Genomic DNA, 72,089 nt, shown 5'->3' with positions numbered 1-72,089 from the left:
TAGGTAAGTGTTCTGCCATTGTTTCTTCAAAGACCTTCTCTATGCCTTTCTCCCCTCCTGCCTCTTTTGGCACACTCGCTATTCTAATACTGTTATGTAAGTGGTCCTCCTGTTTGTATTATGTCATTTTATATCTAGGACGGTTCTTCTTTTCATAGTCACTATATCTTTTTTCATGCTGTTGAGCTCTTTTAACTTCATAACTCTGAAGTCAGATTCAGATAAATGTCTTCTCTGTGCTTCACCTCTCTCTATATCTGGAGAATTCTCTAGTTCTCTTCATTTGGGGGTTGTTTCTTTATTTCCTCTTTCTGGCTTTCTGTGTGGGTTTGTGGTGACAAGTTAGGTAGACCTGTCTGCCTATCAGTCTCTAGTGCAGAACATTGTTAAAGGATGTTTCTGACTAAATAGGTCAGGCAAAGACTCAAAGCCTCCAGAGACCTCCTCTGTCTATAGACTGATAGGATTCCAACTTAACTTGCCTCCAAGGCAATGGTCCTCAGGTTACAGCAAGAGTTTGTTTCAACAGGGTGGTGCAGTTGCCTCTGCCTGGAGGTTAATTGTTATTTATAATCTCTTAAGTGTCCTCAGGACCCGGTGTTTACCAGTAGTGCGTGTTAATTGTGTCCCCTCCAGGAAAGGAAAATGTCTGTGTGGGAAAGATTTTCTCTGCTGCATGAGGAAATGACTCCTCCCAGGAAACTTGAAGTGTCTGTCTTCTGTGCTGGAACCCTTGACTCCCCAGTTCTGGCTTTTTCCCTCACAGCTCCAGTCCACTTCACCCTCCCTTTGCCAGGGCACAAGCTGTGTGGCTCCACAGGGAAATTTGTGAGCTGGCCCTTTAAGAGGATACCTGAATTTCTAGCTGTCTCTCCCTGGCAGACAGTGCCCTGCTGCTATTCACATCCACAGGTTATATGGGTACCCTCCTCAGTTCTGGTGCTCTCTGCTAGGAGGCCCAGCTTGGGGATTAGACCCAGAGTTCTCAGTGGCAGTCCTCCACAGCTGAGATATCTCTCCGAGACTTCAGTTGCTGTCTGTGGGTGTCAGGCCCGCCCCTTCAAGCCTCCTCTCCTCCTACCAGTGTCTAAGTGGCCTCCACCTTCGGTCCTCGGGTGTCAGGGTTCTCTCCTGTGAGTTTTCCATTGATTATTCAGGAAGTTGTTCTGTATTTTAGTTGGAATATCAGTTTGTTCCTGGGAGCATGTCCCTGTAGCATCCACTTATTCTGCCACCAATCTTTTAAATATATTTTTACTTATCTCAGAGAGGAAAGGAGAGCTAGTGAGAGTTAGAAACATCAATGATGAGAGAGAATCATTGATCAGTTCCTCCTGCGTGCCCCAGACTGGAGATTGAGCCCACACCCTGGCAAGTGCCCTTGACCTGAATCAAATCTGGGCCCTTCAGTCTGAAGGTCGGTGATCTGTCCACTGTTCCCAACTGGCTAGGGTTCTGCCACCTTTTTCAATCTTCTTCAGAATCCCTCTGCATTGTAAAGTCCCTGCTAACATTCTTGTCCAATCCGCTCCTTTTCATGTGGTTTCAGGATGGAGTGAGCATGAAGGCCCTAATGTCCGTGAGTGCACATTCTGATCAATAGCACCATCAGGAAATGTGCATTGAGACATGCTCAGTATTCATATAGTAACAGAAACCTGCCATGTCTCTTACTGTTTCTGTCTCTGTTTGGATCATGAGGGAGCCCAACTAAGGCTCTTGTTTCCAATAGGGTGTTCAAGGATACACCCTGGATTTCAAGCCATGATCTTCTGAGAATACTTTGGAAATGGTGCCCTACCCTAAAATGTATTAGGCCATTTAATTATAAGCCCATATCTTTTTATAAGAATAAGGCTTTCATTTTTTAATTTTTTTTCATTGCTTAAAGTATTTCAAAGGGTATTACAGATGTCTCTTTTTTTTTTTTTTTTTCCCCTTGACCTCCCCGGCTTCCCCCCCACCACAGTTTTTATTTCTTATTGAATGAGTAATCTAAGAGTCATATAAATATATAAAGATATACTTTGTGCTTCCAACAATCATATACTTAATGAGGAAATACGGAGACCAAATAACTACATCTTAATCAATAGAATATAAGTATAATAGGTCCTCATGTTACATCTAAGATCTATTCCTGCAGCACGTCATAATGATTTTTGCTGTAAATCAGAACCCACCTAAATAAGCATCTACATCACTCACATGGAGCACACATACACAGCAGTAATGAGGTGAAACAATAAAAAAAATAAAATATAAAAATTAAAAATTAAAAGGAAAATAACGATTCCTGGCCTTTACTTGTGCTAAATCCTATCTAATAATAGACAAACAGGGTAACTGACAGTATCTTCCCTTAACCTCCCATTGGCTAATCAGAACAATATGCAAATTAACCACCAACAAAGATGGCGGTTAAATTGCATAACTAGGTGCCCAATGGCTATAGGCTATTGGAGCCTGCAATCAGAGCTGAGAGGACCCCTGCCAAGGTCTGATGCCTTGGTCAGAAGCGTTAGGCTTGGGCAAGGGCGGAGCTGGGTTGGTGGGTAGCAGGGGGTAAGCAAGCGATGGTGGGGAGCAGGAGAGGAGTTGGCGTTGGTGGGAGTTGGGGGTCCTCTGCCTAGGCCAAATGCCTTTGCCAGTGGCATTAGGTCTGGGCAGGGCTGGAGCCGGTAATTGCAGGGGTACTATTGGTCCCTTCCAAGGTCTAATTCCTTTGCTAGAGACGTTAGGTTTGAGGAGTGGAGGTGCCTGTGATTGAGGGGAGCATGGGGTCTCCTGCCCATGACATTAGGCCTTGGCAGGGGTGGATCTGGCAATCCTGGAGAGTTGGGGGTCCCATGCCCAGGCCTAATGCCCCGGCCAGAGGCATTAGCCCTGTGCAGGGGCAGAGCCAGCAATTTCGGGGAGCAGGGAGGCAACTGGCCTTGGCGGGGAGCAGGGGCAGAGCCAGTGATCATGGGGAGCAGTGTCTGAGAGGATGATTGAGGGAGTTGGTGGTCCCTTGCCCAGAGCTAATGACTGGACCACAGGCATTAGGCCTGGGCAGGGACCAAGACGGCAATTGGTGTGAACTCCAGAGGAAACACCTTTTCTGACTGCTCATTGGTTAAGCTCCCTCTATGCCACTGGTAATATTCTTAGTAAATTCGGTAATAAGAATCAAAATAGGTGATTTAGGGGTTTTTACCGCACTCCTGGAGAAAAAAGGAAGGTCCACTGCTGGAGGGGTAGGAAATGTCATATACTATCCTTGCTGGTTTTGCTGAGTGAATAATGCCTTGGCCTGCCCACTGCTGAGTCTTGGTTCAATTCTGGCTAAGGGCATGTACATAGGTTGCAGGCTCCTCCCTGGCCTGGGCCCAGGTCAGGGCTCATGCAGGCGGCAACCAATCAAAGTGTTCCTCTCACTTTGATGTTTCTCTCTGTCTTTCCCTTTCTCTTCCACATTCTTGAAAAATCAATGGAAACATATCCTCAGGTGAGAAGGAGGGAAGGAAGGAAGGAAGGAAAGAAGGAAGGAAGGAAGGAAGGAAGGAAGGAAGGAAGGAAGGAAGGGAGAAAGAAAAGGAAGGGAGAAAGAAAAGGAAGTAAGAAAGAAAGAAATGTCATATCCTATGAAAGACACATCTTGAAAATGACTAAAGAAAGTTGTCATTTTTTTCATAGTAAAGGGACTGGAGTCCGTGTTGATGAAAACACCTGGGTAGCTGAGGTTGACTGGCAGTTGCTGCAACAGCGGGGTGATTGAGCTGATGCCTTTGCCTGATCACCCTGGTCACCGCCCACAAAGGGAGGCCAGGCTGTGGCTTAGGCCCACTCCCCAAAGGGAGCATTGAGCAGGGAGTAGCGCATCCCCTGAGGGCTCCCAGTATGTGATAGGGGCCAAGCTGGGCTCAGGGGCCCCCCTCCAGTGCACAAATTTTTGTGCACCTTGCCTCTAGTAAATAATAAAAACATAAAGCACATATGTAAATACATATGAATGATGGAAGTTTTTTTAAAATAAATACTCAGAGGATGGCACTGTAACCACAAAATGATGTACTTCGAGTCCAATGTAACCCGAGGATGGTCTGCATTTTCTCAACAGACTGAAAAGTGATTAATGTGGGTTCTGATGGTGTTTTAATGAAAACAAGGGTGGGAAGGCACACTTGAAAGAGTCAGGCATTGCAAGTTCCAAATCAGTGCATGCACATAGTTGTGAAGAAATCAGGTAAAAGTGACTTATTCATATTAGTAAAGAGATGTTTTAAAATCTAACATAGAGACCCTCACTATAAATTATGTTGGAAAATTGAAAGTATTGAGAGCATCAGTGTAGTTAAGAAGAATATGCCTCTGCACTTGAATATAGACAAGCAGCCTGCCCATTTCAATTTTGGATGAGCTAGTGAGCAAAGAAAATTAGTGAAAGGCTCACCTTGTGGCATTAGTGGAAAGAATTAGCACTGGAACATAGTAATATTTATGGGAATGTAATATTTCTCATATTTGAAGGCGATTCAGTGCCCTTCATATGAGCCGTTAAATACAGCTAAAAAGCAGTAAAATCTACATGGCCATCATTACCAAAATTCAGTTTCTACTTTAAATTATTCAGCATTAGAAGAGAACCATGCTAAATGGGTGATAAATTATGAAATGATTAGAGGCCCGGTGAATGAAATTCAAGCACCAGTGTCATCCCACAGCTTGACCTGCGCCCTCATGCAATCTGGGACCCCTTGGGAGTTGTGGGACTGCCAGGTTATTGAAGGGACAGAACAGAACTGATAGCTGTGTCTCTAACTCCTCTCCCAGGAAAGGCACAGAATGTATCAGTTACTCAGCCTGCCATTATCTCAGCCAATGTGGAAGCGGGGGAAACTAGCCCAAGACCAAGAGTATGCTAGCCACCCCCCTGTCTTTGTCTAACCAGACCCTAGCTGCACCCTGCCTTTGCGTCACTAGCCCCCGGCCCTCACTCAACCAACCAGAATCGGCCAAATCAGTGGTCCCAGTGTGCCCCCACACCCGACCCCAAGCCCTATAAATTCGTTGTTCCCTTGGGACTTGGGGCTCTCTCTTGCATCCAGTAATGGAGGCATGGGGGGGACCAAGTCCCGGGCTTGAATAAAAGACTCTATGTGTTTGCATCGGACTCGGTTCCCTAGTGGTCTGTCTTGGGGGATCTTGAAATCTGGGCAAAGCATTTGGGGGCTCGTCCGCGACCCCCAAGACTCACGAGGAACCTTGATCGGGAGAGTTTGACTGACCACGGTAAGTGTCTGTGTGTTGTCTATTCTATTTAGTGTGTTCTGTCCTGTGTGAGCTCACTTCTGAAATCTCTATTTCCCGTAAAGGCCTAGGTGGACGCACTGGGGGGCCACGGGGGAGGAGGAGGCGGGGGACGCACCGATCCTCCATCTGGAGGGGCGAAGAAACCCCTCAATCTGAGACGAGTGGTGCATGGCCATTGTCTAATCTGTGGTTTTGCTTCCGCGGAGCCGGAAGTTTGTTTTGGTTTTGCTTCCCTAGAGTTGGAAGGCTGTATTTGTCTGTGTTTGTATTTTTTTTCTGTTTTCTGTGGACTTACTGGACGGACGTTATGGGACAGACTCAAACTACTCCTTTAAGCATTATGGTCACTTTAAAGTCATGGATTTGGCCAAACCTGCTTGCCAGCCTCAGGTGTGGTTTTGCAGAACTGCTGGGAACTTGGGACCTTGCAGCTTACTGAATTCAAATGATAAAAACACTTATGTCTTGCATTTTTGAAGTTTATTCTTAAAAATGTTACTGAATGAGAAATGCTGAATATTTGCTAAAAGTTTAAGGTTCGGATTGATTGGGAAAAAATGTGTGTTGTGGTAGCTAAATGCCTTTGCTGAATGAATGTTTGGTGAAAGTATGTGAATGTGGAGGGTTTGGGCCTGCCCTCTCCTCTCCTTTGTGTGGCTCCACGACTTCGGTCAGGTGGGCAACTGAGTAAGGATCTGTGAAAACAGGTCACCCCCTCCCTTGTCTGTCTCTCCTCACTGATCATCATGAGGTCGGGACAAAGTAAACCTGCTGTTCTCAATTACATGTTAAAAAATTTTTTTAAAGGGGTACAGTAGAGATTGTGGAATTGGATGAATGCCGAAATACTGAGGAAGCCTGAATGAACAGCTGTTTGTTTGTGTGGGACTAGCCAATTTGCTACCGAGAGGGGGGACTGGACGCAGTCTTAAGTCCTCTGGTAGGTTCTCACCAAAAGGTTGGTCGAGAATTCTGTTCTGGGACATGGGTGCCAGGAGTGCCCCCATGCCCGTCTGGGGAATTGGGCATTGTTTTGTTTATCTGCTCAGCTCCAGTCTGGGCTAGTCTACTGAGAGAGTGTGAATACGAATGTTTTGTCTATATTGGCTGCTCATTACTAGTCTCTGTCAAGTGAAAGTTACTTTGATTTATTTTGCATTTCTGTTAATTCAACTGGCTGAACATTTGGACTGGACCCGCGATGGGCTGCAAGAATCTCTAGCAGTTCTCACAGTCTTTTGCTCGCCATTACAGAAGGAATCAGCCCACTTAGTTAATATAAATTTCTGTCTATCAGTTGCTCTTACCTGGGTTGTAAATCCCTGTAATTCCAAGATTGCTTAGTTCTGAGATTGCTTATAAAAGAGTAAAAGAGCAAAAAATCTGTGAGGAAAAGCAGCCTGGGCTGAGATAAGTGGGGTTGGGGGGGGGGGTGGTTGGCAGTTATGCTGCTGGCTGCAAACCTAACAGGTCTTATCAATGAACTTCAAGGTTACAAAAAATAACTGTAAGCACAGTCTTTCTCTGCCCTGGTTTATTCTTTTAACCCCTCCAATGCTGAATCAAACCGATACCTGTTCTTAGTTTTATCACAAAATGTCTAGATAAATCTTAAGAGTAAAAGTATATTTAAAATACGTTCATAAATTTTAATCTAAAATTGCTGAATGTTCACTTTTGGTAATCATTAAAGGATTAAGGTTTCTAAGAATAAAATAAAACAACTGAACTCCCGCTAGAAAAGCGGAGGAGGAACAAAGCTAGAATCCGCAGCCCCCCTGGTGATTTAGAACTGTTTGCCAGGCAGACTCAGCCCCTGAGAGTCAGGTCAAAGAAGGGGGGTGGGGGTGGGGCTGAATGCCTGAGCTGCCTGCAAGGCCAGGAAGCTCCTGGTGGAGAAGAAGTGGCGTGCGTGAGGATCAATGAGAGCCTACAGGAGCTGCAGCAGCTGCTGGCAGGCACTGAGGTGCAGGCTAAGCTGGAGAATGCTGAGGTGCTGGAGCTGAAGGTACAGTGCCTGCTGCGGGAGTGCTGCAGGGCAGAGCTTGTAGGTGCCAGCAGCTGCAGGCAGAAGCCAGCAAGCACTTCACTGCCAGCTACATCCAGTGAACCCCCTGCTTGAGTTCATACCACTGCAAAAGGGCAGTGGCTTCCTGGATTTGCTGGGGGAGGCTCTGGCTGGGTCCCTGGGAGACCCTAGGCGGAGCAGCTGGCTCACAGGAGGGACTGATATCCCCTTCTAGTGCACTCCCTGGAAAGAGGCCTGGTTGCTGCTCTGCCACGAAGGAAACTGGTAAAAAGGCAAAAAACAGGGCACTAAGCGTTAACAAAAAGGCACTGTCCCTGGACCTGGAAGCCATCAGGACTTTGAAATTCTCCAAGAGAGGAGGAGTCTGACTCAGAGACTGGCTGAAACCTCGTTGGGTTAGAAAAACCGGAGGCTGCATATTGAACTGATAGACTCCCTTTTTCTGGGCAGAGGTCCAAGCCCAGTTATATAGGGGTTAAACTACCTGTGTACAGCAAAACAACTTTCTCCTGTGCCATAATCCATTTTAAGAAAATTGAATGCATGATAGACCAGTATGCTGGGACAAGTAAAAGAGGGAAACTGAGCAGAAATCCTATCTTCCCTAAACCAATGACACTTGGAAGTAAATGCTTTGCATTTGCCTCCCTAAACAAAGGTTAAATCGTGTATGTCAATCTGATTAGTGTCATTTGTTGTCCACACACAGGGACAAATGAAGTTAGAAAATAAGCCTTATTTTGATTAGTTCTTTTATTCAGGAGGAGCCAACCCGGTCCCTCCCAGCAACATGAATGATAAAATGTATGTTAAGGAATTTTAAAATTGCTCAAACCTCGCTGCCTTGGGTCCAGTTCTGCGTGTGTAAGAAGGGACAGAGTAGTTTAGTTGCAGGCCAGAAGAAGCTGGCAAGGCCATTCAAACCACCCAGCCACTATTGGCCAGAGCCGCCTGAGGCAGACCTCCTCGGATTGGCAACAGCTGACTCTGACTAGGACAGACTGGGCTTTTTCCAACTGGGCCACCATGAGCCGATGGTCAAAATGAATATCGGGGGCCAGACTGTGAACTTTATGATTGATATAGCGGCAGAGCACTTGGTAGTTACTCAGAAGGTAGCTCCCCTCTCAGGACAGGAAGTCACCATTATTGGAGCTACCGGTACGGTACCACAGCTGCAGACTGTTCTGCCGCCCCTGCCGATATCAGTTAGGTGGCCATCAGGTGGTTCATGAATTCCTATATTTACCAGTTGACCTGGTCCCTCTAATGGACAGAGACCTTTTAGCCAAAATGGAAGCAGAAACCACTTTTGCCCCGGATGGCTCAGCACAGCCTTGCCTAGGTGAAGAAACCTCTCCAATGATCCTGTCCTTAGCAGTTCAGAGAGAGAAAGAATGGAGACTTTATACCCCCCAGCCAAAAGCCCCCACATCTATTCTTGTCAGGCCCCCATCAGGGGACTTGGGCAGTGTTCCTGTTATCTGCCAAAATTCCTAATACTGTAAAAGTACTTGTTCACTGAAAAGGTGTAAATGTGGATGTTTATTTGATGCTTATATGTCTACTTAGGTATAAATATTTGTAGATAAGTAGAACCCCCGGCTAATTTTCTGGCGTATTCTGGAGCAGCCTATTCAGTCTTGACAGAGCCAATGGGACCAGTAACATCTAAGAAGACAACAGTTCTAAGAGCCACCGGACAAACTGCCTTTTTCCTTGTACATCAAAGAGGACTGTGGACCTCAGAACGAACATGGTAACTCATTCGTTTCTAGTCATGCCAGAATGTCTGTACCCCTTACTTGGACGTGATCCCTTACAGAAGTTACAAGCCACCCATAAGCTTGTTCGAGATGCCCTGCCAGTGCCACCTCAGACTCTGTACAACCTTTCCAGCCTGGGGACTCGGTGTGGGTAAAGAAGTTCACGACCCCAGGACTCACCCCAACTTGAAAAGGACTATACCTGCAGAAAATTGTATAATAGACTCAGATGATGCCTGCATCTTCATAGACATGGCTTCAGAAAGACAAGGACAATTTTACCTTATATAGAAAGGTCAAAGAGTGGACTTTAGTCACCTCCATAAAATGTTTGTATAGCCGTTCCATATCTCATGTTTAGTAGCGGAGGATTTAGCTGCCTGAAGCGGCCATGGGGCCAATATTATGTTTCATTGTATTAATATGTTGTATTAACCTTCAATTCTCTTACAGATTTAAATATAGCTGTAGCTGTGGACCAGTGATGGTCTACAGTCCTTGGTAGTCTTTGGGAATAACTGGCAAGTGTCCAGTCTCCCACACTGAGGGACATTGTTATAGCTATGTGTTAGCTGTCCTGGAAGGGGACTATATGGGATGAACCCCAAAAGTAAAGGGTGTCTGGCTGCCAAGTGGGCAGATGCCCAACTGGGCAAAGAAGAATACCCATCAGGTTTTGGTCTCTATTGAGAAAAAGCTGACAGTTGGCAGCCTGTGTACTGTATTACAGGCCTGCCTGACCATGCCCATGTCAGGGATGGTACAAACCTCGGCTGTAGAGAGCTGGGAAAGCCCTATTTAGAATGGAAGGTCTGAGGCATAGTTATACAATTTTAAAAGACTGACAAGAAAAATCAGAAGCTCTTAGAGCAGATCAGTATGTTTTTCTCCTCATATAATTCCTCTGAAATCTGGCAATGCTTAATAAGTCATGGCAATACATTTCTTTGCATGAAATCAATAAGACCGGTTTTCAGTAGTGATTTAATTAACCGGAAACTTTGACTGGAGTATCATGTTTTAAAGAAACCTGTCTGAGCTCTGAAGACTTGAAGCCAATAAGAGTGCGACGGAGAAAGCCTGATATCCTGCTTGGGGGCCCTGAAGATGGCTGGCACTGGAGCATCAGGCCCATGCCCTACCATCAGTGGTGGTTGGTAAGAGTAGAAGGGGAGCAATAAGGATGCCTCTGTGTCCCTGCGGAACCCCCACACACTCTGGACTGCAACGAGTAGGAGGGCTACTGATATGGGCCTTAAAGCCTAGAGCAAGGGCTCAGGTGGAGTTGCTCCTGGTGAGGGATTCACCTAACGCAGCAGATACTGCGGGCAGGCCTGATGGCAGTTGGATGGCTTGGCTTCCTGGCCCTATGGGTCACATTAAGATTCAATCATGAAATTCCAGCAAGGATAATCAGTTACCATTCTTGTTGTGTTTATGCAAACATCAGGCCAAATTAAATACAGTAGATAAATTGGTCTTGATTTGGCTTTTTGATAGCCATAGAGGACTTTAAGAAGAAAAATCCTATTTCAATAGAAGTTGTTAAAGCTTCTTTCCCTTCCACCAAACCATTTGTTATAGTTTGTCTCTGCCAGGTCACAAGCCCAGCTCCTTCTGTGCCCAGGACAGCAGGGAGCCTGAGTGGAAGGTGACCTCTAACCAGACACACCCGCTGCAGATCACCCTCAAGAAGACAGCGGACCTCGGCAGACCCCTTGCAATCCTCCTGATGCTGTTGGCTTTCGGCCCTTGCATTATTAACAGACTAGTCCAATTTGTCAAGAAGTATATAAAATTAATTCAGTTGATAGTTCAGTCCGTCTCATGATTGAGCCAGAAGTTCCAAGACAAGAGGGGAATGAAGGGACAGAACAGAACTGATAGCTGTGTCTCTAACTCCTCTCCCAGGAAAGCCACAGAATGTACCAGTTACTCAGCCTGCCCTTATTTCAGCCAATGTGAAAGCGGGGGAAACTAGCCCAAGACCAAGAGTATGCTAGCCACCCCCCTGTCTTTGTCTAACCAGACCCTAGCTGCACCCTGCCCTTGTGTCACTAGCCTCCGGCCCTCACTCAACCAACCAGAATCGCCCAAAACAGTGGTCAGAGTGTGCCCCCACGCCCGACCCCAAGCCCTATAAATTCATTGTTCCCTTGAGACTCGGGGCTCTCTCTTGCATTCAGTAATGGAGGCATCGGGGGGACCAAGTCCCGGGCTTGAATAAAAGACTCTATGCGTTTGCATCGGACTCGGCTCCCTAGTGGTCTGTCTTGGGGGATCTTGAAATCTGGGCATAATAGTTAGGTCTGACATCTCCTGAGGGATGTAGCAGTGCACAAAATGGCAGGCAGCTGGACAGGAACCGAAGCTGGAGCCAGGTGCTCCGTTCCTGCTCATCCAAGCCCCACTCCACCTGCCACCACCAATTGGTAGCACTGTGGCATAGGCAGCGAAGGCTCCTGCTGCCACAGCTGCACTCTCCAGGTATGAGCCTGGCTTCTGCCTGAGCAAGGGTCCCACTCTGGGAGCTCCCTGGCCATCAGGGGGAAGCTCCTGTGTTGAGCATCTGTCATCCCCTGGTCAGTGTGCATCATAGCAACGACTCATAAGGGTCCCTTAGGCTTTTGGCCCAATAAAACCTTACTATTCACAGATGACATCTTGCCACTATTAGAATACTAGTGGCCCTATTTAATTAATTAATTAATTAATTATTTAATTAATACTAAGGAAATACTAATTAATACTAAGGAATTAATGAGAAGAAATATTGTAATGCCGCTATTTGCCCTTTCTCTATAATAGAAGTGTCAACCAAATTCAGGATTGACCATGACAAAATGAAACACATGCATGCAATTGGCGCCAGCAAGAGCTGCATATGTTTCGCACATGGGCAGGTCAACCTCGAGTGACAGAGAGATAGCGAGAGGGTGTGAACTTGCTTAATTAGACCTGCTGTCTGAGTTAGCTAAATTTTTTCCAACCCAGTGAAGCAGCGCAACTTCTCTTTCAGGTAATTGTGAGCAACACAGCAGTAAATTTCAACACAAAGCAGATTATTATTGTAGCTCACCCAGGAAGAACAAAGAGTAAACCATTTAACTGCAGCAGTGTTTGAATATATTCTTGACAGTGAGAAAACCTGAAGTCATTTACAAGTTCCATCATTTCTTCCTTATTTTCAGTCAGGTCAAGTTTCTCAGCTTTCTAAATCTCTGTTTTCTGGCTAATGAAGAGAAAATAGGATGACACCAAGTCTACCATCTACCTATTCCACGACTCTGTGAGGATCAAATGACACATGGGAAAATGCTTCACAGATATTTGGTTAGTGTAAAATATTCCCACCTGGCTGTAAACCAAGTCGTGTTCCAGGACTGAAGAAACTGCAAGGAGGTGAGTTGCTGGGGAGAGGAAGCCGGGCATTGCTACATGATGTCATTACCCAGATGGACACTTAGCATATTTGCCTTTTATAAATGTAGATTGCCAGTGCACATCATGTATACTGGCTGTGGGTCTGATGGTCACAAAGACATACAGTCAGTCACTCAGTCTTTTATATGTAGAGAGGCCCGGTGTACAAAAATCTGTGCACTCGAGGGGGAGGGTGGGTCCCTTCAGCCCGGCCTGTGCCCTCTCACAGTCTGGTACCCCTTGGGAGATAACGACCTATTGGCTTAGGCCTCCTCCCAGGAGGCAGAGGGCAGGCCCAAACCCTAGGTGCAGCCCCTGGTCGGGCTCAGAGCAGGGCTGATTGGGGAGTTGGGCGCCTTTCCCTGTCACGAAGAGAGAGGGCGGATAGGGAGTTTGTGACCCCGCCCCCTGTCACACACAGAGCCGCAGGGCAATCAGGGGGTTTGGGCGCTGCCCCCTGTCACGCTGATCCCGGTGCCAGGAGGCCTCGCGGCTCAGCTGATCCCGGTGCTGGGAGGCATATTACCCTTTTAGTATATAGGATAGAGGTCTGGTGCATGGGTGGGGGCCGGCTGGTTTGCCCTGATGGGTGTCCTGGATCAGGGTGGGGGTCCCCAATGGGGCTCCTGGCCAGTCTGGATGAGGGGCTGAGGGCTCTTTTCAGGCTGGCAGGTGTCTGAAGCTCCCAATTGCTCCTTTTTTCTTTTCCTTTTTTATTCTGGGCCACCTTTAGCTCTGAGGCTTGGCTCCAGCTCATAGTTCTCAGCTGCTGAAAGCAGGTATCTGCTTTGTTTGGGTTCTATAATCGAAACACTGTTTCAACTCTAGCTCTGAGATCCTGGCTGGCTGAAAGCAGGTTTCTGGGGTTTTGTTTAGCTTCTATATTTGTAACAATGTTTCAAACTGCAAGCTCAGAGACCGGCAGCGGCAGGCGGGGAACGTTGGAGTCCTCTGTCACTGAAGCAAGCAAGCCTCATGTTCGCTTCAACCCTCCTGGCTGCCGGCCGCCATCTTGGCTGGCAGTTAATTTGCATATCACCCTGATTAGCCAATGGGAAGGGTAATGGAGGTACGGCTAATTACCATGTTTCTCTTTTATTAGATAAGACTAGAGGCCCAGTGCATGAAATTCATGCACGGGGGTGTCCCCTCAGTTTAGCCTGTACCCTCTCCTATCCGGAACCCCTTGGGGAATGTCAAGGATCACGCCTAAACTGGCAGTCTGATATCAATCTCACAATCTGGGACTGTTGGCTCATAACTGCTCACCTGTATCCTGCCTGATTGCCCCTAACTGCCCCACCCTGCCAGTCTGATCATTCCTAACCACCTCTGCCTGCTGGTCTGGTCAGGCCTAATTGCCTCCCCTGCCAGCCTTGTCATCTCCAACTGCCCCCTCCACTGGCCTGGTTGCCCCTCACCGGCCACCATGCTGGCCTGGTTGCCCCACACAGCCTGCTGTTCAGTTTTTTTGTTGTCCCTCAAGAGCCCTCCGGCTGGCCTTATCTCCCCACACAGACTGCTGTTCAGTCATTTGGCCATCCCTCACTGCTCCCCATGTCTGCCTGGTCACCCCACGCAGCTGCTGTTTGGTGGACAAGTGGTTTCGGTCATCACAGTCACTGGCTTTTTATATATATAGACTACAGTCCAAGTGCACAAAAATTTGTGCACTCTGAGGGTTCCCACCACTCGTCCTATGCCCTCTTGCATCTGGGACCCCTCGGAGGAAGTCCACCTGCTGGCTTAGGCCCACTCCCTGGGCAATCAGGCTCAAGCTGGCAGTCAGACATCCCTCTGGCTGCTCAGCAGCCCTCGGGGGATGTCAACTTACCATCGGGGAGCAGATCTATGCTCCAGTTGGACATCCTTAGTGCTGCTGAGGAGGTGGGAGGGGCTCCTACCACCACCGCGGTGCTGGCAGTCATTAGCCAGGCTTGTGGCTGAGCACAGCCCCCCCTGTAGGAGTGCACTGATCACCAGGGGACAGCTCCTGCATTGAGGATCTGCCCCCTGGTTGTCAGTATGTGTCATAGTGACCACTCATTCCCAGTCATTCTGCTGTTAGGGTCAATTTGCATAGTAACCTTTTATTTTATAGGATAGAGGCCTGGTGCACAGGTGTGGGCCTACTGGTTTGTCCTGAAGGGTGTCGCAGATCAGGGTGGGGGTCCTGCTGGTTCCCCTGGCCATCTTGGGTCAGGGGCTGCTGGGTGTTTGCAGGCTCATCACACTCCCTTCAGGATGGGGGTGCCCACTGAAGTGCCTGGCCAGCCTGGATGAGAGGCTGATGGCTCTTTCATGCTGCTCAAGCCCCACCCCAGTGGAGACCGTAACTCCATGAAGGTTTGGCCAGCCTGGGTGAGGGGCTGAGGGCTGCTTTTAGGCTGGCCAAGACAGTGGCGATGGAAGCTCCCAGCCTCTCCTCTTTTTTTATATTCTGGGATTTATTTACCTAGTATAATTGAAAATTTGTAGCCTTGAGTGTAGCTCAGAGCCAGCCAGGGTGGGCGGGAGGCTTGGCTTCCTCCATTGCCACGGGAAACCCAAGCCTTCTGATCACTCCAGCTCCGAGGCCACCACCAGCTTAAAGCAGGAATCTGGGATTTATTTATCTTCTATAATTGAAAATTTCTTGCCTTGAGTGGAGCTCAGATCCGGCCATGGAAAGCAGGATGCGTGGCTTCCTCCATCACTGGGGCAACCAATCCTCCTGCTCGCTCCAGCTCCGTGGCTGCCAGCTGCCTTATTGGTTGGGTTAATTTGCATATAGTCGCTCTGATTGGCGGGTGGGCATGGCTTAGGTGTAGTGAAGGTACGGTCAATTTGCAAGTTTGTCCTTTACTAGTGTAGACTAGAAGCCTGGTGCTCAAAAATTTGTTCACTCGGGGAGGTTCGTCAGCCCAGCTTGTACCCTCTTGCAGTCTGGGACTCCCTCGGGGGTTGTCCACCTCCTGGCTTAGCATGTCCACCTCAGCTGGAAATCAGACATCCTTCTGGCCACCCGAGAACCCTCAGGAATGTCCACCTGCCAGCAGGGAGAATGTGTAAGCTGCAGTTGGACAACCTTAGCAGTGCTGAGAAGGCTGGAGAAGCTCCCAAAACCACCACTTCGCTGGCCCCCATCAGCCTGGCTTGTGACTGAGTAGAGCTCCCCCTGTGGGAGTGCACTGACAACCAGGGGGGCAGCTCCTGCATTGAACTTCTTCTCCCTGGTGGTCAGTGTGTGTAATAGTGATCAGTCATTTCCAGTTGTTCTGCTGATAGTTAATTTGCCTATTACCCTTTTGTTATATAGGACAGAGGCGTGGTGCACCAGTAGGGGCTGGCTAGTTTGCCCTGAAGGGTGTCCAGGATCAGGGTGAGGATCCTGCTGGTATGCCTGGCCAGTCAGGGTGAGGGGCTGAGGGCTGTTTTTAGCCCCCTGGTGACCAAAGCTCCCAGACTCTCCTTTTTTTAGTTTTTGGGGGATTTATTGTTTTTGAGTGGGTAGTTTATAATTGAAACTTTGTAGCCTTTATCGGAGCCCTGGCACAGAGTGGTCAGGTGGGAAGCTTTGCTTTCCTCATCGCCAGGGGAAACCCAAGCCTCCTATTTGCTCCATGTCTGTGGCCACCGCCATCTTAGTTGGCTTCATTTGTAAACTTCCTCCCGATTGGCTGGTGGACGTGTCTTGTGGGTGTAGCAGAGTGACGGAATGATGGTTGATTTGCATCTTTCTGTTTTATTAGTGTAGACTAGAGGCCTGGTGCACACTATTTTTGCACTCTGTGGGGGTCGCGCAGCCTGGCCTGTCCTCTCTTTTGGTCTGGGACACCTCGAGGAATGTCCACTGCTGGATTAGGCTCACTCCCCAGGGTACTGGGCCTAAACTAGCAGTCAGACATCCTTCTGGCAGCCTGGGGTGTCCACTTGCCAGTGTGGAGTAGGCCTAAGCCGCAGTCGGACATCCTTAGCGCTGCTGAGGAGGCAGGAGAGGCTCCAACCACCACCGCTGTGCTGGCAGCCATCAGCCAGGCTTGTGGCTGAGCAGCACTCCCCCTGTGGGAGCACAGTGACCACTGGGGGCAGTTCCTGCATTGAGCGTCTGCCCTTTGGTGGTCAGTATGTGTCATATTGACCAGTCATTCCCAGTTGTTCTGCTGTTAGGGTCAATTTGCATATTACCCTTTTAGTATATAGGATAGAGGCCTGGTGCATGGGTGGGTGTGTCTGGTATGCCCTGAAGGTTGTCCCGGATCAAGATTGGGGCCCCGCTCGCATGCCTGGCCAGCCTGGGTGAGGGGCTGAAAGCCATTTTCAGGCTGGCCACACCCCACGGCTTCCCAAGCTCCCAGACTCTCCTTGAATGGAAACCAGCGCTGGCTGGAAGCAGATATGGGGGATTTATTTATCTTCTATAAGTGAAACTTAGTAGCCTTGAGCAGAGCCCATGACCAGCCAGGGAATATGGTAAGCTTGGCTTCCTCCATCGCCTGGGGAAACCCAAGCCTCCTGCTTGCTCCAGCTCTGTGGCTGCTGTCATCTTTGTGACAGAGTGATGGTTAATTTGCATATTGTTTTTTTATTAGATAGGATATGTAGATATACCCAAGTGCACAACAAGAGCACAAGGCTTGTCCTCTGTCCAAAATGTTTTTGAAAGTACACCATGAAATGTTTTTAGATAAGTGAGGAAGTTGATTTTGAAATTGAATGTGCATTACTTGGCATATTATGGACTTCCGGGAGCAATGGAAAGTGTTTTCACCGAGATGTTAATAATTCAATACTTGCATAATGAAGGAATTATTAGTGCATATGTGAAAGTGCATGGTGAGTGAGTGTAGCAGGACGATTAAGAAGCTTTTAGTAATGTCGAACAGAGATTGTGAGAAAGACAGTGCAAAGTAGAGAAGGAGAAAAGTTGACAAATGCTTGTCAAGATATAGGAAGGCACTGATAAATATGTACGTGGACATCATGGAATTTGCTGGCACTATGTTCAGGGGTGGACAGGTTTCTCCCAATGATGGTAATTTAAGAAATTAATGAAGATATAGAGCTAGGACAAGAAGTCAAAAGATAATACATTCCAGAATAACATTCTATAGCTCATTTAACCATGAGCTCATTGGAGTCTTAGAGGAAAAGTAAACATTTTCATTGAAAGAGGAAATAAAGTGGTGCTTTGAATAGTTGCTTTTTCCTTAAAACATTGATCTCCATTGTGATACCCTCACGTAAGTATTTGTCATTTACAGGACCGCTGTCATGTGTGATAGAGAATTATGCAGGCGTTCCTTGCAAAGAGAAAACCCCTTCACGAGAAATTACCATTTGTCTCCAAGAAATGATGATGGCACTACTAGTTATAGGTAACCGGCAACAAAACATAAGGACACGTAATGTATGCTAGGTACTGTTGTTGGTGAGGTGAAATTCATCTATCATAACACTAAATATTTACCATTGACCAACTAAGTAGCATGTAGTATATTCAGAGACCTAATTTCCATTATTTCCAACAGCAGCCAGACCTTGTCACCTTTCTGTTCCTTGTGCACAGGACTCCAGTTGTTCTAAATCCCCAACATTTCCTGATGTTTTCCTCTTCAAACATTGGAACCTACTTAGGAATAAAGTATCTCATTTTAGTTGATTGGCACTTCCCTAATGACCCATCCTTTCATGAGCTTGTTAGCTGTTTGTGTATCTTCTTTGGAGAAATGTCTCTTGAAGCCTTCTGCCCATTGGCATTTTCCTATCTGTGTAGTCAGAGTGTGTCCCTGTTCTGTATCTTAGAAGGTGATTTCAAAATACTTCTGCTTTATTTCCTTCAGTTATTCCGGCAGAGGTGATCTAGGTTCCCGAGTCAGGAAGCATTATGGCACACCATCTAGGGAGGATGCACACTGTGACCATGGCCTTTCAGATTCTGGAGATGAGCACTCCTGTAGGAGACACAGGTGTTTAAAAGCCTTCTCTCTTTTTATCCAGTAGAACACTGCAGTTGTTAACTTGGACAAAATTAATACCGTGTTTTTTTTTAACATAGTGATCGTGATGGCTGTGGCAGCAGTCCTGGTAGATATTATTCTGAATATCGAACTGGAGGCTCTTACAGAGGTTCATATGAGAGCTATGGTAAGTGTCCAGACAGACTGTGTGTAAGTGACAGGATTGGATTTAACAGGCCGCCTTGTGATTTACTCTAATTTTACTTCCATTTGCACAGGGAGGACTATATGCAGTATGGGCTTTGTATTATCTGTGAGGTCTTGTTTTCTTTTGTTAGTAGCTCATTTGGAACAGTGCAATTCTTTCAGGGGTGAAGGATCACACTCATTTATTGTCTTCATTAAAGAAACAAAGTACAACTTTTTCTTTTTCTTTTTTTTTTTTTCTCACGTGAGGATATATATCATTGACCTCGGGAGAGTGGTACGGAGGGATTGGGGCTGAGAGAGCTCTACATCAGTGTGAGACAAATACTTTGTTTGGCTTCTTCATGTACAGTCCCCATCCAGGGACAGGAATGGACCCTGAAAACCAGGGTCATGCCCTTGACCTGGAATCAAACCCGATATCCTGGCACTGCAAAGGCTGGTGCTCGACACACTTAGGCACAACATCCAGGGGTTTCTTTTCACTTTTTGCTTTTGCAGAAGGAGAATTTGACAGTGTGAAGCATAGAAATAATAGGAAGATCAGGATTTCAGCCTATTTCCAGAAAATGTGCCTTCACATATATTCATAATCAATTATTTCAGTTAAAACATTATTCTTCAGCTGTATTTTAGATAAATGTAAGCTCCCTTGCCTGCCTCATCATTACTGACATATTTTTAGCACAGGTGTATGTATAAAAGCATAGGTTTTCCAACTATTTAAGGCTTTACTAGGGTCATGTCATACTGACTTAAAATTATTCGTTAAGATGTGAAAGTATTGTTATCTGGTCTCTGACTTTACAGGAAGCTCAGGTGGAGCACAAACCAACATGAGGGCCCCTCTGACTTATGGTCGAAGGAGTCGCTGGGATGATTATTACAGCCGCAGACGAGATGGATATGATGGAGGTGGAATAACAGTTACTATAACAGCCGATGGGACACCCCTCTAAGAGGACCTGAGCATGGTGCTGGCAGTGATCATAGGATTCACCATCTACGCAGGAGAGAGTGAATCATACAGTGCAGTAACTAAACTATTGGGCTCCTCTGGAGGAGACATAGGGGAAGCCCTTGTGACAAAAGAAGTAGACACTGAAATAAAAAATAATGCTAAGGTTTGGTTGCCATTTAATTTGTAAAAATATTGTCTTCTGTTATTTAAGAATGACTAAAAGTAAATGGTGGGATTACGGAAGAAGCAAGAATTATCAACCCTTTATGAAAGTTTTGGATAGAATGCAAAATTTGAATTATTAAAAGCTTTTTCATAAGTGTTAATTTAATTACAATATACTTAAATGTTTAATTGGAACACTTGTAGTGTTAAAATTTTCAGAAAAAGTTTCCTGCAAAAATGATTTTGTCTGTTTTTACTACAAACATACAAAGCAATGTGTTTGGATGGTGAGTTATATTTATGGCCCTAAATTTCCCAGGGTGTCTAGGACCATACATACATAAAGTCTTTGAAGTGAACTGCATACAAAATGAAGCAGTGTGTTACTTCTTCAGGGCATGCTGCCCTATTTTCCAGTTAGGGAGGGTAAACAAATGAGGTATTCTCCTTGGAAAACCTAAATGGATAAAAGGATTGAAGAACCTCTGACAAGGCCGCAAAACAAGGATTCCTCCAGCTCTGTGGCCCACACTTTGCCCCCTAAGATACTGATAAGGAGCAGGCTGATCCCACTGGCCCCAGGAGGAAGAGGAGACCTTGGGGAAATAGGAGATGGTGGTGAGCAGCAACAGGGCAATGTGGCGTGGCAGCACAGCAGCCTAGGCCTTGGCATGAGGAGGATTTGCAGACACCTGTGGAAAGGAGTATAGGAAGAACATGTCATGGCAGCCCCTGTTGAGGGCCAGGTGGCAAGGCCTGAAGGTGCTGTGGGCGGCCTAGAGGGAGAGTTCAGAGGAGTGGCTCAAGGAATCTGCTTTGACTCTGAGTGACAGTGGACATGCACACTCCCTCCTCCTGCCTAAGCCCCCTGCCTGAGCTGGAATTACACTGCCCTTGTTGTACTGGTAGTTCCTGTCTAAGGCACACACCCTGCGGCCCTGGTGTCACAGGCTGTTTCTCTCCCAGCATCCAGATGTCCCTGTGAGAGAAAAGCAATGGCCCAGGAACCTGGCAGCACACCGGAGGAGACCCAGGCGGCCTCTCCTCACCCGACCTTTCCGCTCACTGGGGGCCATCGCCCACTCATAGTTCTTCAGGGCATTGAGCCACAGGTCCTTGTTGATGATCTGGTAGGGCAAACAGACCTGGGTTAGGAGAGCACAGGGACCCGAATAGAATCCCAAGCAGCAGGCGGACACAGGAAGCTCTATGCTGGCATGGCCAGCGACATCCCACCTCAGCAATCCTGCCAGATGCCACCACACTGTGGTCAGAGAACCAGTAGAAGAAGCTGGGGCTCCTGTCCTGGTGCCTGTTGATGGAGGCTTCTCATTCACAATGCTGGGACCACTGAATGGGAGGGGCACGGGACCCTGTATCCTGCAAGAGAGGGGTCTGTGAAGCTGGGCACAGCACCTTCCAACTGTGCCCACCACCAGCTGCTATTTGTATTGGGCTTGGAAATGCCCTGGAGAGACCCAGCATGAAGCAATGCAGATTTCTGCCAGTGCTGGATCTTGGGTTGTTTTTAACATTTTTTTCTGATGCCAGCTGCTCCTTGTTTGATAGGTGTTAGAGAGACTGAAGCCTGAGCCAGGCCAGGCCATGCATATGGAAAAGCTGCTACAAACAGCTTGGCTGGAGCTGCTAATTAGATGGGGTGGGGACTCAGGAAACCACTAAGGTGGAGGAAAAAGTGTGGGCCATATATATTTATTATTAAAAGTTATGCAAATGCCCCCTAGATATTAGCAAAGTTTTACATGTCTCCCATATGATGAGAGATTACATGCATTGCCCTCTCTTCATTTTTGCATTGTCAGCTTTTATTCATTTTAAAGTGTGCCCAGGTAGTCAACAAGTGTGTACTAGCTTGGAAATAAAGTATTGAATCATTCGTTCAGAGTGATTTGTTATTTTACCTATAGTCTGTATTATTTTTATTACTTCTCCGGTTAAAATGCCAGAAGTAAAAATTCTCCATTTGAATTGCATTCTTTGCTTACAGTTTAAAATGATTTCATCTCTTCTATTATGAAATAGAATCATTACATAATCTATCGTATGTTTACATCACTCAGCTATTTTTACTTAAATGGGTCTATGAATATAACATTTTAAAACGTAGCATTTTCATTATCATAAGTGCTTAAATTCGCTGATGTCCCAAAGTCAAATTGGCTGTGTAAACATAACTGATGGGATAGTAACTGATGCACATAAACAACTTCAGTAAGAAAATTTGGTATTACTTTTGTAAACAAATCCCAATAAAATTTCTGCCACACAGGGGCCCTGATACAAAGTGACAGCCATAAGAGCCATTCACATATTCTGAGTCTAAAATATTCCCTCGAGATCTACGCACCTCTGCCACATCCCCAACATTCAAGATTTAGCTAATACCCTTGGTTCCCTTGATTTTTTATGAATAAAAGGGTTTTCAAGTGCCCCCACTGATTCCGCCTAAATTACCACCCTTATTTTCCTTCTCAACATTCTTGTGCATAATAGTACTTACTTTCTTTTCCTTGATTATCTGTTATCTTTACAACAAAACTCATTGCTGAATAAAATATGGCGTTTGTCGTAGTTAGAACCATTAGCACTCAGAAGGCACACGTGTAAATATCTGTTGAAAGAAGAAATTGAGGAATAACGTCTACACAAACTACATTTTGTTGTGCTTAGAAAGTAGCAAAAAGGGAATGACCATCAATTATTCCTCACAAGTCAAATAAATGGATCTTTGAACTCAACAAAAATTATGAGGCAAATCTAATTATTAGCTACTACAAAACCCTAAATATGATGGTAGAGTATAAAGGTCAATATGTAAAGAGCGCCTTCAACATACCAGAAACCAAAAGGACATTGAGCAAATTAAAAGGACAATGAGGAATCACCTCACTCCTGTCAGAATGGGTACCATCGACAAATGACAAGTGCTGGCAAGGTTGTGGAGGAAAGGGAACCCTAGCACACTGATGATGGGAAAGCAGACTGGTGCAGCCATAATGACAAACAAAATGGCATGTCCATAAAAAAAATTGAAAACGGAACTCCCATATGACCCTGCCATCTCCCTTCTAGGAATATATTTTAGGAAAGCCAAAACACACATCAGAAAGGATATATGTTCCCCTATATTCATAGCAGCACAATTTACAATTGCTAAGATTTGGAAAGCACCTAAGTGCCTATCAGCAGATGAGTGGATAAGACAAACAAACTGCTGTACATTGACACAATGGAATACTACTCAGCAGAAAAAAAGGAAGAACTCTTTCATTTGCTAAGCATGGGTGGACCTATAGAGCATTATGCTCAGGGAATACGCCAGCCAGAACTACACAAGTATCATGTGATCTCACTCTTATTTGGAATCTCATGAACAAAATACATTGATTTTAAAAACATGGAGGCGGAGACATGGAAGCATGGACAGGCTGTGGAAACTCACAGGGAAGGCAGGGGAGGGTGAGTGGGTGATGGCTGAGACATAACCAACCAAGGACCTTGTGTGAATGTATGCACAACCCACAGAAGCAGGCAATGGGGGCGGTCAGGGCCTGGGGAAGGGAGCTGGAGTGGCCTGGAAGGGTCGCTGGGGGGAAGGAAACAGACATATGTAATACTTTCAACACCAAAGATTTTTTAAAAATAACTGCCATGAAAAAAAATGGAAAGAAAAAGGACATGTTATACATTTTCAGGGGACAGGGGCTGTGTACACATCAGGAGGACAGAGGCCTGATGTTAGCTCCTGATCCATAGGTTCTCAATACCTTTGACTTGGGTAGTCACTGACATTACAATTTTCTCAGACACCTACCCTTGTCAGCACAGAGGACAGGTGACATTTTCAAGTTGCCATCACTGCTAAACCAGAAGCCATGGAAGTGGACCCAGATGTTAGCAACCCTGATCGTCATGGTTCACTGGCTTGTGGATAGCTGACATGAGCTAACCTCTAGGCCAGGCTCCATGAGATTCTCATTACCCAGAGACCTGTGGGGAGTAGATGGTTCCATGCTCTGTCAGAGGTCTTCTCAGCGCATCGAAGGTGGCTTCCATCCCCTCTAAGTTCCAAGGTGTTCCTACCAAGGTGGGGAAACCATTAAGGAGAGAGTGCTGTCAAAACCTCTCAAAATGGACTGGGGTCTGTGCGAAGGTGTATCCTTGCTTTCAAAGAAGAAAGGCTTTACCATGGGCCACACATCTTTTCCCAACATAAGCCTTTCTGGCGGACTTTAAAGGATCATGAATTGGATCAGAGGGGCCTGGGACCTGGTCATGAGCTGGGGAGGGAGGACAGGAGTTGGAGCAGAGCATGGTGCTCGGTATTCACTATCTAAGGCCGCAAGGGGTCAGCAAGGGCCTGTAGTTGGGAAAGGTACTTTCATTGTTTTCCTTTGCTGTTTAGAGTCTCATTAGCTGCTTGCTGAGCCATTCCTAAGTGGGACACAAAGAATGTTGAGTGTTTATGTCAATGTTGATTGTGTCAGGATAATTCCTTTTCTGGAAGTGCAAGTAAGCATCTCCCAACAGAGCGGGATCAAGAAGAGGATGAGGGAGAATTACCAATCTCCAGCTCTGCCCGAGGGCCCTGAGCAGGGTAGGATTTGGATCGCACTAACCTCAGCCATCCTGTGATGTTCTTGTTACCTTTGTCCCACACAGCAATGGGGGATGTCCTAGGATTCCTCTGCCTTCAGCACTGTAACTCCTGCAATAGGAAAGTAAGGACACCCAAAGCGTGCTTGATTCCCTCGGCTCTGTCATGGGCTCCGTCTGTCCTGACTCGGATGGGGCAAAGGCAGGTTTACAGCTGTGAGTATGGGAAAAACAGAGTTTATGCCTGTATTATTGTTTATTAATCATGGTATTCTTTTCCACATGAACAACTGTTAAGCTACTTTTGCTCCACCCTGGATATATAAAATATGTTCTCACATGGTTATTGATTACTGAGGCAGGAAAGTCCCAGGAGCTGCCCACTAAGCTACAGAGACAGTAAAGCTGGTGTTGCCACTCAACTTCACTACAAAGGCCTGAGATCCAGGGGAGATGATTATGTAAATTTCAGTCTGAGGGCAGGAGAAGGTGAGATGAGATGTCCCCATTCAATCCATGAGACACAGGGGGAGTCAGATCCTTCTTACCTGGCCTTTTGTTCTTCTCAGATCCTCAGTGGGTTGTTTGAGTTCAATCTCACGGGAGGGCAATGTGCCTGGTAAACTGAGTCAGCCAGTGACATGTTGGTCACAGCCAGGAACACCCTCACAGATACACCCAGAAATAATATGTAATCCCAGAACCCCGTAGCCCACTCAAGATAACCATTAAATTAATCTTCACCATGAACACCTATCCTAATTGCCCTGAGAATGAGGACCTTGCTAAGATATACTCTTTCAGTTCTAAAACCGGGAAAATTTTGGAGAAATGGCTAGAGTCGGTCACAGTGCAGTTTTTTCAGTGCTTCTGCCAGGCTGATTGAGACGTCCAAACAGTTCTTGGCATTGTAGATACACAGCAGAAATACATATGTGCCAGGTAGAAACTCATCGACGTATCGCAGACCCCTTGATGGTCCTTGTAAAGAGGGCTCACACACACCCGGTATCTCTTCCCTTGTGGGGAAAAAGGAGCGATTTTGGAAAGAGGCCAGGTGATAGGGAGACAGGCATTGTGAGAACCGCCTCCAGATTAGGAGTCCATTGCTCTAAGGGAGAGGACATTCTCCGTAAAACAGAGTTGCAACTCCAGACCTTTACTGCTCAGCCTCCTTGGATATGGTGTCACAATGAGGTATGCCAAAAGACTGAGAGCACCTAACTCTCCTCAGTTCCTCAGCAACACAGTCACCTTTTCTCAGTTGCTCTTCTTTCAGCAACGGGCCCAGAGAAGGACCACCCACTGAGGAGGGCCATCCTGCCAAGAGAGCCTGGGCACACAGAACTGAAGTGGGCAACAGTAGAAGAAAATCCATCTCTGGCGCTCTGCTCTGCGGTAGAGATGAAAACACTTAAAGTGGAGATGATCCTGAGAACTGTAAAATGGCCCCATGCATGCACGCCCTCTTCTCCCCATGACTGCAGTTGAAGAGTTGGAAAGAGTTGCATATTCTGGGACTCTGACACACAGGTAAAGAGGAAACTGTCACTGACCCAAAAAAATAAGCTAGAGAGATGGTTGAGTGCCATGGTGAGAGAGGCTCCTGCAATGTTTCTCCAGCCCATTGTGAATGAAGGCTGTGGAAGCATCTTCAGGGCACGAAGGGAGCCTGTGAGCACAGGTCCAGTTTAATTCCCACTGTCCCATGAGCTGGCTCCACTGTGTAAAGAGTGTCACTCCTTGTATGTGAGTAACAGTAATGACCAACCTCGTCCTCCAACTGCAGCCCAGGCATGGTCAGCATGGCTGTGTTGCCAGACTTGGGGCCAGAGAAGTGCTCAGGGATTCCTGAGGGCCAGTGTGACCCCATAAATCAGGAGGTTAGGGGCCATGTCAGAGACATAAACGGTACCAGGATACATAAATGTAACACCCACTGCCATCACTGCTTCCAGCAAGCAGATGGTGACCTACTTTCCAGGTGTGCCAACCTGAGGGCAGACAAGGACACAGGACCCTGAAAGGACCAAGAACACAATCTGGTGAGCCAACCTGAGAGAATGGGGATAGTTTGAGTGTTTCTTCTTACTCAGGACACACTGAGACCTGGCGACTGGATCAAACCTTGGTTGCCCCTGTCTTTCCTCCTGGGGCATCAACATGTTTCTTGACTGAGGAATTGAGGACTTCCCTCATGTGACATAGGTAGGAAAGTGAGGACAGTGACTGAGGTGGTCTAGGAAAACATCCAATCGCTTGCTTACTCAAGAACCATGGACAAATCTGGAAACTTTCATTCTTTCTCAGCCATTTCCTTGACACACTCAGTTGCAATGAGTCCTCATGCCCCCCTTGTCCCAATCTGCACAGTGTCTGAGGCTCAGGGCCCATTATTGCCACTTCCAGAAGTAGAAATATTGGGAAGTTGAAATGTTGGGATGCAGCAGACACAGGGCCTACCCCTCTATGGCAGACACAGACTCAAGAGAATCTCCTGGTAAACAACAGAGAGGACTTCATACAGGTCAGGGGTAAAGCACAGCAAACTTCCTCCCCATATGAGGACAGTGGTGCCCCCTGATGGCCTAAGATGATTCAACCTGAGCTTCAGAGAAGGCAGCTGAGAGGGAGGTGGCAGACACTGCTCTGTCTGCTTCTCTTACTCTTTCAAGTCCAATCCAGCTCAGTACCTGGCCCCTCGATAACTCCTACATGCATCTGAGCCCAGTTACCTTTGTATCCCACTTTTTTTCACATGGGCTGTCACCTGCCACAGGAGGTGGACTAGACCCTCCCCTTAGGACCATTTTACTTTTTTCTAAGTAGTTTTGGCAGAGGGTTAGTGCTCCTGAGGGAGTTCTTTGCGTCGCTTGAGGAGACATTAGACGTTGAGTAAAATCAATTGCAGGAGGGCAAGTGGGTGAAAAGAAAATGGGATCAAGGGAAGACAGAATGACTTCCCACAACGTTGAAGGTCACAATACCCATGATGGAGAGAGCTCAGTAGGATTGATTGCCACTGAGAGGAAAACAGGAAGTGGGATCCTGAGTTTGAGATTCTGGGAGGTGACTTGGCAAGAAACCTAACCCCAGGTCCTCTCCTAAGAGTGTGGCAGGATCTCAAATGGGGCACACCATGTTCTTCACTGTACCCCCTACATGATCCACTGGGAATCCTCACCTCTGAGCCATGAGACTTCTGGTGGCAAAATCTGCCTCATGCACAGAGAGATGGTTTGCGTGGAGTATTCTTCTGGAAAGAGTTGGATTTGGAGAACAGACAAGTCATAACCGAGTGGTACTTGTCAGATTGACATGGCACTGTACTCAGGTAATGACTGGAAGTCCTATGGATCAAGATGCTCCCACAAAGCTAGGGCACAAAGTTTGTATTATTGTTCATACCACAGCACAGACATTCTGAAGAGCAAAGGGTGGTGACACCTTGGCTAAGTGAGGTCAGACATCTGTGATGGAGTAGAGCCGTGTAAATTGGATATGTTAGGCAGTGACAATATTCTATGTGATACCATGCATTCAGTGTCAGTGCCTAAACCTGTATGTGCTCCATTAAGTCAGTTTCCACAGTAATGTCTTTGGTGTGAGATAACACTGAAGTGGTACTAATCCCTGACCTGTTCTTAACTCCATCAGCTGGACCTGTGGACCAAGTAGACTGAATCCTCATCTCCTGGGAAAAGTGTGGGAAGCGCTGGGCACATTCCAGTTATCCTCATCCTTCCTGCAGGAAGCAGACCTCTGACCTTCATGGAGTTCCACCTTGTCCTCATTCATTGCTCCTTATTCTGTCAGGACCACAGGGACTCAGAGCCAGTGCTTCAGGAGTAACCACACTCATTTAACACCATCCTCTACCCGTGTGCCCACATGATAACATGTGACATATACATGCTAAGCATTGATGGCTGCCAGAGTTGGCAGAAGGACCACTTGCAAAAATAGATAATAACCAATAGAGCTAAAAAAAATATTTTTAAACACACTAATATTTATTCCCAAACACATACTTTCAGGTCAAAGATATACAATAATATCCTTTCAGAATGCCAATTAGGAAGAAAGATTAAACATCTGGATATAGTACATGATAGAGAGAGAGGCACCTGTCACAGAGGTTCTGTGACACATGAAAGGTCATGCCCTGTGGTGCTGAGTCTCTGACTGAATCTTATGGGAGAACAGTGCTGGGTACATTGGCCATAGTGACACCGAAAACACTTCTAATCCCTTCCATCAAAAATGACCCTTCTTCCACATCCGATAAAAATTAAACAGGTGTCCAATCGTGTTACTTGAGAAATGCAGGGACCATGTCTACCATCTGAGACTCCAAATTCCCAGGGAACAGTGTGCTTCTTATTCCAGCAAGGTTTCATTAGAGAGACCCTGGTCACCCAACAGCTTGTCCTGGTTCTCCTGATAATAGTCCCTCTTATGAAATAGTGACTACCTTTTCAAAAGGAAAAGGTGGTCCACCTTTGAGGAGAAACACTAGAAGGGCCGATGGGGGCTCCCACAGTCCTACGCACATCGAAATAACATGCAACCTATGGGCCTTGCTGTTACAGTCAGGGGCCACAAACAATTTCAGATGCAAAGGAAGAGGGTCAGCAGAGCCATTACTCTCTGGTTCGTACTGTTGTCCAGCAAAGGGACATTGCTCCCCCCCCCCACACACACACATGCACACAAACACAAACACACACACCCTACATGCAGGCTCACCCCTCTGACCAGCTTTACACAGAGTGGGGCTGGGACTCAGGATCTTCTCTGAGTCTTCATTAGCAAGAGACCCTTTCCCACTGAGCTGTGACACAACTCGAGGGGGTCCACGTGAGTCACTGTTGCAGCTTGGACGATTAAAGCATGATGGTAAACAAAGCAGTACTTGGGAAAATGTCACCAAGTGACTTAAATGGAGAAAATTATAGCAAAGACTTAACTTCCAGGTAGGGTGATCATCCATGTCATTTCTAAGAGCTGACATCTGCAGGGCTGAAAGTCAGAGAGGACTTACAGCCTTTAGATCATGAGGTCACACACCAGGGCTTGTGGCACCTTGGCCCAGCTTCCTTTAACACTCCTGAACTTCGTGGCCTGATAGTTACGTGTACTTGTACTGTTTGATGCACTTTAACTTGTATTATCACTGAAAAAGTGTGGCAGCATCACGGAAATCTTCGGGGACCCCTGAGGAATGGGGCCACCTCCCACAGATTCTGCAAGAACCAAGCAGCCATGGGCTGCTTCTATAAGCATCCTTTAGGTACCTGAGCACAGAGGTGATTCTGAGAGGTCACAGAACCTTTCAGACAAACCCCAGCCTCAAACCTTCCTTGGTTCTGGGTAGTATTGGGAGCATAGAAAGAGAGAAAATCAAATAGGAAGGAGTGGAGAAAGGAAGAGAAGGAAATAAAATTTTTCTTTTATTCTTATTCCCACTTCATTTATGGATAACTGAATCCAGGTGGTCTGCACAGGTATGTGAGGCTAAGGGATTTAAAGTGAGGATTTCCCAGAGGATTGTGGGAAATCTACCCAATAAGCACATGAGGGGCCTCCTTGTGGATTTTACAATGAAAGATTTGAATGAGTGGTTGTCTGGATGCACAAAACACAAGTAAAGACAACAAGCCAGTAACAGAGAGTTTCCTTTGGGAGTGTGTGTGAGAGAGGACACTATCTGAAGAAAACAAGCTGTGCTCTCAATGCTTTGGGAGGGCAGGGAGGATAGAGAGAGGATGAATTTTCCTCAGGGCCATGTTGCATGAGTCCATGCTCAGAGTGGGGAAGCATCTTCAGAGCAAGGAGGGAGCTTGTGACAACAGGGCAGGTGTTGATCTCACTCTCCCACAAACTTGCACCACTTGGATAGTGCCACGGCTCATGTGATGAACAACAGTATTAATCAGCCCCATCCTGCAATGGCAGCCCAGGCCTGGGCAGCGTAGCTGTTTTTCCACATTTTTAGCAAGAGAATAAATAAGGTATCACTTATGGCCATTTTTGGATTTTATAAACCACCACTATAGGGCCATGCCTGGTCATTCTTTTTACCAGGAGACATGATCATAACAACTAAAATCATCACTGCATCTGGCACAGGTGGAGGAGACTGACTGTCCCAGAGCCCTGGACACTGAGTGAGGCTGAGTCAGGGCAGACTGGGCCCAGGACCCTGAATACAGCAAAAGCACTCACTGGTGGGTGCAGTGCTGGGGACCTGGTGAGCCTGAAGAGGAGGCAAAGAATCAGGCCAAGGTGAACCCAAGGTCCCTTCCATGGAGGCCTCACCTGGGCCCTGAGTGAGGCGGGTGAGCAGTAGCAGAGGCCAGGTCATGGTGGAGCTACACCAACAATGCTGCCTTCTGACACCCCAAGCCTGAGCCTGGCTCCCCACACTTCTCTTATCTTCTCCCCTGCCTCAGAGGAGGGAGGGGCCTCCATGCAAATCTGCTTCCTTCACCTGCCTCACCACATTCCACTCCATACTGACCTGGAGTCTACATACACCTGCAACCCTGGAAAGAAGAGCTTTCCCAAGAATGAAGCTCTTGCCCTGGCTGGGTGACTTCGTGGGTCACAGTATCATCCTGTTATGGCAAGGTTGCCTGTTTATTCCTGTCCAGTGCACATATAGGAATTCACCAATGAGTGCTTATGCAATAAGAACAAAAACTCCATGTTTCTCTCTCTCCTCTCCTTTCTCCCTAAATTCAATTAGTAAATGCTTTTAAAACAGTCAAACTCTTTAATATACTCTAAGTAAGGTCAGACTGAGCCCATAAATCACGCAGAAATGGAGCCATCCAGGGGATACCTACCTTTTCTCCTGGGGGACTCCTGGTGTCTCCTGGATGAACTATCCCAGGACTTCCCCTTTGTGTGGTGTGGGCAAAGGTAAAGACAGCTTGACTGAGGAAGGTTCAGGCACTCCATTTACTGGGTGTCAATGGCAGAGCTGGGGACTGCATATTGCCCTCCACCCCTTATTCCCCTTGGTGAGGGTGGCTCCTCTGCATGGTTCCATCCTCTGTCTTTGCAGTGGTTTTATTCGGAAGCTGAGCCCTTGCATGTATTGGCTCTTTTAAGAGATGATGTATCAGACACAACAGTTTGGGGACCTCATGTGCTCTCAGGGAAGCAGCACTTCAAACTTCATCCCAGGACAGCATAAATCCCAGCAAGTACCTTCCCCACATGCAGGCTCTTGTGCCCCTAGTGTCCTAATACTATACATCCCCCTGGAGGCCCAAGACTGTGAATTCCTCAGGGAAGTCAGCTGAGGGGAAAGGGGTGATTCCCAGATTACTTCCTTCCCATCTTCTGTCCCTTCCAGCTCAGTACCAGATCCCCTGGCCCCTTCAATTTCCCGGTGAGCCCATTGCCCTTTGCCTGTCAACTTCCCTGGACTGGAATGTGTCACCTCCCAAACCAGGTGGCCCAGATGCTATTCTCAGGCCTGATTAGCATGTTCTACCATGTACTGGGTACAGGGGTGCTGCTTGTGAGGCAGCTCTTGGCTCAAGGCTGAGGACACATTACCTAAAACCAGTGAATAGGAAGTTTGGATGAGAATCATGGTGCCAGGTGAGACAGACTGACTTCTCAAATTGTGAGGAGAAAAGATATTGCACAAAGAAGCAAAGGCTCTGTGGGATTGAGAAGTCCCAGGAGCTTAGAATAGCAGAAGTCACGGTGAGAGATGGGCTGGTTCCTTGTGGAGATTCCAGGGAGAGTGTGTTTCCTGGCTCCTCTACTTGCTAGGTCACCAGCATTCCATGGCTGTAGCTACATGACTCCAGTCTCTGCTCTGTGGTCCCATCTCCTGCTCATCTTCTGTCCCCAACTCTGCATGCACACTTTGGTAATCCACTGTATTAGTCAGGGTTCTTCAGAGCAGCAGGAGGTTATGAGGACTTGGCTGGTGTGATTACAAAGACTGAGAAACCCCAAGATCATTAAGCTGGGGGGCCCAGGAAAGATGTTGGTCTAATTTTGCCTGAGACTGAGGACCTGAGAATCAGAGGAGCTGATGATTTAAGATACATTGTGAGGACAGAGGCCTGTGAGATGGGATGTGATGCCCCAGCCCTATGGTGATCCATGAGTATAGGGGTGAGTTCCTCCTTTTGTTCTAGTCAGGTTCTCAGTGCAGTGATGCTGTGCACATAGGGAGGGTGATATCCTTTTAGGATCCACCACTTCAAATGCTAATCTTATCTTGAAACTAGCTCAGAGACACACCCAGAAATCATGTTTAGGTTGGGCTGCTGTCCTGTCCTGTGGGCTGTGAAACCAAGGCATACAATTAACAATCCCAGTCCCCATCTCAAAGCCTTCATCCCATCTGCAAACTCCCTTTTGCCTTATTAGGTAACATTCCCAGATCCCAGGGATTAACACCAGGATATCTTTGTGGCCTCATTACCTAGGCTCTGGAACCAGCCTTCCAGTCCTGCACAGTGACACACACACACACACACACACACACACACACACACACACACGGCTCTGAGAGGCTGTTCTCAGGATGTTTTGCACAGTAGCACATGGAGGTGTTCCAGACACAGGAGCTACCCCAAACCAACTTTTAAACAGCCTTTAAATTGACCTGGCTGTACTTTTCTTGAAATACTTTTAATATTAATGGAAACCTGAGAGTCTGATCCCACTGCTTAGGACTGCACACAAAGTAAGGGAAGGACCTAGAAATATCCATCAGTATAGCCATGCTCACAGTCTAGCTTCTGTAGCCCTCACTAGTGTGTCCCATTGAAATATGCCTTACCATACACCAAAGAGGACATTTTCCTTCTACAATCAAAGACATTTTAGGATGTCACTTATGAATTCCCACACTGGTTCCCACGTGGTTCTTTGTTTAAGGAATTCCTTCCCTCCCATCACGGGTAGGAAGAGGCTTTCTGTATGGAGCCTGGGTGAACTCCCTTGGCACCTCTCAACTTTCTGCCCTTTCCTTCCTTGAAGTCTAAGGAGGCACCGGGCCCAGCCCCTACCTGGCATTACAGAATTGAAGGACAGGTGATCAGGATTTGACTCCACCTGAGAGAGGAGAGGCTCCCCCTGGTCCCTGTGAGGCTCTGCTCCAGGAGGGGCAAGGAGATTCCACAAGTGTGGACTGATGGCTACACTCTGAGTTTGGGAAAATATGGAAGAGTGAAGAGCTGGGTACATAAGAATCTGGAAGCACAGCTCAGGTTTGTTCAGAAGTTCTGCACTAGACTCAACATTCATGACACCTGTGGGTGAATGAATTTCTTCATGCTTTTGTCTAGGCATGTTAGGTGAATGCAGTTAGGAGGAAGTTGCTCACCAGACAAATCCCCACACTATCTTTTGATAGGTGGGGCAAAGGAGTCAATTTGGAAATATTTCATTAAGATGGAAAGGACACTGTGCCAAGCGTGGTACAAGGGCAGCGGGTAGGGCCTTGGGGAAGGCAATTCTGTACAGAGCACAGGATTTGTCCCTCCAACTCTCCCCCAGCTCAGTCCTCATGAAATATTGACCAATTGCTGTGTCAAAGGAGAAAGAGAGCCTAAAGGAAGTTCTCATCTGTGGTGTCTCTTGAAGTACGCCAGAGAGAACTCCAGCCATGGAGACATAAATGTCCCTGGACACAGGGAAGCAGGAATTCAGTGAGCAGGGATCCTGGGAGCTCAGGCAGGTTTGCTCTCATTTCCCCCAGTTCCTTGAGGCACTGTAGTAAGTGCCACAGATGTGATATAAAACAATGACATCAGCCCCCTTCCAGGCTGGAGCCTAGAGATGGTCACAGAGGCTGGAGTGCTGAACCGGTAGCTAGAGGAATGGTCTGAGATCCCTGAAGGCTACAAACTGACAGGATCCATCAGGAGTTGAGAGGCAGTGCCCTTGCCTTATTGGTGCTAGGCCACCTCATTATAACCCGCACTCCTCCCCACCCAGTGTCACTGGCTCTTCTGGAGCTTCTGCTTCAGAGACCTGAATGCTGAGGGAGGTTGAGTCATGAAGAGAGAGTTCATGAACTTGAAAATGAAGACAAAGGCACAGGCAGATTGCAAGTCCAGGACCATGGCTCCAGTTGAGCCTCAATGAAATAACTGGTCACCCAAGAAACAAACTATGCCTGTGCAGTGATCAAGGGTGGTGAGGAGCACAGGAGCCCAGCCATGCTAGAGGCTCTCAGAGTGCCTCCTGAGCCCAGAGCTGGACAGGGCAGCCTACCCCTGGGGTTATTGGTCTCAGCAGGCTGTCCTGTGTTGGGGGTGGAGGTGGCAAGGTGTTCATGCCTATTCATTCAGAGGCCTTCTCTGAGCCTGGACTGTCTTCACTGTCCCCCCTTACTTCAGACCCCTAAATGTGGGACCTCAAAGAGTGTCCTGCCTCCTTGGGTCCTGGCCAAGAGGGTGTGCCTGTTATGTACGTTTAAGTATAAATCCGGGAGTGCTCCCCATGGAGACAGGGCCCCTGAGCAGAGTTACTCAAGGGACAAGAGATGAGACCACAGGACCCCATAAGTGTGAACCAAGGTTTGTTCCAAAGTTCCACAACTGTCTAAACCAGCCATGGGCAAACTACGGCCCGCGGGCTGAATCCGGCCAGTTTGAAATGAATAAAACTAAAAAAAAAAAAAAAAAGACTGTACCCTTTTATGTAATGATGTTTACTTTGAATTTATATTAGTTCACACAAACACTCCATCCATGCTTTTGTTCAGGCCCTCCAGTCCAGTTTAAGAACCCACTGTGGCCCTCGAGTCAAAAGTTTGCCCACCCCTGGTCTAAACAAACATTCACAATACGTACGCATAAAGTACTCTCTCATCTATAGGTGCAATTGGAATCTCAATTAGGAGCAGTTAAGGATGCCCTGAGTCTCACCCCACACCCTATACCCCACACCCCACACCCACACCCCACTTGGAGGTTTGGCAGAGCCCAGAGACCTCTGCTCAGCACAAACCTTAGTGAGCCCTGGACTGAGATTGGGGACACTGGGGCACAAACAAAGTTTCCCTACTGTGTCCCTAATTGTGGCTGCAGCTGCCAAACAGGCAAACAGAGCTGCCACATCTACCCTTGCAGTGTCTCCCCTAGACCAGTGCTTGCAGCATCTCCCCTGGGACCACTTTCACCAACAGCAGCCCCTCCCCAACCCTGGAAACAAGGTATCCAGTCTTATAGTACCTGCTGTGCTGCACATAGCACAGGGCCAGGGCCTCCCTGTCCAGTATGGTAGCCAGCAGCCTCATGTGATGATTAAGCCCCTGAAATATATCCAGTGCACTTGAGGAGCTGAGTTTTTATTTTAATATAGCTATCAAGGTAACATATACTTTGGTTATTGTTTAGAACACCTTGGGTGTGTGAATGAATCTATTTTCTCAAATGTTAGGAAATGCAAATACAGACCCAGCATTCCTGATTTAAAAAGATACAATTTAGCACTCAATTCTTAGTGAGGTGGCCTGTGAGAGACATCAAACTAAGAAGACTTTGTGCAGAACATGAAGGTAAAATACCTCATTAATATTTTTGTGGCTGCTTGGTTCTTCTAGGCTGGGCGAATAGCCAAATTAACAGACAGAGATTAACAGGAGAACATCAGGGGTTAGTACATGTGCAAGAAGCTTTCACATAGAATTGATGTAGCCATAACATTACAAACACACTGAGGCAACATTGGGTATATGACATTTTAAAGTTTTTAAAGCAAGTTATTGATTTCAGAGAGGAAGGAGTGGGGACGAGAGGTAGCAACATCAACGATGAGAGATAATCATTGATCCTCTGCCCCCCATGGGCACCACCCAGCGGATGCAGCCTGAATTCATTTTCCTACCATGTGCCCTGACAGGAAAATGAATCCTGACTCCTGGCTCATAGGTCCATGCTCAACCACTGAGCCAGGCGAACTGGACTATATACTACGTATTTTGAACAAAGGAGAAAGGGGGGAGATTATTTTTCAGAAGTGAGAATGGGCGATTTCCAGGTAGTTGAGGAAGAACAGAACACATCTGTCAGTAAAGTTAAGAAACCATGAGACACGGGTTATCTAGCCAACTGACACCAGTCTGAGCCCTCTTAGCCAATAGTTAAGAAATAAAGGAAACAAAGATTCTGCCATCCTAAAGCTGCCTTTGGGGATATTGATTTTCAGCTGTTTATTTAGAAGCCCAAAAGTCAGAGAGAACATTTGGGCAAACCCAACCCGCTCCTGTCCAAAAGATTCAGAGAGAGAGAGAAACCTTCTTCAGAACGTTGTTGCCTTTGCATGATTGGAGTGAAACATGGTAAACAAGAGGGCTTCAGCAGATGTCTATTAGCTAGATTCCCCTCCTCCCCTGTGACACCATCAATCCCGAGTGTGGGAGAGGTTCCCAGACATTCTTGGTCCCAGGAGGCAGGGTTATAAATTCCTGTGGCTGCTGTGTCCAATGCTGGAATTGGTGGCAGTTCAGCTCACCCAGCACACCTCCTGAGCCCACAGCTGGACAGGGCAGAGGCTGGGTCCAGGCTGGCTGGACCCAGGACCTGGAGAAGAGGAAGAAATGCAGAGGGGGATGACTCAGGTGAACCTGGAAGGGAGGGAGAGGCGTCAGTCCAGGTACCCACATGAACTGTCCTTGGGAAAGGTCACCTGTGTCCTGAGGAGAGAGAGGGGAGTAGAGCCCAGCCATGGGGGAGACCCCTCAGGGCTCTGCCCCCTGACACTCTGACACTTGAAAGGACACTCACCACTGACTCTCTCATCCCCTCCCCAACCAGGTTGAGGGGTGAGGAGGGAACTCCATGCAAATTGTTCCTGAGCTCTGAGGATTCTAAGTCCTTTTGTTCCAAGCTTGAGACTTAGCAACCAGGGGAGCAACCAGTGGACAACCTGTCCAAGTAGGACTGGACCAGGACTGGTGGGGCAGCCTACATCTCCTTCCTAAGAAGTTGCTTTGACGCTGGGCCAAGGCCCTGGAGCTGTGAGAGCACCGCCTGTCAGTGAGCAGCTGGCCTTCAGCTGAGTGTTCCTCTCCACACACCCAACCTCTCCCCCAACAGTCACTCACATGGGGAGGGCTCTATCCTCTTCAAGTCCAGTCTCTGGGAGGCCGGAATCTGTGAGAAGGGATGCCGCCCAGGGATGAAGGTTCCTGCCTTTCCCTCTGGGCTCCTGGATAGCTATGCCAAAAGAATTTTCAAAAGGTGTGGTTCACAGAAATCGGGACACACACTGTGGCGAATGCACTCTGGCCACCCTGAATTCTCTCCAAGACCTTTCACATTGGCTATTCTTGCAGTGAGCTGGGAGTCCAGAGGCCATTGCAGGTGCCTGTAAGGATATCAGGAGCCTGTTGTACAGTGGGTGTCATGGAAGCAAAAGTCAGCCCCAAATGCCTTCTTGATTTGCCCTCCCTGCTTTGGACCCCTGTTTATTCTTCTTTGTCTTAGTCTCTTCACCTGAAAACAACAACTGACAGCATGAAAGTTCAAAATGTCCTGACAAGAGTCTGGCTACAACATCAAAAAGCTAAGTTTTCCTTAGTCAGTAAGGGCTGTATGTTTTATCCATGTCAAGCATGCTTAGTTTGAGATTGCAGCTTCTTTCCCCCTTAGGCTTACTGTACGTGATTGTAGAAAAAAGTATGTATCCCTTTCACCTCATCTCTATTTTTTCCTCTCACAGGACAGGCTAGCAGGGGTGGACAAACTTTTTGACTCGAGGGCCACAATGGGTTCTTAAACTGGACTGGAGGGCCGGAACGAAAGCATGGATGGAGTGTTTGTGTGAACTAATTCATGTTAACACTGCTGTTGGTGAAGGAGTGGAGGGGAGAGCAAGAGAACCCTCCACTCTTTGGGCTCCGCGGGGCGGATAGAACACCCGAACGGGCCGGATCCAGCCCCCGGGCTGCAGTGTGCCCACCGCTGGCTAGACTCAGCCTCTCTCAGCTGTGCAGTAGTGTGTGTGTGCACAGACACTCACACACACTCACACACACACACCCACACACACACACACACACACTGCAGCTCCTTCAAAAGCATCCAGCATCCCTCTCTTCCATCACTGAAGGGTTTTTAAGTCACAAGGGTGATCATTATCATGCAGTGCTGGTTGTCTGACACATTTAATGTTTCTAAAATTAAAATAGCTCTTCATCACTAGTCCAGGAGAGGCAATTGTGATAGAGAACCTTGTAAAAAATACAGGAAGATATTTTACAATAACTAGCATTATCATTTTTAGTGGACATATGGACTGCTTTAAGGGGTTCATAAATATGAATTGCTGATTTCCCAAGAGAGTGGCGTCCAGGAACTTTAGTCCCTTTTCCTTATGCAGGCTTACTGTCGCCTAGGAACATGGCGAACATTATGAGGCAATGGGTGAAGCAATGGAATGAATGAATGTTATATTCACATTTAATTTTACAAGAATAGGTTTGCAATATGTAATCACTCAGGTGGCGAGCATTTTACTTTTCATATAACAGACCTCGTCTTTTTAGTGCATCAAGCTCTGCAATGCTGACAAGCAACCAGATCATCATGAACATAAGGGTGGGCAAAATTCAAACAGATTCCCTTTGAATTTCACCTTCCAGGGATGCAACCATTGCCCTCTATGTCACTCTACCACCCTCCCCTGTGCCCCAGTGTCTCTTGCATTCTCAAATTGGCCAAGCACTTTACTCTCTCAGAAATTGTGCTCTCTGTCCTCATGCCCTCAACAGGATCTTTCCAAGCCCCTGATGGCCCCTCCTTATACAACCCTCAGGCAGGAGTCTCCTGCCTCTGTAACTTTCCATACCAGCCCCTTTGTTCTCTTGACAGAATTAGTTACAAAGAGCCATTTGTAGATAATGGTCTTGTTGGGTTTTGCTGTGTGTGTGTGTTTGTGTTTTCTGTTTTCATTGTAAACTCTGTGAGGAGAGACTGTGTGTAGCTCTGAGCATGGCATTAGCAGCCACTCCAGGACAAATAGTTGCCAAATCCATCTAGGAGAGAGGGGGGAGGGCTATGCTGAATCTCCAGTTCCCAGGTGAGTTGTTTCTGTTTCTGTTTTTTATCTGCTCTGCTCTAGGTGAGGCTGGGGCTGAAAGCAGTCGCCTCATTTGTCCTCATTCCTCCATCTATGTAGTTGGAAACCTTCAACTCTGCTAGTTCATAGGCATGGGGAACGACTGGAAGAATGGCAGGGTAGGGACACACAGGAAGCCAGCCTCACCACCCTGCTGTAACGCTCCGCCCACAGGACCTCCCCACAGCCTATGGTGAAGAGATGCAGGGTCACCTGCAGGACAGGGACACAGTGTCCGCTCCCCAATCTCCCTCTCAGATAAGGTCTTACAATTTGCAGAGTCTGAATATTCCCCATGTCTGAGTGAGAAAGAGAAAGGCAGCACAATGTGTCTGAGGCTGCCTGTCACTACTTGAGCCATGTTAAGCAGAGACAGGGTTGAACCACACAATGAGTGTTTATCCAAGGATGCGGTCAGTATGGGGAGAGCAGTCGCTCACCCTGGAAATTCGGCTCTCAGCCTCTTGGGGAGAAGATAGCTACCTGTAGCTGCCAGCTGCAAGTGTCACTTGCAAAGGGGAGGGGAGGGCCTACTATCTGCCCTTCAGGAGCTCAAAGGCTGACCACAAGGAGGCTAATCTTCCAAGACTTTAGGAACAGCTCAGCCCCTTCCTGGGATGAGATTAGAATCGTCAGCCTTCCTGAGAAAGACCCCAGGAGGGTGTCAGGGTGCAGGCACAGCTGCCAAATCAAAGCCTGTCCTGTGCCTGGTCTCTTTGCAAAATGCAATTCTTTTCTGAGTAATGGGCCATGGAGGCAGCCTATGTTTTCAGTAGAGCCTGTTTCATCCTCCAGTGTCCTGGGGCCTCGTATTTATAGTTTGTAAGTAATGATTAAACAACTGCGGCTCTATTCTTATTAGAGAAGCCCTTCCCCACTATGAGAAGCTGATTTCCAAAGACCCCCAGGAGATGCCTCAGGCCAGCCTGGATGACAAGGCTCTGCCTCAGCTTTGCTCTTCCCCTCTCCCTCTCTCCTCACAAGCCTGACTTTTGTCTCCTAAAGAGACTATGGAAAAGCAGGCAGCAAAACCTGTCAGACTGAGCATGCCAGGCCCCCTGTGCGCCCTGGAGGCGCCACCTGAGAGGAGAGCCCTGGGTTAAGGTTCAGCTAAGGGGAAGCTCTGCCAGAGCCTGAGCACCAGGCTGTGGCTGGTGCCTCCCCACCTCTCCTCAGCTTTGTTGGCCTGCTCCTCCTCAGGAGCCTCCTGCCCACTCTCTGTTTTCAGGCCCAGCTGTGACTTTGCCAAAGGGATTTGTTGGTGAGAGGAGAACCCCTTCCCGAGGGGGCAGAAAGGCAGGGAGGCTGCCATCACCTGAAGGCTTAGGGGAGGTGAGCAGAGCAAAGGCTGGATTCCAGTCTTGTCAAAGAGCTCTGGTGACCCAAACCCCAGGGGTAGACTGAGGAGGGCACCTGTGGAGAGAGACAATGTAATTGCATGTGGCCAGCTCTCCTCTGCCCCGGGGGTTACTAAAATGTCCCCATCCAGACAGTAGGGACAGTGGGCTAGCCCAGGGCAGGGCGCTCTTTTCTAGACAGGGGGCTGCGGTGGGGTGGGAGTGGGGAGCCAAGCCTGGCCCAGGGAACAAGGTAGGTAAGTGGCAGCCACAACCACAGAGGGGGAAGGGGTCCCCAGAAACACAGACCAGGGGTGGCGAATGGGACATTAGCTGGGGGTCTAGGCCTCCTGTTTCTCCCTCCACATTGGGACCGCCCCCACCCTCATGCCTGGAAGCACAGGGTTCCCCTGACAGTCCCCGACCCTCTGCCACCCCTTGCAGCCTGGTGGGTGTGGCACAGGCGCCCCTGTCCACACCTTCTCTCGGCCTGTTAAAACACGTCCCCCCCTTCTGTCCCCTGATCTTGGTTTGTTCCTGGTCTCCAGATCTTGAGAGATTTTGCCCCCAAAGGAACAAGGGCACAGTCCCAGGAAGCTTGCCGGGCGGCGCCCCCCACCTCTTACTTCCAGCCAGCCTCCCTGCTGTGCAGGAGTCCACCTGGTGAGGAGCACTACCTGTGGAAAAGGTAAGCGCACACTCTGGGTTCTTGCTGTCTCCAGGGATGAACTTGCTGTCTCTGGGGGTGAACTTGCTCTAGTCACTGGTAACCCGCAGCCACACCGCGCGGGCTTTTTCCATCTGGAAATGAGTTCCCACCTTGTTGTAGTGAAGGCCTGAGGTCCAAACCTGGCTCACTGGCGTTAGGCCTTCCGCTTGCTGTGCCAGAGTGGCAGCTCGCAGAGGAGACTTACACGGAACAATACATGGAACTCTGGCGTCGGCCTTTATTGTGTGACCTCAGCTGGCCGAGTTTGCAGTTGACCAAGGGGACCCCCAGAGCCCCGGCGCCAACTCCCCCGGGATCTGGGTCCTCAAGTCTGTGGGCTCTCAGGCCAGCCCAGCCTTGCTAAGCGCGTGGAGGGCAGAGAGGGGGCAGAAAAGTGGCTGCTGGACTGTGGGCAGTGTCCGGGAGGGAGAGGTCGCTTTCCGCAGAGCACCAGGGCCGTCACTCATCATTGTCCTCTGGTTCAGCTGGTGAGAAAGCGGTGGTCAGGCTGGGAGATAAGAGGTGACTTCCACTGAGAGCAGCAGAGCCCTCTCCTGGTGTGAGTGTGCGTGTTCCTGAGTGTGTGTGAGTGTGAGTGTATGAATTCTCACCTGATGATATGTTCCTGGGTTCCTTTTCATTCCTACTACTGATTAAGGTATTACATATGTGTTCTTAACCCCTACTATCCCCACACCCCCACCCCCACCCCGCAAGCATGCCCTCACGCTCACCCCCTGGTGTCTGCGTCCATTGACTAGGCTTATAGGCATACATACAAGTCCTTTGGTTGATCTCTCCCCCTTAGCCCCACCCTCCCCTACCTTCCCTCTGAGGGTGATGGTCTGATCCATGCTTCTCTGTCTCTGGATCTGTTTTTGTTCATTGGTTTATGTTGTTCATTATAATCCACAGATGAGTGAGGTCATGTGATATTTCTCTTTCTCGGACTCACTGACTGACTAGCTTTGCTTAGCATAATGCTGTCCAGCTCCATCCATGCTGTTGCAAATGGTCAGTGCCCCTTCCTTTTTTGTGGCAGCATACTATGCCAGTGTGTAGATGTACCACGGCTTTTTAACCCACTCATCTGCTGACCAGCACTTAGGCTGTTTCCAAATCTTAGCTATTGGAAATTGTGCTGCAGTGAACATAGAGGTACATGTATCCTTTCAGATTGGTAATTCTAGGTTCCTGGGATATATTCCTAGAAGTGGGATCACTGGGTCAAATGGGAGTTCCGTTTTTAGTTTTTTGAGGAAACTCCATACTCTTCTCCATAGTGGCTTCACCAGTCTGCATTCCCACCAGCAGTGAAGGAGGGTTCCTTTTTCTCCCCATCCTCACCAGCACTCGCCCTTTGTTGATATGTTGGTGATAGCCATTCTGACAGCTGTGAGGTAGTACCTCCTTGTCCTTTTGATTTGCATCTCTTGGGTGATCAGTGACTCTGAGCATGTTTTAATGTGTCTCTTGGCCTTCCTTTTGTCCTCTCTGGAAAAGTATCTATTTAGGTCCATTGCCCATTTTTGTGATTGGGTTGTTTATCTTCCTTTTGTTAAGTTGTATGAGTTCCCTGTAAATGTTGGAGATGAAACCCTTATCAGAGAGAACATTGGCAAATATGTTCTCCCATGCAGTGGGCTTTGTTGTTGTGTTGTTGGTGGTTTCTTTTGCTATGAAGAAGCCTTTTATTTTGATGTCGTCCCATTTGTTTGCTTTAACTTTATTTTCCATTGCCCCAGGAGCTGCGTTGGTGAAGAGATTGCTTCAGCATATATCTGAGACTCTGCTGCCTATGGATTCCTCTATATATTTTTCTGGTTTCCAGCTTTCTGTTTAAGTCATTATCCATTTTGACCTTATTATTGTGCATGGTGTAAGTTGGTGGCCTAGTTTCATTTTCTGCATGTGTCTGACCAAATTTCCCAGCACCATTTATTGAAGAGACTGTCTTAACTCCATTGTATGTTTTGGCCTCCTTTGTCAAATATTAATTGAGCTTATTGGTTTGGATTGGTTTCTGGGTTTCTGTTTTATTGCATTGGCCTATATGTCTATTCTTGTGCCAGTGTCAGGCAGTTTTGAGAACAGTGGCTTTGTAAAACAGCTTGATATCTGGTACTGAGATCCCTCCTACTTTGTTCTTCTTTCTCAGGATCGCTGCAGCTCTTTGGGGGTTGTTTGTTTTTTAAATATATTTTATTGATTTTTTACAGAGAGTAAAGGAGAGGGATAGAGAGTTAGAAACATCAATGAGAGAGAAACATAGATCAGCCTCCTCCTGCACACCCCCTACTTGATATGTGCCCCCAACCAAGGTACATGCCCTTGATCGGAATCGAACCAGGCACCTTTCAGTCCGGAGGCCGACGCTCTATCCACTGAGCCAAACCTGTTTGGGCTCAGGGTCTTTTTTTAATTACAGATGGATTTTTGGAGAGTTCATTCTAGGTCTGTGAAATATGCTGTTGGTGTTTTAATGCGGAGTGCATTGAACATATAGATTGCTTTGGGTAGTATAGCCATTTTAATGAGGTTGTTTCTACCAATCCATGAACAAGGTATGTCCTTCCATCTGTTTATGTCTTCCTCTATCTCTTTTTTCAACATCTTCTAGTTTTCTGAGTGTAGGTCTTTTACGTCCTTAGCTAAACTTATTCCTAGGTGTCTTAATTTTTTTGGTGGGATGATACATAGGATTCTTTTTTCAATCTCCTTTTCTGTAAGTTCACTATTGGTGTGTAAAAATGCCATATATTTCTTGGCGTTAATTTTGTAGTCTGCTACATTGCCAAATTCATTTACTAAGTTTATTAAATTTTTGAAGGAGTGTTTGTGGTTTTCTATGTACAGTATCATGTCATCTGCAAATAATGACAATTTACTTCTTCTTTTCCAATTTGGGAACCATTTCTTTCTTTTTCTTGTGTGATCGCACTTACTAGGACTTCCAGTACTGTGTTGAACAGGCGTGATGAAAGTGGGCGTCCCTGTCTTGTTCCTGTCCTAGAGGGAAATGGTTTTTGTTTTGCACTTTGAGTATGTTGTTGGCTGTATGTTTGTCATATAAGGCTTTTATTATGTGGAAGGATGATTCTGCTATTCCTACTTTGCTGAGTGTTTTTATCAGAAAAGGCTGTTGCACTTGGTCACATGCCTTTTCTGCACCAATTGATATGATTGTGTGGTTTTTCTCCCTCAAATAGTTTATGTGATGTTTCACGTTCATTGATTTGCAGATTTTGTACCATCCTTGCATCCCTGGAGTAAATCCCACTTGGTCATGGTGTATGATCTTTCTAATGCAATGCTGAATCCAGTTTGCTGAATTTAGTTGAGGATTGCAGCATTAATGTTCATCTGAAATATTGGCCTGTAAGTCACTTTCTTTGTAGTGTCTTTTTCTGGCTTTGCGATTATGGTAATGCTGGCTTCTTGAAAAGAGCTTGGAAGTATGCCGTCCTCTTGAAATATTTGAAATAGTGTGAGAAAGTTTGGTTTTACTTCTTCTTTGAATGTTTGGTAAAACTCCCCTGTGAAGCCATCTGGTCCAGAGCTTTTGTTTTTTGGAAGCTTTTTGGTTACTGTGTCAATTTTATCAGTATTTATTGGTCTGTTCAGGATTTTTGCTTCTTCCTGATTGAGTTTTGAAAGCTTGTCTTTTTGTAGGAATGTGTCCATTTTATTGAGCTTGTCCAGTTTGTTGTAGTAGAGTTGTTCATTGTAATTTTTTACAATACTTTGTATATCTGTGGGGTCGTTTGTTACTTCAGCTTTCTCATTTCTGTTTTTGTTTATTTGGGGGCTCTCTCTTAGTTTCTTGCTGAGCCTGACTAGAGGTTCATCAATATTGTTTATTCTTTCCAAGAACCAGCTCTTGGTTTCATTGATCTTTTGTATTATTTTTTTTTTCATCCCTACGTCATTTATATCTGTTCTGACCTTACCTTTATTATCTCTTTCTTTTTGTGTACTGTGGGCTTTTTTCTCTAATGGAGAGGCACTCTGAAGCCCAGGACAAAACAACTTTTATTTACTTGAATACACATTTGTCCTTTAGCAAAACAAACAGGCATATCAATGGTAAAGTTTGGTAAACAATAGAAGAATTTTCATGTTAGGAGGTTGCCTTCAGCCATTTTTCCCACAACAGGATAACAAAATGCTGATTTTCTGCCATGCTGAACATCAAAGTCCATTCGCCTTCTGTGGGACTTCTCCCATTGATATGTTAACTACTTTTGGTCTTTGCCCCATCATTTCCCCCTTTTTGTTTTCTTAATTAATTTAGAAAGGTGTATACTATCTTCTGGGCTCAGATTCTTTTAAGACTTGTGATTCTGCTTCTTCAGACTGGAAGAAAACATAGAAGAACAAGAAAGAGAGACAACATTGCTTATTCTAAAAAGCAAATGTAAGGAGATTCAATGAAAAGGATTGAGTTCTTTCATGTCCTTTTAAATATCGTTTTCAGCTATATAAGGAATTTGTCCATAGTAGGCTTCTTTTTGGGCTATCAGTTCTTTATGGGTCCCTTTCCAGTCACTGTTCCCTTGTGACATGACAGCAATGATGTTCGAGTTCTGGATGGTGGGCAAACGGTGAGAAATGACAATGCAGGTCTGACCTCTTTGGGCTTTGTCAAGAGCCACCGGCACCTAGGCACAGCTGATGACTGCTAGCATGGCAAGGCGTGGTCACCATCCCCCATCTCTAGATGTTTCTCCTCTGTCTCCTCAGCATGTTGCTTGGGGCACTGCTATCTGTAGTTGGAGTAGTCTGGTCAGTTCCTCTCTCAGATTCATGTTGCAGGAATCCACACAGGCTTGGAGGAGTTTTCTGGAAATACACAAGCATATCCTTGACCAAAGATTAATAAAGGGACCCTTCCTTAAACCAGACTCGGTACCTTTCCATTTAACCAGACCATTTTGCTTTGGCTTATTCTGACACCAGTGTAATTCTATGGGTGTCTTTCCATCAGCATTACAAGGGTAAAATTTAAAGTAATTAAGGCTTGGTGTGGTCTACTTACAAGAGATGTCTTCACTATTCCGCCACTTTTGTTTTCCAAGTTGGGATTTTAGAGCCCTTGTAGTAGATGTAACATGCAAGGAGGGCATTTCTTCATAATCTGTTTTGCCGGCTGTACAATATTTTGGCAGGCTGATGTAAAAGCTTGTGAAATTCTGTGACTTGTTTAATAAAATAACTTACTGACAGGCATATTCATTTCCTTTTGTTAAAGGACCAGGACTTGTTCAAATAGTATAGAAAGGCTTCGGTCACTGAGCCATTTAAATTGAGTAGTTGCAGTTCTGTTTACCAAGCCAGCAGCATAAGCAGATAAAGAGAGAATATGAAGAGGCTTTTGGAAATCCTGCAAGTCAGCCTTGGTCGTTTCTAATTCGATTCTTTGCACAGAAGTATGACTGGTCTGCATGACTTGGTCTGAACTCATTGCAGTATAAGCAGCTTTACCATGAGATGAACTATCAGTAAAAACAGTGACCTCTCCAGGAATAGGTTTCTGCCTATTCCAACTATGTTCCCTGAATATTCTTTTATTTTCATTTGCTCATTTAAATCAGTCTAAAACAAGGCTTATTTCCTATCTTCCTTTCTCATTGGGTGGGGACAGTGATTGACTCTAATTGGATTTTTGCTATCAGTCTTTGAGTATATTGACATAATTTTTTTTTTTTAGGAAAGCATAATGCAAATTGTTTTCTTTTTGAGGACTGATACATTTATTTTTATATGCAGTTTTCTAGATATTTGAAGGGAATCTCCTTCTGTTTCTGCTTCCAGAGAAATTTCTAGGCCACAGTTATGGAGTTTCTTTTAAAAGCCTTTTTCTTTCTTTTAAATAGTGCTACAAACTTGGTTTCTTTTCGGAATTACCAATTGGAGAGAGATATGCTGGCCAATGATGTAATGCATACAGATTAAGTAAAACTATCTTTTTACTTATCGTGTCTTATTAATGGTGAGATTTAATGCTTGAATGAGTTTTTTTTTAAGATATTTTTATTGATTTTTAACAGAGAGGAAGGGAGAGTGATAGTTAGAAACATCAATGAGAGAGAAACATCAATTAGCTGCCTCCTGCACAGTCCCCACTGGGTATGTCCCCGCAACCAAGGTACGTGCCCTTGACAGACTTCTTTTTTTGTTCTGGTGAGACTTCTTCTCCAGATGTCCCACATTGGGCGCCAGAATGTTGCAACCTTTTGCTGCAATGATTCAGGATCTGGGAAAGGAGCTGCACACAAATGAATACATTAGACAACAAATATAAATTTAGAAGGCATTGGGGAGCCAGGCGGAGACCTTTTTCTCTTGGGGAGAGGCTCTCTGAAATGCAGCACCCATCAGCTTTCATTTACTTGGCTGTAGGTTTCTCATATATGCCCTTTAGCAAAGCAGACAGGCATATCAGTAGTAAGGTTTAATCATCAGGTTAGCAAGATTGCGTTCAGCCATTTTGCCAACAGCCGTGTAATATACTGCTGATTTTCAGCCCTCCTGAATATCAAAGTTCATGTCAAAGTTCATTAGCCCTCCATACATACACACACACACACACACACACACACACGTATACATACACACACACATATACACACACACATACTACTGTTGGTCTTTGCCTCAAGCACTTTACTCTGAGGTTTGACAGTGTGATCAATGCTTCTTTGTGTCTGGATGTCTTGTTGTTCATCAGCTAATGTTGTTCATTATATTCCACAAATGAGTGAGATAATGTGATATTTATCGTCCTCTGACTGGCTTAATTTGCTTAGTGTAATGCTCTCCAAGTCCATCCATGCTGTTTCAAATTATAAGAGTTCATTCTTTGTTACAGCAGTAGAGTATTCCATTGTATAGATGTATCACAGTTTATTCATCCGTGCATCTGCTAATGGGCATTTAGACTGTTTCCAAATCTTAGCTATTGTAAATTGGGCTGGTATGAACATACAATTGCATATATCTTTCCTGATTGGCCTTTCTCATTTCTTGGGATATATACCTAGAAGAGAGAACACTGGGTCAAAGGGGAGCTCCATTTTTAATTTTTTAAGAAATCTCTATATGGTTTTCCACAGTGGTTGCAGCAGTCTGCATTCCCACCAGCAGTGCACAAGGTTTGCTTTTTCTCTGCATCCTCACCAGCACTTGTGGTTTGTTGATTTTTTTCTGAAAGCAATTCTGACATGTGTGGATGGTACCTCATTGTCATTTTGATTTGCATCTCTTGGACTGTTCGTGCCTTTGAGCATTTTTCGTATGTCTCTTGGCCTTTTATAGGTATCCTTTTAAAAAGTGTTAATTTAGGTCCTTTGCCCATGTTTTGATTGGATTTTTTATCTTCCAATTGTTAATTTGTGTGAGTTCCCTGAAAACTTTGGAGATTCAACACTTATCCGAGATACCATTGGCAAATATGTTCTCCCTATGCAGTGGGCTTTCTGGTTGTTTTCTTCAGGATTTTGTTTACTGTGCAGGTTTTTATTTTGACGTAGTCCACTTGTTTATTTTCCCCTCTGTGTGCATTGCCTTTGGAGCTGTATCAATAAAGATACTGCGAAGACATATCTGATATATTGCTACATAGGCAATCTTATAAGTTTTTTTTTTTTTATAGATTCTCATCTGATGTTTAAGTAGATCCATTCTGAGTTTATTTTTGTGAATGGTGTAAGTTGGAGGTCTAGTTTCATTATTTTGCATGTATCTTTCTAATTTTCCTAACATTTATTGAAGAGACTGTCTTGACTCCATTGTATGCTCTTGCCTCCTTTGTAAATTAATAATAGAGCATAATGACTTGGGTACACTTCTGGGTTCTCTGTTCTGTTTCAGTGGAGTATATGTCTTTTCTAGTGCCAGTAGCAGGCAGTTTTGAGAATGGTGGCTTTATAATATAGCTTAATATCTGGTATTGTGAGCCCGCCAACTTTTTTCTTCTTCCTCAGGATTGCTCAGACTATTTTTACTCCATTTGAATTTTTTCGAGGATTTTTTTGTGTCTGTGAAATATTCTGTTGGTATATTAATGGAGATTACAATGAATCTATAAATTGCTTAGGGTAGTATGGACATGTTAATGAAGTTAAGTCTACCAACCCATCAACATGGTATATTAATCCATTGGTTGATATCTTTATCTCCATTTCAATGTCCTGTAGTTTTCCAAGTGCAGTTCTTTTACTTTCTTTATGAATCAATAAAAATGTACAGTTTTTAATTATAAACCTTGTTTTCTATCAAAATTACTTCTTGCGTGAATTGTGGGACACCCTTTACTTAGGCGACTCCTGTGAAAGGGCCATTCGACCCACAAAGGGGTCGCAACCCACAGGTTGAGAACCGCTATTCTAAAATGTCACTTAAATCTAATGGATCCAGTGTGTCCTTTAGAGGCTCTGCATCCTTGTTATTTTTTCATATGGAAGATCTATCCAGTGATGTCAGAGGGGTGATAAATGTCCCTTACTGTGACTGTCCTTTTGTCACACTCTCTGTTAAAGTCTTCTAGAATTTTTGTTTGTTTTGATTTTTTGTTTATTTGTTTGTTTGAGATATATAAATTGAGGTGCTCCTATGTTGGCTGAATATATGATTACTAGGGTTATATCGTCTTGTTGGTTGGTCCCTTTAGTATCATGCAGTGACCTTGATGGCCTTTATTTTAAAGTCTATTTTGTCTGATATGCATATTGTTACTTCGGCCTTTTTTTTCTTTTCCATTTGCATGGAAATTTTTCCCATTCCTTCACTCTCATCCTGTGTGTGTCTTTTGTTTTGAGGTGGTGCTCCTGTAGACAGCATATACTTGCATCATGTTTCTGTATCCATTTTGCTCCACTACACCTTTAGATTGGAGCATTGACCTATTTACATTTAGGGTTATTATTCATAGGTATTTATTTATTTCTTTCCATTTCGTTTCTGTGTGGCTAAGTTTCTGTCTCTGTTTCTCCTTCTCATTACAGCAATCTCTGTAGCATTTCTTGTAAAGCTGGCTTGGAGATGATGTACTCCTTCAGCCTTTTTCTGTCTAGGAAGCTCTGTATTTGACCGTCTATTTTGAATGAAAGAATTGCCAGATATAGTAATCTTGGTCTCAGATCCTTGCTTTCCATTAATTTGAGTACTTCATGCCATCTTCTTCTGGCCTATAGAGTTTCTGATGAGAGATCAGGAGTCAGCCTTATGGGAACTCCTTCATAGCTAACAGTTTTCTTTTATCTTACTGCCTTGAAGATTCTCTCTTTCTCTTTAATTTTTGGCATTTTAATTATGATGTGTCTGGGCACGGGTTTGTTTGGGTACTTCTTCTTTGGGGTTCTCTTTGGCTCTTGATCTTGTGTGGGATTTTCCTTTACCAGGTTATGTAAGTGTTCTGCCATTGTTTCTTCAAAGACCTTCTCTATGCCTTTCTCCCCTCCTGCCTCTTTTGGCACACTGGCTATTCTAATACTGTTATGTAAGTGGCCCTCCTGTTTGTTTGTTTGTTTGTTTTAAATCTTAATTTTTCTGTCTTTTTTTTATTGGGTGATATTTTTAACTCTGTTCTAAATCAGTGATTGGATCCTCAGCTTTCCCTAATATCTGCCTATTCCTTCTAATGTGTTCTTTATTTGTATTATGTCATTTTATATCTTTTTTTATTGGGTGATATTTTTAACTCTGTTCTAAATCAGTGATTGGACCCTCAGCTTTCCCTAATATCTGCCTATTCCTTCTAATGTGTTCTTCATTTGTATTATGTCATTTTATATCTTCTTTTCGTAGTCACTATATCTTTTTATATGCTGTTGAGCTCTTTTACCTTCATAACTCTGATGTCTGATTCAGATAAATGTCTTCTCTGTGCTTCATCTCTCTCAATATCTGGAGAATTCTCCAGTTCTCTCATTTGAGGATTGTTTATTTATTTCCTCTTTCTGGCTTTCTGTGTGGGTTTGTGGTGACAAGTTAGGTAGACCTGTCTGCCTATCAGTCTCTAGTGCAGAATATTGTTAAAGGATGTTTCTGACTAAGTAGGTCAGGCAAAGACTCAAAGCATCCAGAGTCCTACTCTGTCTATAGACTGATAGGATTCCAACTTAACTTGCTTCCAAGGCAATGGTCCTCAGGTTATAGCAAGAGTTTGTTTCAACAGGGTGGTGCAGTTGCCTCTGTGTGTAGGTTTATTGTTATTTATAATCTCTTAAGTGTCCTCAGGGCAAGGTGTTTCCCAGTAGTGTGTGTTAATTGTCTCTCCTCCAGGAAAGGCAAATGTCTGCATGGGAAAGATTTTCTCTGCTGCATGAGGAAATGACTCCTCCCAGGAAGCTTGAAGTGTCTGTCTTCTGTGCTGGAACCCTTGAGTCCCCAGTTCTGGCTTTTACCCTCACAGCTCCAGTCCACTTCACCCTCCCTTTGCCAGGGCACAAGGGGTGTGGCTCCACAGGGAAATTTGTGCGCTGGCTCTTTAAGAGGATACCTGAATTTCTAGCTGTCTCTCCCTGGCAGACAGTGCCCTGCTGCTATTCACATCCACAGGTTATATGGGTACCCTCCTCAGTTCTGGTGCTCTCTGCTAGGAGGCCGAGCTTGGGGATTAGACCCAGAGTTCTCAGTGGTAGTCCACCACAGCTGAGATATCTCTCCGAGACTTCAGTTGCTGTCTGTGGGTGTCAGGCCCGCCCCTTCAAGCCTCCTCTCCTCCTACCAGTGTCTAAGTGGCCTCCACCTTCGGTCCTCTGGTGTCAGGGTTCTCTCCTGTGAGTTTTCCATTGATTATTCAGGAAGTTGTTCTGTATTTTAGTTGGAATATCAGTTTGTTCCTGGGAGCATGTCCCTGCAGCATCCATGATTCTGCCACCATTCTTTTAAATATATTTTTATTTATCTCAGAGAGAAACAGAGAGCAAGTGAGAGTTAGAAACATCAGTCATGAGAGTGATTCATTGATCAGCTCGCTCCTGCAAGCCCCAGACTGGAGATTGAGCCCACACTCAGGCAAGTGCCCTTGACCTGAATCGAAACTGGGGCCCTTCAGTCTGAAGGTCGGTGATCTGTCCACTGTTCCCAACTGGCTAGGGTTCTGCCACCTTTTTCAATCTTCTTCAGAATCCCTCTGCATTGTAAAGTCCCTGCTAACATTCTTGTCCAATACGCTCCTTTTCATGTGGTTTCAGGATGGAGTTGTGCATGAAGGCCCTAATGTCCTGTGAGTGCACATTCTGATCAATAGCACCATCAGGAAATGTGCATTGAGGGATGCTCAGTAGGCATATAGTACCAGAAACCTGCCATGTATCTTACTGTTTCTGTTTCTGTTTGGATCATGATGGAGCTCAACTAAGGCTCTTGTTTCAATTAGGGGTAGGCAGGATATACTCTTCATTTCAACCCATGTTCTTCTGAGAAACTTTGGTAGTCATGCCCTACTCTAATATGTATTAGGCCATTCAATTATAAGGCCAGATCTTTTTGTAAGGACAAGGCATTTATTTTTATTGAGTGAAAATTCTAATTAACACATTAATATATAAAGATATAATTTGTACTTCCAACAATCATATACGTATTGAAGAAATATGGAGACCAAATAACTACATCTTAATCAATAGGATACAAGTACAGTAGTTCCTCGCGTTACATTGTTGACGCGTTCCTGCAGTGGGATGTAATGCAATATTCGCGTAAGTCAGAACCCACCTACATAAGCACATATGTCACTCACATGGAGCACACATACACAGCAGTAATGGTGTGCAACAGTAAAAAAAAATTAGAAGAAAGATAACAATTGCTGACCTTTCTTGTGGTAAATGAATATTAAGAAAATATAAAGCACATATGTGCATACGTAGAAATATCAAACTTTTTTTTTTTTAATAAATAAATGGGGAATGGCAACGTAACCACAAAACTTATGTACTTCGAGACCAATGTAACCCAAGGAATGTCTGAATTGTCACAGCAGGCTGAAAAGTGATCAGTGTGGATTCAGATGGCCTGTTTTTAATGAAAAGAAGGTTGGAAAGGGACACTTGAGTCAGGCATTGAGAGTTGCTAAATCAGAGCGTGCACATAGTTGTGAAGAAATAAGGTAAAAGTGACTTATTCATATTACTAAAGAGATGTTTTAAAGTCTAACATAGAGACCCTCACTATAAATTATGTTGTAAAATTGAAAGTATTGATAGCATCAGTGTAGTTAAGAAGAATATGCCTCTGCACTTGAATATAGACAAGCATCCTGCCCATTTCAATTTTGGATGAGCTAGTGAGCAAAGAAAATTAGTGATAGGCTCCCTTAGGGGCATTAGTGGAAAGAATTAGCACTGAAGCATAGTACTGTTTGTGGGACATGTAATAGTTCTCATATTTTGAGGGAGATTAGTGCCCTTCATATAAGCCATTAAATAATACCGCTAAAGAGCAGTAAAATCTGAATGGCCATCATTACAAAATTCAGGTTATACCTTTAAATTATTCAGCATTAGAAGAGAACCATGCTAAATCGGTGATAAATAATAAAATGACTAGAAGCCTGGTGAACGAAATTCAAGCACTGGTGGCGTCCCACAGCCTGGTCTGCACCCTCACGCAATCTGGGACCCCTTGGGAGATGTGGGACTGCCAGGTTAGGTCTGACACCTCCTGAGGGATGTAGCAATGCACGAAAGGGCAGGCAGCCGGGCAGGAGCCCAAGCTGGAGCCAGGTGCTCTGTTCCCGCTCATCCAAGCCCCACTCCACCTGCCACCACTGCTTCGTAGCCTTGTCACATAGGCACATAGGCAGCAGAGGCTCTTGCTGTCACAGCTGCACTTTCCAGCCATTAGCCCGCCTTCTGGCTGAGTGATGATCTTGCTGTGGGAGAGCCTTGACCACCTGGGGGAAGCTCCTGTGTTGAGCGTCTGCGTCCAGGTGGTCGGTGTGCATTGTACCAACCACTCATAATGTCGCTTACGCTTTTATATATATAGATATGTGTGACCAATTTGGCATGTCCTGGCCCAATAGAATATTAGTATTCACGGATGATATCTTGCCACTATTAGAATACCAGTGGCCAGGTGCATGGATTTGTGCCCATTGAAAGGAGATTAATTAGAAGAAATATTTTAGTACTGCTGTTTGCCCTTTCTCTATAATAGCAGTGTCAACCAAATTCAGATTGACAATGACGATTTGAAACACATGCATGCAAATGTCGCCAGCAAGAGCTTCAAACGTATGGCACATGCTCGAGTCACCTTAGCCATATAAATGTGTGTGTGTGTGTGTGTGTGTGTGTGTGTGTGTGTGTGTGTGTGTGTCTTTAGATAGATAGAGAATAAACTTGCTTAACTAGACCTGCTTTCTGATTTAGCTCAACTTTTTCCAACCCATTGAATCACCTTAATTTCTCTTCAGGGTAATTGTCAGCAACACAGCAGTAAATGTCAACACAAAGCACATTATTATTGTAGTTCATGCGGGGAGAACAACGGGTAAAATATTTCACTGCAGCAGTTTTTGACTTCATTCAGCACAGTGAGAAAACCTGAAGTCATTTTCAAGTTCCACCATTTCTTCCTTCTTTTCAGTCAGGTCAAGATTCTAAGCTTTCAAAATCTCCGTTTTCTGGCTAATGAAGAGATAAGAGGATACCTCCGAGTTACCATCTACCTACACCAGAGCTTTGAGTGAGGGGCGGGGTTGCGCAGGGTGACACCCACTGCCCCATCCGTGATTGGAGGAGGCTTTTGAGGAGCCCAGCCAGAAACAGCAGGCTGGGCCTGGCCAGGTGCCTTCTGTACCACATGCTCACATGACCAGCGCCTGGGCATGAGCCCAGTGTGCACCCAGTCAGCACACCAGGGCCTGGTTGCATGCACCAGTGAGCAAGCACCTTGCCTGGACTCAGCAGGCTCTGCACCACCTGCTCCTTCACAGCACCAGTCTCAGAGCCAGGGAGCATCCAGAGTCAGGCTGTGTTGGGAGACTGGGGCTCCTGGGGGCAGCGCGCTTCCTCTCAGTTCCACTAGGGGGCCTTCAGCTGCAGGGCGCCTGAGGATTCACAGGGCTCCCCAGGGCCATTGCACTAGGAAGGACAGGGCAAGCAGGATGATCCAGGAGGCTTTTAGCTTCACCTCGGTGCAGGGAAGTGGTGATACCTAGGACACAAGGGCACAGGAAGTTCAGAGGGCAGCTTTGGGGCTGGAGTGGGAGGACTTCATGCAGGTGGGGGAGGCTGAGACCCTGGAGCTGAGGTTGGACACAGGCCAGGATATTGGGCTTGATCTTGAGTGCGGGAGAGGGGAGGACTGGGTGGCTGCAGAGCAGTGTGTGCAGGGAGAGGAGAGTGAGGTGCAGCAGGGAACCTTTGCTCCTCAAGGGGAAGACAAGGAGGGCCTGTGGGAGGAGTTCCAGGCACAGGCTCAGTTTATCCTGAGGACAGAGGGCCTTCTGCAGGTGGTGCCATGGCAGGCCAAGTGGGCAGGTGAGGAGGTTTTCCCAGATCTGCAGGTGGGGAGGCAGGAGGAGGTGGTGAGTGAAGAGCTGAGGCTGGAGGCACAGGATCCAGGTGACCCACAAGGGAGTGACCACCAGGAGGAGGGGTGGATGGAGGAGCAATTAATTGCAGGGGAGCAGTTTGTCCTGCAGGGGGAGGGGAAGTGCACCATGGAGGCAGTGGAACAGGTGGGAGAGGTGGAGCCTCAATCAAGGCCAAAGCAAAGCCAGAAGAAGAGGAGCCAGTGCAGCAGGAGCAGGCCCAGTCAGGGCCCGGGGCCAAGTTCACCTGGTCCCCTCTGGAGGTGCTCCAGGCCCTTCAATTGGAGATGGAGCCCATGAACGAGCAAGCCAGCAGGGCCTTCTCTCGGCTCAGGTGCAGGACTCGGCAGAGGCTCAAGCCCTATTTCAAACGGAGAAGCCTCAATATCCGGCGCATCCCTGGGTTTTGGCTCACAGCTGTATCCTTGAGGGTAGAGGAGCAGGATCACAAGGAGCATGGGACAGTGCAGGAGAACGGTGTAAGCGGGGATGGTTCCCATAGAAAAGAACATTGAGGACAAGCTAGGGGCAGTGCGCCCCGGTCTGGCCCAGGATCCTGGAGACACCCTCTGTCTTGTACAGGCACCATAGAAGCATTACCAGGGGGTCCAGGGGCAGAGCTCCAAGGCAGAGGCACGCATACAGCAGGGGCTGATGCCCACAGACAGGGCTGTGTTGCACGGGCTGTTCTGGGACTAACTAATGCTGCCTTACAGGCTGTCTCTATGTCCAGTTTCTCAGTCAGAAGCAGGAATGTGTGATGTGTAGCCTGTCAAGCCCTCAGCACAAAACAATCTGGTGGGCATCAGGGTCTGTCAGGAAACAGAGTGGTGCTGTGCCGCTTTCTGCCGTTTATGTGGAAGGAGTGGCCTTAAGGGAAGGAGAGGCCAGGCCAGGCTGCTCTTTCTAGCTGGTCCATGCCCAGCTCCCAGGTTGGAGGCTCCTTGACCCAAAGCAGTTTGTCAACCACCCAGAGTTGTCGGCCATGATCAGCGTCCAAGATGAAAATATGCTCGGCCATGTGATCGATTTGAAGGTAAGTGCACCTGCTCCAAGGAGTAGTGGAGGGCAGGTGGGGAAATGGCCTGTCCCTGAAAACAGCTACAGGCGGCAGCACTGGGCAGCGATTTCACTCCCTGTATCCACTTTCCTTCTGCAGGTGAGGGAAGTCAGGCATCCCTGGGGTTGCTGCACCATTAGCCTGTACTTCCGCAGCAACCCCTACTTCCACAACCATGTGATTGTGAAGGAGTATCTCCTCACCCTCACAGGTAAGAGGAGGCTCCCTGCATGGGCTGCAGCTGGTGGTGGGCAGGGATGGAAGGCGATGTACCCAGCTTCACATACCCCTCTCCTGCAGGATACAGGTTGTCCTGTGCCACTCCCATTCAGTGGTACCAGCATTATGAATGAGAAGTCTACAGCCACAGGCTCCAGGACAGCAGCGCCAGCTTCTTTCACTGGTTCTCTGACCACAGTGTGACAGCATCTGGCAGGATTGCTGAGGTGGGATGTCGCTGGCCATGCCAGCATACAGCTTCCTGTGTCCGCCTGCTGCTTGGGATTCTAGTCTGGTCCCTGTGCTCTCCTAACCCAGGTCTGTTTGCCCTACCAGATCATCAGCAAAGACCTGTGGCTCAATCCCCTGAAGTACTATGAGAGGATGATGGCCCCTAGTGAGCGGACAGGACAGGTGAGGAGGGGATGCCTGGGTTCTCCCCTGGTGTGCTGCCAGGTTCCTGGGCCATTATTTTTCTCTCACAGGGACACCTGGATGCTGGGAGGGAAACAACCTGTAACACGAGGGCCGCAGGGTGTGTGGCTGAGACAGGAACTACCAGTACAACAAGGGCAGTGCAATTCCAGCTCAGGCAGGGGGGCTTAGGCAGGAGGAGGGAGTGTGCATGTCCACTGTCACTCAGAGTCAAAGCAGATTACCTCAGCCCCTCCTCTGAACTCTCCCTCTAGTCCGCCCACAGCACCTTCAGGCCTTTCCACCTGGCCCTCAACAGGGGCTGCCATGACATGTTCTTCCTATACTCCTTTCCACAGGTGTTTGTGAATTTTCCTCATGCTGAGGCCTAGGCTGCTGTGCTGCCACGCCACATTGCCCTGTTGCTGCTCACCACCATCTCCTATTTCCCCAGGGTCTCCTCTTCCTCCTGGGGCCAGTGGGATCAGCCTGCTCCTTACCAGTATCTTAGGGGGCAAAATGTGGGCCACAGAGCTGGAGGAATCCTTGTTTTGCAGCCTTGTCAGAGGTGCTTCAATCCTTTTATCCATTTAGGTTTTCCAAGGAGAATACCTCATTTGTTTACCCTCCCTAACTGGAAAACAGGGCAGCATGCCATGACGAAATAACACACTGCTTCATTTTGTATGCAGTTCACTTCAAAGACTTCATGCACATATGGTCATAGACACCCTGGGAAATTTAGGGCCATGAATATAACTCACCATCCAAACGGACTGCTTTTCTGTGTTTGTTGTAAAATCAGACAAGAAATCCCATGTTGCAGAACACTTTCTTCTGAAAACTTTTTGTAATGTTAGTGTTTAAGGTTTTACAAAAAGTAATATATATGTCTCTTTCTTTTTTTCTACTGACCTTCCCTCCGGCTTCCTCTATCTCTAGTCTCTTGTTCTTGTCACCCACTCCCAGTGTCTTGCCTCTGTTGGTCTGTTGGTTGTGCTTATATTCTGAATATGTTAACAATACAATATGTAAAATTTAAACATTTCAGTATATTGTAATTTAAATCAGCACTTAGGAAGCAACCTTGTACAATTCAAACCTTGCCTCCAATCCTGAAACTTCATAATGGTACCTACAATTCTTGTTGCTTCCCCCAAACCTACCATTTGCTTTTTGTCATTCTTAAATAACAGAAGCCAAATTGCTTACAATAAAATATTGTCTGTACCTTATCATTTTTATTTTCAGTGTCTAATTCTTCTGTCACAGGGGCTTCCCCTCTGACTCCCCAAGTGCCCAATCAGGTGAGCTACTGTACTGCATGATTCACTCTCTCTTGCATACATGGTGTATCCTGTGATCGCCGCCAGCACCACACTCAGGACCTCTTACAGGGGTGTCCCATCGGCTGTTGCAGTAATTGCCGTGCCCCCATCATACCCATCTCCTGTGTGGCTGTAATAATCATCACAGGAACTGGGCCACCATAAGTCAGAAGGGGCCTTCGTGGTGGTGGTGCCCAGTTTTTTATTGGAATGTTGATCTTCCTTTTGTTTAGTGGATGAGTTCAGTATGAATTTTGGAGAATAGGTCCTTATCTGATATAACATTGGCAAATATCTTCTCCCAGGCAGTGGACTTCCTTGTTTTGTTGTTGTTGTTGTTGTTGTTGTATTTGTTGGCCGCTTCTTCTCTGCAGAAGTGTTTTAATTTGACGTCGTCCCATTTGTTTCTTTTCTCCTCAGTTTCCATTGCCCTAGGAGCTGTATCAGTAAAGGTATTGCTGAGACAGATGCCTGATATTTTGCTTCTTCTAAGATTTTCATGGTTACCCACTTACTTTTAAGTCCTTTATTCATTCCCAATTTATACTTGTGTATGGTGTCAGTTGGTGGTCTAGACTAATTTTTTTTGCATGTATCTGTGCTATAAGTCCAACACCAATTATTATTATGTTTTTATTTTGGCTTTGTAATATCTTCAATGAAACAAAATAAAATTTCCTCTATGTTAATTGAGTCATACTTTCTCTAAATCTGGCCTTTAAAAAAATCCCCTGGGGCACAGTCCCATCCGTTCTTTGATTTTCCTTCCACTGATCCCAAACCTCGGCTGTAGTCTGTGTCCTTGCAAAGGACAAAAGCAGACCCGGAGGCCTCAGAGCTGCCCGCAGCACCCTCCTGCCCGCGGCACCCTCCTGCCCGCGGGAGGTGCAGCGCCCATCCCCATCTGGACCTTGGCTGCCAGGGACAGTCAAAGCCTGAGAATCAAAGTGGCAGCATGTCATCGCCTTCACCGGCCTGCCTCCAGCAGCACAAAACCAGTCCTCCCTGCCAGTGCTCTGGGGACCGGCCCTCAGGGCGATGTGGTGGTGCTGTCCCCTGGCAGCCGAGTGTCCCAGGCTTGTCTTTGGGGATCTCTGTGTCCATGGTATAAATGCGAGTGAGATCAGACACAATGTTATCAATGATTGGCTTGGTAAGGTCGCCACTAAACACCTGCCACCATGGCTTCTCGGCCATGGCCTCAGCGGGCACCTGGACCCCATAGACCTGCAGGGCCAGGTGGAGCACCGCCACCGCTATGTGCTGAGCCTGGAACCGGAAGCACAGCCCCCCGCGGTAGCTGTCCCGCAGCAGGGCCCAGGCAGTGACGGAGATGGGGGTCCGTTGCCAGCTGTAAGGATTCAGCCAGTTCTTGAGAGAAATCAGGTAGTGGAGCAGGTACCTGTGTGGGTGCTGAAAGGAGACTTGGAAGCGCAGTACCCGCAGCACAAGGAGCTCGCACTGCACAATGCTGTCCTGGATCACCCAGACTAGGGAGTCCATCTCCAAGGGCTCGCTGCCTGGGTGGAAGTACCTGTTGGACACGTTGATGATGTCACGGGTTCGCAGGGGCTGTTCTTCCACTTTGCCAGCCAAGTAAAGGGCAGACATGGCGACCAAGTAGGGGTCATAGGCATCCAGGTTGATCTCGCAGAAGAACTTATGGTAAATGGCACAGGCGGTGGCGAGGGGAATGGACTGCATCCCTAGCTTGACACCTGCCTCCATGATGAACCTTCTCACGCGGAAGTGCACCCTCGCCTGGGGTTCGGGCCACCCCTTGGCGCCTGGCGCCGCGTCCTCCTCTCTGCAGCTGTCCAGGCTAAGGTCCTCCATGGGGCCCTGCTGGGAGGCCCCAGACCCCGCGGGAAGGGCAAGAGTCTCCAGTGCAGTGCCTGTGCCAGCAGAGTCCTAGCACAGTGCGCAGCCGCCCCGCCGCGCCCCGCCCCGCCGCGCCCCGCCCCGCCCCGCGCCGCCCCACCTACCCAGCCCTGCCTAGGCCTGACTGCCATCCAGGTTCCAACACCAATTATTGAAGAGACTGTATGACTCCATTCTATGCTTTTGCCTCCCTTTGTCAAATATTAATTGAGCATAATGGTTAGGGTCGACTTCTATGTTCTCTGTTCTGTCCCATTGGTCTTTTTGTCTGTTTTAGTTCCAGTAAGAGGCAGTTCTGAGAATGGTGGCTTGTAGTATAGCTTGATATCTGGTATTGTGATCCCTCCAAATTTGTTCTTCTTTGTCCAGATTGCTGTAACTATTTGGGGTCTTTTCTTAAATTCATAGGAATTTTTGGAAACTTTCTTCTAGGTCTGTGAGATACGCCATTGACATTTTAATGGTTAATACATTAAAACTGTACATTGCTTTGGGTACTATGAACATTTTAATGATGTTGATTGTACCAAACCATGAATATGGTATGTTCTTCTATTTGCTTTAGTCTTCCTCTATCACTTTTTTTCAATTTCCTGTAGTTTTCCAGAACAGGTTTTTACCTCCTTAGTTAAGTTTATTCCTAGGTTTCTTAAATTTTTGTTGCACTGCGAAATGGCATTTTTGTTTGTTTGTTTCTATTTCTGAGTTCATTATCCGTGTATCAAAAAGCCATAGAATTCTGGGTGTTAATTTTGTACCCTGCTACATTGCCAAATTCATTTATTAAATCTCCTAGTTTTTTTGGTGGAGTCTTTAGGTATTTCTATGGACAATACCATGCCATCTGCGAGAATTATGACAGTTTTACTTCCTCTTTTCCACTTAGCATGCCTTGTTTGACTTCTTCTTGTCTGACTGCATTGCCTAGCACTACCAGTACTCTGTCGAACAGAAGTGGTGAGAGTGGGCATCCCTGTCTTGTTCCTCTTCTTAGAGTAATTGTTTTTGCCCATTGAGTATGATGTTGTCTGTAGTTTTGTCACATAAGGCTTTTTTAATGTTGAGGTATGATCCCTCTATGCCCAGTTTGCTTAGAGTTTTTATCAAAATTGAGTGTTGGATTTTGTCAAATGCTTTTCCTGCACCAATGGATATGAATCTCTCTCAATTTGTTTATGTGATGCATCACACTTATTGATTTCTGGATGTTGACTCATCCTACTTCCCCAGAATATATCCGCTTTGGCATGGTGTATGCTCATTTCAATGTAATGTTGCATCGCATTTGTTAGAGTTCTGTTGAGGATTGTAACATCTATGGTCATCAGAGATATATTGGCCTGCATTTTTCTTTCTTTGTGTTTTCTCTATCTGGCTTTGGGATTAGAGTAATGCTGGCTTCATAGGAAGTGTTGGGAAATGGTACTTCCTTTGAATTTTATGGAATAGTCTGAGGAAGAAGGTGTTAGTTTTTCTTTGAACACTTGGTAAAAGTCCCTGTGAAGCCGTCTCGCCCAGGCTTTTGTTTGCTGCAACTTATTTTTGTGACTGCTTGAATTTCCTGAGTAGTTATTGGTGTGGTCCTATGTTTTATTCTTCCTAACTGAGTTTAGGAAGATTGTATTTTTCTAGGAATATGTCCATTTCTTCAGGGTTGATCAGTTTGTTGGAGTAGAGTTGTCCATAGTATTTATTTACAATCCTTTTTATATCTGTGGGGTCTTTTGCTATTTTGCCTCATTCATTTCTGATTTTGTTTACTGGGGTCCTGTTGGTGAGCCTAGCTAGAGCTTAGTCAATCTGGTTTATCCTTTCAAAGAAATAGCTCATGTCTTTATTAATCTTTTGTGCGGTTTTCGGTCTCTATGTCATTTATTTCTGCTGTGATCTTCATTATTTCCTTCCTGCTGCTCAGTTTGGGCTTTGCTTGTTGCTCTGTCTAACTTTTTAAGTTGTGGGGGTTAGATAATTTGTTAACTGTTTTTCTTGATCTTTGAGTTAGGCCTGTAATGCTATGAAGTTCCCTCTAAGGACTACTTTCAGTGTGTCCCATAGATTTTGGACTTTTATTTTTAATTTTCATTTACTTGCAGGATGATTTTAATTTCTTCTTTAATCTCTTCGGTAACCCAGTTATCTATCTTTGTACATAAAAGCCCTGTGACCGGAATGGCAGAATGACCAGAATAGCTGGTGGCTATGACTTGTGTTGCAGCAGCCAAGCAGCCTTATCTGGGCCCCAATCGGCCATATCCCTGACCAGCCTTGCTTCCCATCTGCCCCCAATCCCCCATTCGGGGCAGGACTGATAAGAAAACCACTCACAGCCTTTCCCCTGGTCAGCCCCACCCCCTATATGCACTAACACCCAGATTAGAGGCATGGCCTTCTGGTTAACCGCCAATGGCCACTAACCGCTGCAGGCCTGGCCCCATGTGCCCCCATCTGGGGAGGCCAACCACAATGCTTCCATACAGGAATTCATACCCTGGGCCTCCATTTATTTAATAAAAGACTATTTAGCCTCCAAGTATTTGAATTTTGTTATATCTTATTGTAGTTTATTAGCAATATAAGAGGCCCAGTGAACGATCATTGTACACTTGGCGGAGTCCCTCACACTCTGGCAGCCTGGGAGACCTCAGGGGATGTCCGAATGATGGCTTAGGCTTAATCCCAGTTGCCAAACATGCTTAGCGCCTCTGTGGAGGTGGGAGAGATTCCTGCCACTGCTGCTCCACTTGCCAGTCGTCAGCACAGGATCCAGCTGAATGGCCCTGCCCTGTGGGAGCTCACTGATCCCCAAGGGCAGCTCTTGCATTGAGAGTCTACTCCCTGGGTGTCAGAGCACATCATAGCAATCAGTCTTATCTCTTTTTTATGACCTTTACTTTGAGATTTATTTTTTCTCTCTTTTCTAAATTGTTTTATTGCTTAAAGTATTACAAAGGGTATTACATATGTCTCCTCTTTCTTCCCCGCCCTGACTATCCCCTGGCCTCCCCTAACTCCCAGTGTCTTATGTCCATTGGTTATGCTTATATGCATGCATACAAGTCTTTCGGGTGATCTCTCACTCTCCCCGCCTGCCCCCCAACCCTCCCCGGCCTTCCCGCTGTAGTTTGACAGTCTGTTCGAAGCTGCTCTGCCTCTGTATCTATTTTTGTTCATAAGTTTATAATGGTCTTTATTATCCATAAATGAGTGAGATCATGTGGTATTTTTCCTTCATTGACTGGCTTATTTCACTTAGCATAATGCTCTCCAGTTCCATCCATGCTGCTGCAAATGGCAAGAATTCCTTCTTTTTTACAACAGCATAGTATTCCATCATGTAGATATACCACCGTTTTCTAATCCATTCATCTGCTGATGGGCACTTAGACTGTTTCCAGGTCTTAGCTATGGTGAATTGTGCTGCTATGAACATAGGGGTGCTTATACCCTTTCTGGGCTCAGAGGTGTGGCAAGCTTTCCTGCCCAGATCCCTGGTTTTTACCTTACCAGCGGAACTCTGCCCTTCCTGGCTGTAAACTCTCTGACCACCTGAGTGTACTTTGCCAATTCCTGGTGGGTGTTATTAGTTTCAGTTGCTCACTCCATTTGCTCCAGGATGTGCCCTTGGACGTGTATGCCTATTCCATCGCCATCTTGGCTTCTTGAGATTTATTTCTTCAAATATAATTATTGATCCCCTAGTTTTTTCCCCTTCTTTGCCTGAAAAGTATTTCTCTCCTTCCACTTTCAGTCCATGTGAGTCCTTATTCTGAGGTGGGTCTCTCATAGACAGCATATATATGGGTCTTGTTTTATTATAATTTTGGCCATTATATATCTTTTGAATGGAGTGCTTAGTCCATTTAGGTTTAAGGTTATTTTGATAGGTACTGATATGTTGCCACTTTTTTCTTTATGCCTGTGTTTCTTCTGTCTCTTCTATTCCTTCTTTTTACAACAGTCCCTTCAGCATTTCTTGCATTGATGGTTTAGTAGTGAAACACTCCCTTAGATTTTTTTTTTCTGTAAAGACACTGAATTCCCCTATAGTCTTGAATGATTGCCTTGCTGGATAAGTATTCCTGGATTTGGTCCCTTGTTTTGCATCACTTTGTATATTTCCTTTCATTCCCTTCTGGCCTGATCTGTTTCTGTTAAAAATCATTTGATAATCTAACAGGAGAGCCTTTGTAGGTGACTCTCTGTCTCTCTCTTGCAGCCTTTAAGGTTCTGTTTGTGTCATTATTGTTTGCCATTACAATTACAATGTGTCTTGGTATAGGTCTTATTGGTTTCATCTTGTTTGGGACTGTCTGTGCTTGTGTGACTTTTTCTTCCCAAGATCAGGAAGGTTTTGTGATTATTTCTTCTAATAGGTTTCCTAATCCTTGTTCCTCATCTTGTCCTTCTGACACCCTTATTATACACATGTTATTTGTTTCATGTTATCCCCAATCTCCCTTAGGATATCCACCTGCTTTCTATTTTTTCTCTCAAGTTGCTGTTCAGATTGTGTTGTTCCAGGTGTGTTATTCTGCCCTGTCTCCTAAATCGCTGATTCAATGCTTTGCTACTTCTAGTCTACTATTGAAACCTTCCATCGTATTTTTTATTGTAGCTATTATCAATTTTTTTTCATTTGTCCTTGATTCTTATGTAAGTTGTGGATTTCCCATGCATCTGGTGTATGAACTTTATGACCCTTATTCTGAATTCCTTTTCGAACATATTGTATGTCTCCATTTAATTGAGTTCCTCTTCTGGCAATTCCTCCTTTTCTGTCCTTTGGGCATTGTTTGTTTGTCTCCCATTTTAGCTATCATGTCAGAACCCAGGTGCCAGGGTGTGATGGGCCAATGGCCACAGAGTGGATCCGCAATTCAATTGTACACTCCAAGACTCACAGGAGGCAATGGCAGTGGTGGGGGGCTGGAGTCCCGGTGTCCGTGGGTCTGCTGCTGCCGTAAAAAGGTCTTTGGCCAGAGTGGCTCTCAGGTGATGTGTGAGGCCCATCTGGGTAGAGGTGAGGCTGGGTTCCTAGTCATAGCAGCTCTCCCCTTCAAGATGGTTTGTTTTCTTAGAACCATATTTAACATCAAACAGTGCAGTAACATAAAAATACTAAAGATTGTGCAAAGAGCCGATTAAAAATAGAATGGAGAAACAAATCAGAACTATGTATACAGAGTTGCATTCATACTGGACATTGTTTTCTGTCATTTTAACTGAAGAAATAGTAAAAGTAAGAAACCTGAGAAGCGGTAGAGGAGGAATAAAGTACCTAATCATTTTGAATGAATGATTGTTTGTTTTAAAAAATAAATAGTTTATGTAAGCCGGGTGCACTGGAAAACATGAAATAGATGTGTCAAAACATAAATGAAGTAACAGACACATTCTAAAAAGTAATCCACATTGCCCAGTCAGTATTGCTCAATGGTTGAGGATAGAATTGTGAACCAAGATGGCCTATCATCTATATCGGGTCAGGACACATGCCCAAGGTGCTGGCTGGTTTGCCAGTAGGAGCCATTTAAGGAAGCCGCTGATCAAAATATTTCTCTTTCATCTATGTTTCCATCTCTATATCCCTCTCTCCAGATAACCAAGAATAAGCCTACTAAAAAACAAGAATGGAATTTATGTGCTTTCCCCTGGAATGTGAGACATTTTCGTCCTTATTACTAGGGGTCTTTGGAGGACTTTTATTAACCGACATACATTTTAGTCCTTATTACTAGGGGTCTTTGGAGGAATTTTATTAACCAACATATATGGTTCTGTGTTGAATACTTCAATGGAATATTGTTAATAATGAAGTGTTTCATAAACTTACCATGAAAAAGGACTCTGTCATTTTTGAAGGAAACACTTGGTTTGGGAGAAGAATTTGAGGTAGATCTTGATTTTAGTTGCAATAATAAGTAGGTTTCAAACAGTTGCTCATTTGTTCAGGTTAAATGTTATGAAGTGTTGATATTATGTGTACTCATTTTAGTCTGTGGGTGGAAAAACAACTAAAGTAGACTACACCAAGAAGCCATCTTTTCAAAGTGGGGGTGGGCAGAGGGCACCAGTTCCATCAAGAAATAGAGGTGATGTGAGAAGTCTGAGAAGTGGAAGAGGAGGAAGTAAGAGAAGCAAAAGGACCCTCAGGTGTAAAACACTTAGGTAATGTTTCAAAATCTAGGGATGGTAGGAGATCTGACTTAGGTAAACACATAATACAATATGCAAATGAGGTGTCATAGACTTGTGTACCTGAAGCCTATGACATCATATTAACTTCCATAAATTCAATAACTTTAAATTCATAAAGTTACTGTCAGTAACTCAAATGTTTTTAAAAAATTAAAAAAAAGATATGGGCATGAAACCATTATTTATGTGAAAACAGTAACATTGAATGAAGAGATACACATCAATTTCATTCATATCATTCAAAGCAAAAGAAATGATACCGTTCATTAGATTGAGAATGTATACTGATGATCAAGATGATTTGTAATTGCTAAAGAGGTATAGCACTTCTAATAATGAATGCAATATGTAATGTGTGAAACACTCCTAATGATCTTACAGGGATACGATTTAAACCTCAAGCTAAATTCAGTCTATTTTAGCATTACTGTTTGCCTCTAGTCACTTCAACTGTTCTCTGAAGAACTCAATTCTATTGATCTTATGTTAGAATTTACACTTTGGGAACAGGAAGTCATGTAGGTTTAAAGTGAAGATTCATACTTATTGAACTACTAAGAATTTGTTCTGAAAGTACCCTTCTTTCGTCTCAAAAAAGGACATCAGTTCACCTTGGAAAATTCCCACTGAAATAAAAGTTGGTCTAACTATATAAACGTCAAGGACACACACTTCATTATTTAGAATTGGATTTGAAATACTAGTTTTGAGTATAGGAATGTGCAACCCTCTACTGTGTAAAATAATAATCTCTATTATTAATTTGATAAGATGATCTTGTACTTACGTTTGATGTAGAAAACTTTCCATTTGGAAACTACATAAGAGAAATGTCTATGGTATTAAATAGATTCACAAAGGGGTCTCTGACTCAGGAAAAGGCTAAAAACCAATGATTCACCAAGTTTATTGGTCTTTCTTTCCTTCTTTCTTTCTTGTATATGAGGAATATGAAACATGAATAAAAATGTTGACGAGCAATTTTCAGGGAGCTGTCTTTTAATTAATTTATCTATTTACTTATTTGACTGACTATGAAAGGAAAGTTTATTCATTTCAATATATCTGTAGCAGGAAAAGTTGGTTTCATATTAACCAGTTTTCCCAATTTCAAAGACTTAGTGTCCATTTGTGATAATTAGGTGTGTGACATTTCACGGGAAATTTCCTAGTGTTATTGCAGGGTTTGTGCAAGATGAAGGTGAATGTTCTTGTTTTTACCATCTGGGTGATACTGAGAAGAGTTTGCCAGTTCATATTTGGCCACATATGAGGATGCTCATAGTTCTTCTTTCCCATGACGAATTACAGAATTGGAAGATAAGCCTCTTTCCTATTTGAAAACGAAAACAGTGATTGTTAATTATGTATTATTCAACATGTTTTCTTTAAATACTATTAAAATAGAGTGTAGTATTCTGATCAAAGAGTTAATTTATAAATGAACTGTAGGAATTATATGATAACATTCGTGAAATAACACTTTTTTGTAATGCATCATGTGTTGACTTTTTATATTTTAATTTTTAACTATGACATTACATGTTTTAAAAGCTTTTATTGAGATGAAATTAGTTTGAAGACTAGTTGAGACTGTTTTCTTGTATCTTTTAAATAACTTCTTTCACTTAGTATATCTGGATTCTCTGCATTCAAATTCCGGTGTGTGTGTGTGTGTGTGTGTGTGTGTGTGTGTGTGTGTGTTTTGTTTTGTTTTATTGGCATGTATATATATAATTCTGCTTCAGTTCTTTCTCAGTTATCCAAACTGACTTTCAAAAACTCTGAGCACTGTACTGAAGACATGTGAAGATAGAATTTTATCATTTTGTGCTAACCAGCATGCTTATGACCATGATCCTGTTTAGTAAATATTTATACACAATAACCAGACTTGACCATTTAACAAATGTTGACCCTACTCAAGTAGAATGATGTTATTTATGACACAGAGGATGGCGGACATACAATTAATCTTCACAGAAGTGGCTGCAGGGTGGATTCCCTTCCACTGAAAAGAACTCCATCTTCAAGAAGTTGGGATCCTCCACCTACAAGACCTGCCCATTCTGATCCAAGGCAAAGCATTACTGGGATGGGAAGTCAAGGTAAATGGTACAGTCTCTCATGGATTAGAGTAATGAGCTGTTTTAAAAGGAATGCTACACTTTAATTTCTGGAAGCCATGTGGAAAGTGAGTAGTGGATGGGCATCTGTACTCAACACTATCTTATTGTTTCATTGTTAGGAATAATTCTTCATCTTCTGATTAGTGAGGTAATAAGTAGATAACACCAGAGTGAAGAATGCATTCCTTTTAATCCATGTTGATACAGTGTCCCTCTTTTTTATGTTTACTTTTTTAATATTTTAAGAAAAATGGTTTTAGTGTCATAATGTTACATTCAATAAATGTTAATATTTCCAGAAAAACTATTTTAAATGTAATAATTTTACATGCAATAAGCAATAATATTCCAAGAAAAACAATTTTAAATATAATAATACTGGAGAGCCAGTGTACAATTCATGCATGGGTGGTGTCTGGCCTGCACACCCCAATCGCCGGGTTGGCCAGGGGGAGGGGATACAGGTGTTTGGCCGGCTGGCTCCACCCAGATCGAGTGGGGGATCAGATGGGGGAAGATGAAGGCCAGGGGAAGGGGCTGTGGGCAGATTACTGGCTGGCGGGTCCTCAATCATTGAGGGGGTGAATGGGGGCCGTAGACAGTACAGTGTGGGGTTGCCTGCAGGGTGCAGCCGGGATGCTAGCCAGACTGTCCCACCCCATGGTGGATCTCCTGGTCAAACTCCTGTTTGAAGGGACAATTTGCATATTAGTCTGTTATAATATAGTGTTACATGCAATAAACATTAATATGTTAAGGAAAAAATATTAAATATAATATTACCAAAACAGTACAAACCTATTTTATCACAAAAGTTGTAGGAATTATTAAATATATGAAAATAATAGGATTCCTTTTATTATATTCTAAAACATATATTTTTTACTCTGGCTCTATTTTATTCATCTGTTTATTCTTTTATTGTTTGAATTATTTTTTATTGATTTCAGTGAGAAAGGGAGAGGGAGAGAGATTGCAACATCAATGATGCCTGAGAATCATTGATTCTCTGCCACCTGCATGCCTCACACTGGGGACCAAGCCCACAACCCAGGCATGTGTCTTTGGCCAGAATCGAACCTGGAACCCTTCAGTCTGGAGGCCAATAGTCTATCCACAGTGCCTAACCAGCTAGGGCTATTTTTTCTGTATTGATTAAGGTATTACATATGTGTCCTTATCCCCCATTTGTCCCTCCTACCTCCTCCTCATGTCATCACCCCCACTGCTGTCAGTTTCCATTAGTCAGGCTCATATGCATGCCTCAAGTCCTTTAGTTGATCTCTCTAACCCCACCTTCCACTACCTTCCCTGCAGCAACCTTTTGCAGCAAAGATTCAGGAACTGGTAAAGTGTATGAACTGAAATGAATACACTAGACAACAATTACATATTTAGAAGGCGTGAGGGAGCCAAGTGAAGACATTTCTCTCTAGTAAAGAGGCTCTCTGAAACCCAGGACCCATCAGTTTTTATTTACTTTAATACACATTTTCCCTTTAGCAAAGCATACAGGCATATCGATGGTAAAGTTTGGTAAACAACAAAAGTATTATCATGGTAGGAGGTTGCTTACAGCCATTTTGCCAACAGCAGGGTAGCAAAATGCTGATTTTCCGCCATGCTGAATATCAAAGTCCATTCGCCTGCTGTAGGATTCTCGCTTTGATATGTTCACTACTGTTGGTCTTTGCTGATCCAACATTTCCCCCTTTTTGCTTTCTTAATTAGTTTAGAAACGTGTCTGCCATTAGCTGGGCTCAGATCCTTTTAAGACTTTTCATTCTGCATCTTAACACTGGAAGCAAACATAGAAGAACAAGAAAGAAAGACAATAGTGGTTACTCTAAAAAGGAAACGTAGGGAGATTCGACGACAAGGATTGAGTTCTTTCATGTCCTTCTAAATATTATTGTCAGGTATTTAAGGAATTCATTCATAGCAGGCTTCTTTTGGGGCCATTAGTTTTTTATGGATCCCTTTCCCAGTCACTGTTAGCTTGTGACATGACAGCAATGATGTTCGAGTTCTGGATGGTGGACACATGGTGAGAAATGACAATGTAGGTCTGAATTTTTTTGGCTTTGTCATGGGCAACCTGCACCAATGCACCGATGATGAGTGCTAGCATGGCAAGGCGTCTTCACCATCCCCTATCTCTGGATGTTTCTCCTCTGACTCTTCAGCGTTTTGCTTGGGGCCTCTGCTATCTGTGGTTGCAGTAGTCTGGTCAGTTCCTCCCTCAGAGTCATGTTGCAGGAACCACCCAGGCTTAGAGGAGTTTTATGGAAACACACAAGTATATCCTCGACCAAAGGTTAATAAAGGGACCCTTCTATAAACCAGACTCGGTATCTTTCCATTTAACCAGACCATTTTGGTTTGGCTTATTCTGACACCAGTGTAATTCAATGGGTGACTTGCCATCAGCATTACAAGGAAAAATTTTAAAGTAATTAAGGCTTGGTGTAGTCTACTTACAGGAAATTTCTTCACTATTCCCCCACTTTTGTTTTTCAAGTTGGGATTTAGAGGCCCTTGTAGCAGATATAACATGCAAGGGGGACATTTCTTGATAATCTGTTTTGCCTGCTGTACAATATTTTGGCAGGCTGATGTAAAAGTTGATGAGATTCTGTGGCCTGTTTAATAAAATAACTAATTGATAGGCCTATGCATTTCCTTTTGTTAAAGGACCAGGACTTGTTCAAATAGTATAGATAGGCTTCGGTCACAGCCATTTAAATTGAGTAGTT

The 72,089-nt window shown here is 45.4% G+C and overlaps 1 protein-coding gene across 1 annotated transcript; it reads right to left on the bottom strand.

Moving 5' to 3' along the window:
- Positions 1-38,774: 38,774 nt before the first annotated feature.
- On the bottom strand, positions 38,775-60,961 carry LOC308512360 (cyclin-Q-like; the record flags this gene model as incomplete). Its single annotated transcript, XM_081082130.1, has 2 exons — positions 38,775-38,784; positions 60,204-60,961. The coding sequence occupies 2 exons, from the start codon at positions 60,959-60,961 to the stop codon at positions 38,775-38,777; spliced, it is 768 nt and encodes a 255-aa protein (XP_080938256.1).
- Between the last annotated feature and the right edge of the window lie 11,128 nt (positions 60,962-72,089).

The sequence above is a fragment of the Myotis nattereri genome, assembly GCF_964212035.1.
Source record: "Myotis nattereri genome assembly, chromosome: Y".
Classification (NCBI taxonomy): domain Eukaryota; kingdom Metazoa; phylum Chordata; class Mammalia; order Chiroptera; family Vespertilionidae; genus Myotis; species Myotis nattereri.
This window is presented reverse-complemented; position numbering and strand designations above follow the sequence as displayed.